General features: G+C 41.1%; 2 protein-coding genes, 1 long non-coding RNA gene and 1 other non-coding gene across 4 annotated transcripts; 2 read left to right on the top strand and 2 right to left on the bottom strand.

The window, feature by feature from the left end:
* Nucleotides 1-3,457: 3,457 nt before the first annotated feature.
* LOC121202767 (uncharacterized) lies at nucleotides 3,458-4,230 on the top strand. Its single transcript, XR_008692565.1, has 2 exons — nucleotides 3,458-3,978; nucleotides 4,047-4,230. It is a non-coding gene; the product is annotated as an uncharacterized LOC121202767 (transcript).
* A 3,398-nt stretch (nucleotides 4,231-7,628) lies between these two features.
* Nucleotides 7,629-34,349, bottom strand: LOC114870400 (echinoderm microtubule-associated protein-like 4). The gene is given in 28 exon segments (XM_055502349.1): nucleotides 7,629-7,889; nucleotides 8,070-8,200; nucleotides 9,234-9,285; nucleotides 9,287-9,333; nucleotides 9,830-9,917; nucleotides 10,164-10,261; nucleotides 10,347-10,435; nucleotides 10,516-10,583; nucleotides 10,654-10,713; nucleotides 10,715-10,786; nucleotides 11,048-11,113; nucleotides 11,116-11,175; nucleotides 20,016-20,164; nucleotides 20,686-20,821; nucleotides 20,913-21,047; nucleotides 21,176-21,271; nucleotides 21,996-22,106; nucleotides 23,086-23,155; nucleotides 23,245-23,394; nucleotides 24,422-24,545; nucleotides 25,007-25,042; nucleotides 25,206-25,231; nucleotides 26,109-26,249; nucleotides 28,325-28,510; nucleotides 31,273-31,393; nucleotides 33,213-33,376; nucleotides 33,460-33,502; nucleotides 34,208-34,349. Coding segments are annotated over 28 exon segments (2,670 nt in total). The 5' UTR covers nucleotides 34,233-34,349; the 3' UTR covers nucleotides 7,629-7,763.
* Nucleotides 34,350-34,427: 78 nt separating this feature from the next.
* On the top strand, nucleotides 34,428-39,248 carry LOC121202769 (uncharacterized). The gene is made up of 3 exons (XR_005898681.2): nucleotides 34,428-34,565; nucleotides 34,643-38,594; nucleotides 38,714-39,248. It is a non-coding gene; the product is annotated as an uncharacterized LOC121202769 (long non-coding RNA).
* A 1,479-nt stretch (nucleotides 39,249-40,727) lies between these two features.
* On the bottom strand, nucleotides 40,728-46,730 carry LOC114841834 (potassium voltage-gated channel subfamily G member 3-like). The gene is given in 6 exon segments (XM_055502350.1): nucleotides 40,728-44,802; nucleotides 45,161-45,269; nucleotides 45,272-45,442; nucleotides 45,445-45,561; nucleotides 45,564-46,439; nucleotides 46,660-46,730. Coding segments are annotated over 5 exon segments (1,212 nt in total). The 5' UTR covers nucleotides 45,733-46,439; nucleotides 46,660-46,730; the 3' UTR covers nucleotides 40,728-44,156.
* Nucleotides 46,731-50,884: the final 4,154 nt, after the last annotated feature.

Genomic DNA, 50,884 nt, shown 5'->3' with positions numbered 1-50,884 from the left:
TGACCAGGAGGAAAATTTCAGTCTCATAATAGCTCAGCTTTAAAGACTCTCTCCTCCCCTTTAAAGTGCTGGAGTCTGCTGCTGCTCCCTGCTCTGCTCCTCTCGTCATCACCTTCCTCCTCCACTGCTGCCACTCCTCCCCTTCGGCCGTGTCCACCGACCCTTTCTCCACGGAGGCCCTGGTCAGGACCAGTTTTCAATATCCCAGCTGACCCTTCACTTTTCATTAGACTCTCCTCCGGCACCGGAGTGTAATTAATAATCCTTCCTTTACAGAACAGACGCCATACCACCCCATTAAGTCAGTGTCTGTGATCCCGGAGGGGAAATTTACCAACCACAGGCAACGATCGTAAACAGGCTTACAGGTACGACAGGCCAGGGACTTAACAAATGTGGCAACACTCACCACAGTGACATTGACCAGCTTTCCCATCCTCTGCTGACCTCTGTCCTCCCAGGTCACTCAGCCGTGCCATCCGCCCCCCTGCCAGGGAGCCAGCCCCCCAGACACCTGATCGGTCCAGGCTAAAATTAAAAACAAAGAGGTGGAGGAAAAAGGACGAGAAAATGAAAAACATCCAAGTTGAACAAACTGGACAATCCACTCTGATACCTCCAAAAAACACCTCGGTAGCATGGTCGCGTGGAGTCCTCACCAGGGCACTTTGGGCGGGCTGAGGACGAAGAATGGGAGATGATTTTACGTCAGGCAGTGAGAGGAGAACAGAACCGTACCTTATTGTTTTTTCCACCAGCCACAAGGCCCCCTCGCCTTCACGCAACTGGGACTGGCACATTAGGGGTAAAAAACTTACGTATATTGGTGGGACTCGAACCTTAACGGATCCTTGAGTTTATGCACCCAGAGGTACAAATCGACAGCTACCCTGGTGCCAATTTCTACCACTTTTGGAAAGTGGTACAGAAAACTCCAGCACACCCCTCTTCAAGGTTGTGGTCTTCCTCAGTGGGACTCATAATAGGGACCAGGACCCTCAGAAACATCAATAAAACAACTTGGAGCGCTGTACAGGGCATCCGAGTCCATTTCCAAATGCCAGCTCTTTTTCCCCCTCATTAATTACTCACCCATCCCTCACACAGATACAGAACAGAACCTGGACACCATTAATACGTATATTACTAACTACTTACCTTCATTGCCTAGAATCCACAAGGACCGTTCAGAACCAGAGCAGATAACATCCATGGACCACGGCGGCACGGCACACAGCATCTTCGACCTCTGGTGTCAAAAGCTGAGCTTAAATTTACAGTAGGCCCCAACTCCAACCAGAGCACGCTGAGGTCAGGAGGCCTCGAGCCTCCTGCCTCACACACGCACAACAAAGGGAGACAGTGGCTCTTCCCACTCAAATGTCCTCAACCTTTCGACGCTCTTTTTGCCAACTGCCGCACAGCTGAGCCTGCTGAAGAGGGGCCTGACATTTGTTCCACAAGACACACACAGACATAGACAGACGGGTGCTTGGCCTTAAATCAGCCACAAGAGGGCTCCATTAGCAACCTCTCAAAACACCTCACCATTTCGGCCTCGAATGGCAGGCCAACTGGACGATGGGCACGGAAAAGAAGAGAGCAGCACTGGATACAAATGTTGGTGGGCCACCACAACGCACAACAGGGCTTAAATGAAAACAATAAAGCAACTTTAATTCAGAATTAGACACAGAGGTGGGAGAGGAAGAGATATTCGAACTGAAAAGCGTATAAGAAACAAACAAAAAGTACCGTTTTCTTGACAGATGAGAGCGTTATAGCCCACTTCCATACCGCTTCCTGTGTGACAGAGAGGGAAGCAATGACAAATAAACTATAGTTTAATATTTGTTTTTTTTCTTCTGTTAATCATGGAATCACTTTACATAATATATTGCATGAACTTTCTATTATCTATTGTCTATTAATAATGAATGTGGACTTTATTGCACATAGAGTGAAGAATGTTGACCAAAACATCTTAATGGTTGCCATTTGCATGACCCTACTGGCATTGTTATTCCTAAACAGAGGCCAAGCACTTACCTTTTTGTTGGCACTTGATTGAGGATTACCCCTCATCATATTTATTGTTTTTATTCCAAAGCATCTATGACCAAAAGGATAATAAAGGATATTGCATGACCTCTCTTTTTCTATTATAATGAATGTTGATTTTATTGCATGCAGAGTGAATTAATGAAGATAATGGCACTTAAATAACTATTACTTTTATTTGCATAGTCTATACTCTTGATTCTTAGACATAGTCTTTAAACACTTACCTCCTTTGGCACTGTCATCATATGTATTTTTATTTATTAAAAAAATAAATAAAAAAAATAAAAAATTCTATTTCGTCTTGGTCAATCTCTAGGCTATTAACTTGCTCCTGTTTTGGAAGATGGGTCGTCCGTCCGATCATAAGAAAAGGTATTCATCTTCCATGCCTCCTTCAGCCACCCTGAGCCAGCGCACCTGAGATCCACACAGATAAACAAATAACCCTGATCCAATCCTTCACCTAACCCCAGCAAACAGAGACCATAGGAGGGAGCCCCACCATCTAAGACGCTCCTGGTCCTGAACCCAAGTACACCCAAGTGCACACAGCCTGCTGGGGACACAGCCGGTGAGTTCCCAAGTAACACGATGGTTCCTGATAACACTTACTTTCGTAAATTAATTTCACACTCACAGCAGGTTGGAAGCATATCTTAAAATGCAGTTGCAGCCCCCCTGCAGCCCTTCATTACATTAAAAAGTGCAGGCCGACACTTTTTTGAAATCTCTTATTACCTCCTAACCCAAACAATTGATTATCATTGCTCCACTATTCAAAGGAGGTATTTTATATATCAGTCATAATCCATTTTAGAGATTGAAAAACATCCTCAGTGTTCTGACTTATTGCCATCATAGAATCCTAAATCACTTAACTGTTTTCATACTGTCAATTATTTAACTTTTGGCCAGTCAAACTGTGGACAGACACTGACCTCTGAATTTGCTCCCATTTTATTAACACACGTTGTACTACCAGCATCTGCTCCCTTTACAACACACAAATTCTTCTCCAATTACTTGTTTACAGTCATGACTGAGACAAACATTTTGGAATCTTGAATTTCTTTGGTTTCACTGACACCTTTATTACTGCTAACCAACAACAACATACACAACTAATTATTTAAATACACTGCATAAATATACCAATTATGTTACCAAGACTAGTCAAAACCGTGATATTGCTCCAATTCTGAGGTTAAACAACATAATCATATATCACCAAATAATTAAAAGGTTGCTTGGAACAAGAATTAATAAGACAGAAACTAAGTTTCCGTTGTAAAGTGCCTGTGTAAAATGCACTAACACCAACCATACTTCCAATAGACAATAACCATGTTTGTGCAACCATGACTCAGTAGATGTTTAAAATATTTATATCAAGTACGATTTGGAACAAATACAAGACCGATTTTCACTTCTGGTCACTGAACCTTTGTACCTATTTAGGAACAGTTTAAAAGTCCAAGTTCATTCAGCTCAGATGAGACAGAGTACTTACTTCATATCTAAAACACAGACATGAAGCCTTATTTCCTTCTGTTTCTACTGCTGCCACTGATCTGCCTAGGTAGGAATACACACTCAAATTCAATGGGAGTATAAAAATTAATATATATTACAATTTACAACTTTTACCCATTTAACAGCAGATGTTAAATACTTTGAACCATAAGGTTAGAGGCCTTGTATTGACCCAATTCATACTGACAAAAACAAGGACTCGACTCAAATTAACTTTTGATTTAATACATGTTAAAACCAAGGTGCAGCATGATGAGGTGACACCAACACATGTATTGCAGGTGACCATTCCACATTGAGTGTTACGGTCATGACTTTCTGATGTTAAACAACCACCTGTTACAATGCACCAGCAGGTCCAGCAGGCGTGCTACACTAGAGGTGAGTGTCCTAGTACTCACTTAGGTCAAACATCTTTGCATATTCTCACACTGACCTTCTTACTTTAGATAATGGAGAAAAGGGTTGCACTCAGCTGGACTACTGCTCTCGCCCTGGTTGGACATGCTGCTACAAACCGACCGCTGCAATGCCTGAGCAGGGCGCTTTCTGACCACACTGCGTCAAGAACACATTACCAGTCTGTTGATGAAGAAACATGTAGAGACAAATAAAGTCATTTCCTCTCCTCGACTGGGATCGCACTCATTTATAACAACCTTAAGCCGATCAGACTAAAGATCAGAATGCTACATAACCTTAACAAACGCAAGTCAAAACCAAATAAAAAAAAGAAGCGTAGTCACAGGTCAGAGAGAGGGTCAAGGTTATTTGGTTTCTCTAGAAAATACAGCCACAGAGGTCATGGAGGTGTTTGGAATGAGGCTGATCACAAGCTGCAACTGATCATCACTCCGATTGAACAAAAACAAGCACAAGTACAGCAAGAATTTATTATTTTACAAAGGGTAGTTCTGATCAAAAAAGCATACTCTGTATTTAATTACATCTGCAGTTCTGTGGAATGCAAATTAGTGACGACAAAATCGAAACCTTGTGAAGCACTGAGCAACTTGACAGTCAGAACATTTACACTGCTGGTTTGTTTGAGAACTGCATCAGAGCAGACTGACCATCAAACCCTCACTAATACGTGGTTGTTTAGGATCACAGTCCTAATAATGCACCTATTAGGCCCCACCTCTCCCAAATTTGTGTGGTGGGAGATGTGAATGGCTCACCTTTTCTTTTCCTGAAAGAATGAAAAAGACTTTAATTGTCCATCTGAACCACCCAAACAAGGGGTCCAAAAGGTTAAAGATATTTGTAACATGTCTACGTTATAGATGTTTATGTCCACCTGCCATGTTTTATAAAGCTTTGACATATTGAAACAACCAGCCCACAGATAAGTACTCAGCACTCACATGATGTGTTGACAGCACGCCCGTATTGGTCACGTGATTTGGTACGTACTCTAGATCAACTCTGAGACAGTTCCACTTCGATTCTGTGTCAAGCGGGACTGCCAATTGGACATCTCTAGTTCGTACAGCTTCTTTCATCTGATTTACTGCTAGTGAAAAAAAAACGTCTCAACATTGAGTGGATGTTTGTGGGATAGCTTTAATAAAACTTGTTTGTGTTTGATGATTTAACTGGCAGATGGTCAATGCTACAGTATGTAGTTACCCTTCAATTTGATATATACACAATTATTTCCTCAGTATGTTTAACGAAATCATGTTCAAAAACAGCACATCCAATTCCTGTTCTTTGGTTTAGTCCAACATGAAGAACACATCCAACGACCCAATGGTAGAGAGAGGAGCTACAGTAAGTAGTTGAGAGTTCAACACGGACTCACTACTGCACCTCCAGCCCTTTGTTCACATAACAACCCATTGTCTACAGATGGGAGAGAAAACCAATCTGAAGAAAAATGTGTGGCCTTCACCAAGTTCCCTCAAACTAAAGAGCCACTGATGGTGATGAAACATTTCTACTGAGAAGTCATTTAGTTGGCATGACTTAAACATTCAGACCTCACCTGGGATGATTAAGATTTTTTCACAGACTGGTATTTACCTGAAGTTGACTTGATCAACAAAAGGAAGGGAAAAAAATTACACGATTTATTGGCTTTTCTTTGCAAATCTTCAATACAATCTGTCGAGTGAACGAATGCTGGACAGAAGACATGATTGGCTCAATGGTAACATGATACAATCATCATAATCATTACTTACAATGTTTGTTACTAAACAAAAAGAACTCCTACAAGATCACATACCCCAACCCCACACTCATTTAATAAAGGCAAGACCCCAACAAGCCATTCCCTCCCTTACTGTCAAAGTCTTCAGATCAAGTCTTAACAAGCCCTTTAAAGACACAAGTGTAAAAAAGACTAACAGTAAAAAGGCAAGATCATCAATGAGCCCACTGTCCCTGCCCTCCAAAATCATATCGCTGTGAGTGACACAATATCCTGACATGACCCAAGACCACGTGACAGGGCCTGCCCAACGAGTCACAATGTAATTCCGGACGTTCAGAAATGGTCCAAAGACACAAGGACAATCACCAGCAAGCCAGACAATCACAAGAGCTTTTCTGCCCTGTGAGCTTATTGGCTGAGAGATGTGCTGCATGGGAACATTTTACAGTGTAGCTGAGGAGCTGCTGCACACCTCCCAAATATACACCTGCATTATATACAAACACAGATCCTCTGTCAGTTACATCTTCACTCTGATCCTCCTCGCTCGAGTCTCATTATGAAAAGCAAAACATCACAGTTTTTTACTATGGAGGTTGGATTCAGCCGACTATTGACTAAACCCAATTCATTGTTATCTACCATAATATTTACGAGCAGTTTAATCTCCCATATCACGTTCAACACCTACAAAAAAAGAAAGCCCTTAAATTGATGGAGTGTTCCATTTGATGTTTTCACTAAACAAAAATCAAATACATGAATAAAGCCTTCAGTGTGTCCCTTGACAAATAACTTTAACATTTAGAGACATTACCAATAATGACAACTAAATCATCACATCAACACTTGTTGGAATCAGTAAACAGGGTTAAAAGTGGTTTCTGTTCATTTAAAAGAGGTTCTTAAAAAAACTTAAACATTCTCTGAGGTTTCTGATCATTCTACTCTGGCTGAGAATGTGTTACTTACCTCTGCTCTCAAGTAGTAGATGACTTTTAAAATGCTCTATCCAATTCAGTTGAAAGTCTTGTCACAAAGAAACACAATTGAACCAACTGAACCTCAGGTCAGACCATTCTCATCCACCCACCCACTCACTAAATACATAACAAACTGCTTCGTGTTCTGTATAACAAGCTTTTATTCTCACCTGCTGATTACAGCTAGATCTCAGAAGGCCCTAATAGGTGATTAAATCTAAAGAGTCTCCGTGTAGCTGGGTGGTGTGAACCGATAGCAACTGGAAAAAAAAAAATAAAGCGACGATGAAAACCAGAAGACACTCCAGGTGTGACAGGTAACATCCTGTTAAGAGTGTGACATTACATTTGTTCACAATTCACTGGACAGAGACATGAGCCTGAGTCACATTGATTCCCAAAAGACTTTTTCTGCCTCTATTTTAACATTTAGTCAACGTATTATATAAACAGCTGAATTACTGCTGCTAATTGCTGCATTACACATGACACTTTAATACACAGTTGTTCGTTTTTTATTAGTGATACTTTGAGAGAAATTTGATTTGTGAAGGTTTATTTCCTTGCAAATCGTTAGTCCTATGCATTTCATGGCTTATGTCATTATATTAATCCGTTCTTGGCCTCACTAGATTACCCAGAACTACATTTACCAAACATAAAATATCCACAAAGAGTGTGCAAGTCAACCTGGTCCTCACAAAAGATTCCATTATCTAGCACCATCTCACACACAATGTCTATGAGGGGGGGGGTCAGGGGAGAAAGACCCTCATCGCTGGGTGTGGCTGTGTCAATCGCTCGGGTCCAGGCTGTCTTTCAGGCTTGCTGTGCTGTCTGAGGGTGGGGGTGTGGTCTCTGAATGGGGCGGGGCAAGCTCAGATATGGGTGGGTCTACCTCTGTGGGAGGTGGGGTTTGTGGGGGAGGTTCCTGCGTCCCATTGGCTGGTGGCAGGGAGAAGACGGGCTCTGAGCGGCGCGTGGCAGCACTGCACAGCAGGCCATCACCGAGCGGTGACTTCTCAACCAAAACGCCACTGCATGATGCTGGTGTCCTTCCCACCAGTTGAGATCAGGTGGCTGTCGTTGTACAAAAAGCTGACATTGGTCACATGACTGCTGTGGGCGCTATATTTATGGCTGGGAGCCTGCACACACATTAAAGGTTAATGACCATTGGTCTGTGGACGATTGGACAGATGTGTGTAAACTACTGACTGAAAATCAAACAGACATGCTAAACCAACGTGTCCTAAATATGACTAATGATTCATTTTGGTATGAATATGAACATTTCAAAAGTCTGTGTGTGTGCGCGTGTGACACACCTTAGCAGTCGAGCAAGGGTAAGCAAACAGGTGGACTTTACAAAAGTCATCGGCCAGAGCGATCACCTTCTTGTTGTGAGATCTCATGAGAGCATTAATGTCGGTGCCATCTGAGCCCTCAGGCCAGACGCCTGCACAAAGAGAAGTTTAGGTTTAAATGAAGCCCTGACATCCAAAGGTCCTCTTCAGTTCACTGGACCTAGACTTTACATGTGATAAATGTTCTTTGCTCTCACACTATTGTATCTTCAGATTTCTTTATTATTATTAGTGGGAGAGCTGGAACAGCAACTTTAGGAGATTTGGGCTATTACTTTTCATGTTTTCAGCTTTTCAACTTTTAACGTTACTCAACTTTTTTTCATCGTTTTTTATAATGGTCGTCTATGGCAATCATCGTTCAACTTTTTTGTCAACTTCCCTCTTTTCATCAGCGTCTGTCATCGTCATACTTTGGCGTAGAAACGTCATTTCAACTTCCAAAGTGTCTATAATCTTTCAACTTTGTCAGTGTCAATCAGCGTTCTCGTATCTTCTTTACTTTTAACTTGTCAGCGTTTAAATATTGTGTTTTTTGTTACGTTTTCAGCTTTTCCATTAGTGTGTATTGCGTGAGCTAGAGTGTGTGATGTCACAGCTAGAGTGCGAGGAGGCGCTTTTTAAAACAGAACTTATGTCTTTAACTCGTCACTACAGCCACAATTTTCACTCTATCAGTATAATGATGTATTTCTAATGATGTGTCTGCCTAAGCCATGAGATCTACACTTTAGTTGCTATTGGCCTCAAATCGCAGAGTTCCTGAATTTCTCCCATTAACTCTAATCATGAATTTATGGCAGACATCTGGGGAGAAATTTTCATAAAATTTTCATTTTCATTTTCATTCATAAAATTAAAATATTTTTGTAACAACTATTATGGTTTTGCTGGAATAAGCCTATTTATCAAGGGTGATGGCGCCATCTTTTGTCATTGTTCTAATCTTAGTCAACTGTTTGACGTCAGCAGCTTAATCAGCGTTTGGCATCGTTGTGGCAGCAGACCAGCTCTCCCACGTAATTTCTTGAGAAATTACTTTTTCTAGTTAATTTTAGAAATTGTGTGCCAACACACACGATAGCCACAGAGAGACGTGTCTAAAATGACAGTCGGGGAACTAACCAAACACGTGGTATCCCAGTACACAGGTGTACGTCGCCCACTCAATATCTTTACACTCTGACCGGTTTTCGGATCAGTTTACATCCATTTGGAACATCCCCTGAAAATAGACAATGCATTATTACAATACTGCACCCTGTAGTGGATATACACAGACATCAAGGACATTTATCAGATGTCATGTCATTTATCAGATGCTATAATGCCTAACCAAAGTCAGGTCCAACAAATACAAAAATGACATTACAAGCAAGTAACAGATGTACAATTCCCCAACTCCCCAATTCTAGCCATAAACTTTCATGTCAGTCCCCAAAATATGTAATATTTGTCTCTTCCACACTCTGCTCATGTCCCTTCCAACATATTACACTAGAGGTGAATGACAATAGAAGACTGAGCCAGACATATTGCATCAACCCCCACCAGGGCAGTTAATACAGAATGAAAAAGAACTTAAAAAATTAAGTTGGGTAATTACAAATTGTTAAAGGATTTCAGCTAAGATATGAACAGAAACACAGGTCTGCAACTCTTAAAAAAATGATGGCTAAACAAGGATGAAACACAAGCAGCAGTCGTATCACAGTACTCACAGTACAGGATCTCATAGTCTCCAGAGTTGGACATGATAAATTTGTTGTCTGGTGACCAGTCCAGGTGTGTGATGTAGCTGGAATGTCCCTGTAAATCATCAGCAGCAGCTATGAACCGTCACAGGACCAACTGATTATATACATGTTACCCTAGAGTATTTTAACATGCCCTGTCCGAGATAATATTACTCCATAGAGGTGATTTCAGTTTACGTGTCAAGTGTCACACCCAGTAAAACAAAAAGCCATGTTTAATACAGACAAACTGCCACTTGTGTCAGGATAAGGAATCTGTTAATGATCCATCTTCAACACAGTACGAACCAGTACTCACTGAGCATTTCCCATATCGGCTGTACTTGCGTCCCTGGTCAGCGACAGTGTAGAGGTAAATGAAGTTATCATGAGACCCAACAGCCAGGAAATCACCATCTGTATCACAGAGAGAGAGGGGGGGATTCTGGGATATGTAGTTCACTCCTCCCACATGTCATCACGTTCTAAAGACGCCACCCACCTACAGAGAAACGCATTACTGACAGCTGCTCATTTCCGTCAGTGTGGATCCCCACAAGATCTTTGGTCTCTGCATCCAGAACATACCACCTGAGACCAGAAAACCAGTCAGATCCATGCATACATACATGTCAACATTTACAAACTATAATTTAGATCTGTACACTGACCTTCCAGAATGTGTTCCAATGGTCACCACAGCTCCGCTGGGATGAAACTCGGCACAGTGTCCATGTTCCTGTGGGACATGGACAGCTATCAATCAACGAAGCATAACTGTGCTCCTCTACCCAAGTGCCAGTTTTTACCTCCAGGGAATGGCTCCACTGCAGACTGTGATCCACAGAGTTCCAGAGACTTACAAGTCGGGTCTTGAGCACATGTCAGAAACACCGGTCTGGACGGGTGAGATGCCAAACCCCACAACTCGTCCGTGTGACCCTGAACAAATGGTAAATGTTTAAAACACAAGGGGGGCATTGTTCTTACTCTACCTGCTTCCTTAAAACAGAACAAGGACCTCTGTTCAGACCTCATCTTCAGCAACTCAGATCTACAGTAGATTATCACAAAGCCGCTATTCATTTATAGGCAGACAAGTCTCTAGTAAGTTCTTTGAGACTGTCAACAAAAAGTGAAAACTGAAGCTGCCTCAGTTGTATGTCTCAGATAAAGCATCCCCAAGGTGTAATGTGGTCTCACCTGGACCAGAGCCACAAAGCCATCGTTGAAGGTTCCTCTCAAAATATAGTTGCGAGATGTACCAACCAGAAAACTCTTCACCTTTCCCCTGAGACACAGTCCCGGATGGTTCCATACTGATCTGGAACCTGACAGAACAAAAGAAAGATGGAAAGATAAACCTCTCTTTGTCTCAGGTGAAGATCACGTGTGAGCCGTGTGAACTAACAGTGTGGATCATGTATATTTAGTGACAAAAGAATATTAAAAATATTTTCAGTGTCACAAAAATAACAATGATACATCCATTAGAACACACTAAAAAGACAAAGACAAAAACAGTAGCCCATTTTGAAAAAACTGTGGATCAACTCTAATCCTGTGAATTTCCCACAGGGGCAAACAACGTATCTCTGTCTCTATTCATCTCTATGTCTTTTTCTCTATTCATCCAAGTTACTTTGTCAAATGTTACACTGCTCAACAGTTCATCGCTAATAAGCAGAGACCTGTCGAGGCACAGCAAAATAGTCTCACCTTTTAAGACGTTACCCTCAAGATCCAAAAAAAAAATAACATGCTCTGGCATGTGGTTTCACACAGAAGACAAGCTTACAACAAAAAAGACAAGAACCTAAATCTGGTCCTTAAACTAAAAATTGAAGAATCTGGTTATGTTCTTTTTGATACATCTGAGACCATGACGTATTTTGGCTGTGGGAGAGAAGGACACCTCATCAGGGCCTGTCCTGAGAAATTCAATCATAACCCAAGGGAACAACATGAAGAGGAGGCAGCCAATCAGGCGAAGGGTGACCCAGAGGCAGAGGGACAGGAGAAGGGTGGTGGTGCTGCTGCTGCTGCTGAGTAGCAGACAGAGGATGGAAAAAAAGAGAGGGTGGATCAAAACACAGCAAGATGGTGGGCAAGGGGATGTGCTGGAAGCACAGGTTCAGGGGGGCTGACCAAGCAAATATCGCAGCAGTCCCAAGGCACAGGTTTTGGTGATAGAGGAAGTGGTAGTTGAGCCAGCAAACTGTGCTGACATAGAGTCAGTCAATGATTAGCAAAGCTGTAGGCTGTAAAAAGAAAATGTAAAATGAATGAAGGTCCCAGGAACAACAATGGGCTGTGAAGAAGATCAGAGGGAGGAGGCTGAGAAGAGTGAATGTGGCTGAGTCAGACCTCAGTGAGGATGAGGCTCTCCTCCTGGTACTGACACCTCAGACTACAACTCTCTACAATTCTACAGTCCCAAAAATAATTTAAAAAAAGAGTACAGTATGAGAACAAAATATATGATGCATGTGAAAGGTAAGAACTATTTTTCTGATAAAGAACTGTCTGTGATGTCTGTTCCCCCCATTTACCACTGCTCTTCATCAGGATGTAATTTACTGAGTAGGAGTATTATAGACTAAAGACTGTTTTTTTAACTAAGCCATGACCTTGTTAATGAGGATGATGGTGGTGTCTTTTACTCAGTCTTTGACCTTGGAGCTGTGTTTCTACTCTGCACTGTTTTTATGTCTCACCTCTATTCATGGTTCATCTTAAAATTGGAACGTTAAACCTGAATGGGGCTAGAGATTTTGAAAGAGGAATGGTTTTACATGAACATATGGTTACAATGGTTACAATGAGCAATATGGTTTTAGTGAGTGTTTAGAATGTTTACAGAGACTCCTGCTCATCAATAAAATTATTAAATCATTAAAACCAGATTTTATGAGTCTTAGACAGTGGTGGGATTGTATGAAAGTTAAGATGAAACAGCACACTCTCAATGTCACGAGGGACATTAGCAGATTAATGAAGGATCTAGAGATTTATATTGTGGAATTGCAAAACCTGGTGGAGTACACGGGAAATAGAGAACACCAATGAAGTCCTCAATCTAAAAAGAGTTCTAAATTGGGTTCCAGAACACAGGGTGTTGATCCAAGTTTTCGGGCTTTTGACCTAGTGGAGCACCCGTAACTGTGGAAAACACTGGAGAGGTTTGTTCTCAGCTCTGGCCTCAGTGATGTTGGGGGACCTCAATAATAATTCTGTTAATAACAGATTATACAGATAAGGTTCCAACATGCTCAAACAAAGGAGGTACTGCGGCCTGCGTGTAATATCTTCATCCTGATAGTAGTGAGTGAGAACAAAGAGATTTCAAATCTGAGTGCCAAAACCAGGCGCCAGGCTGGGGAACCATACCTGGCTCCCCTGCTGAGACATCCAACTACTGTTGATAAGAGCGACAACCGGAGGAGTAACTTTGATGTCAGCCATCCTGATTGGATCACACAATGGGACGGGCTTGACCAAAAACACTGTTATAAAAGCCGCAGTGACCAAGGACTCCTCCCTTTTTCTCTCTGACCTTGTCCCGTTTCCCTTGTTCTCTCCGACCTTGAGGGAACAAGGTCTCAAGGTCTCCGGTCACACACACACACACACACACACCTCCTATCTCAGGTAACGCGCATACACATACAGTACGTCTAGACGAACACACCATAAGATTAAGTGGTGATTTGCTGAGTTATTCAAGATAGTGTTGACACTGGAGCGTATAGAGTAAGCGTTCAGAATTTGATTGGTCTTTGTGATTATTTGTATATGGTTCTGCAGCACTGGTGAATTGAGTCGGCTATGGTACGGAGCTCATCCTTCAACCAACTTAAATACAATTGAGACTGTATTGGCTATTCCAAATTGGTTATTGGTCCCTGGCAACAGGGTGGTGCCCCGTAAACTAAGTAATTATTAATTCAATTAATAATTATTAAATCAATAATAGTTAAGTATTTTACTTACCAAACTATAGACATTTGTCATATAGTTATATATTTAAGCTAATAACCAAAATTTGTGAATCTAAATTATAAAAATAATTGGTATCCTCACTCAGGAGCTATAAATCCAATTATTATAATTTGTGCTCCTTGCATATCCCCAACATAATTGGTGCAAACCTGTGAGTTTAATCAAACTCAGCCCTTTCTGAGACTAGGTGGTGTTGCTAATTCACTTAGCACTACCACCACCCTCACATTGCTCCAACAGTGCTTTGATCAGGGTTTTGTACCAAGACATTGAGACTGTGCTGAAGATCAATGGTGGGCTGAGTGCTTCTTTTAAGAAAGAGGGGAGAAACATCAGACAGGGCTGCTCCCTCTCAGGGGTGCTTGTACGCCCTGTCTATCGAACCACTTACGCAAAAACTGTGTGGACAGTCTGAATTTCCATGTCTTCCACTGCTGAGGGGATTAGCTGACTGACGGTAAGCGTATCGCGTCACTTACGGTTACTGAGGGTTGCTTTCTATTATCTATTATCGCCTTATAGTTGGTAGCGACTGCTAACAGTCGGAAAACAACCTTGTAATACTCAAGCATATTTTATTTTCATTAAATGTCCTGCTAATCCTCACAGTTATCTAGTGTTTTCTCTGCTAGCATAGCAAACTAGCTTACTTTCCTGCTGTGGCTTCCCCCCTGTTCCTCTCCCTCTCTTCAGTGCACGTTGTGTCCTTATGTTTAGCTTATCCTCTGGCTCCTTTAGTGATGGTAATGGTATCTGTAATAAGTGTAGGCTAATTGCAGGTTTGGAGGCAAGGTTGTTAGACTTAGAGTCTTGGCTTCGCATCTTAGAAACAGACCAGTTAGCCAGGGCCCTTAAGTAGTATAAGTATAAGCGTAAGTACGCTAAGATCGTAATACACGCAGGAGCTAATGACGCCCAGATATTTCCTCTTACAGAACAAAGTAGCAGTAAGTTAATAAAGTGTGGCTATTAAATATCAGATCTCTCTCATCTAAATCCTTGTTATTAATAACTTGATAGTGACCATCACATAGATCTGTTCTGTCTCACTGAAACCTGGCTGCAGCAGGATGAATGTTAGTTTATATGAGTCAACTCCAACGAGTCCCATCAACTGTCATGTTCCTACAAGTACGGGTCGAGGTGGAGGCCAGAGCGGGGCGACATTGAGTCTTATCTTAAGCTCCTGTCTAAGGATAAGCGTAAGCTAAGATCGTAATACACACAGGAGCTAATGACGCCCGGTTACGCCAATGGGAAGTCACTAAAACTAACATTGAGTCGGTGTGTTCATTCGCCAAATCAATGTCGGACTCCGTAGTTTTCTCTGGACCCCTCCCCAATGTGACCAGCGATGACATGGTATAGCCGGCTGTCATCTCTCGCACCGCTGGTTGTCTAGGTGGTGGTCCTGCAAACGGTGTGGGCTTTGTGGCTAATTGGGAGCACTTTTTGGGGAAAACCTGGACTGATTAGAAGAGATGGCGTCCATCCCACGTTGAACGGAGCCTCTCTGCTTTCTAGTAACATGGCCATGTTGCTTAGTCTCCCCACTCCGTGACAACTCAGAGTGGAGCCCAGGACGCAGAGTCGCAGTCTTACATGCCTCTCTGCATGTTCTCTACAGCCGCCACCACACTCTTAGGTCTTGGTTATCGCATAGAGACTGGTCTGCTTCACGACCACCTAAACTATTCAAGTCACAAACAAATCAAAGAGAGTGACTTACCAGAATTTAATAAACATCAAAACAGTTCCTCTTACGGAACAAAGTAACAGTAAGCTAATAAAGTGTGGTTTATTAAATATCAGATCTCTCTCATCTAATCCTTTTTAATAAATGACTTGATAAGTGACGATCACATAGATCTGTTCTGTCTCCCTAACATATTCATCTTGCTGCAGCCAGGTTTCACTTTAAAGAGTCGACTCCAATGAGTCCATCAACTATCAGTTCCAAGAAGTACAGGTAGAGGTGGAGGAGTAGCAGCAATTTATAAATCAGAATTATTAATTACTCCTAAACCTAAACATAGTTATAACTCATTTGAGAGCCTCACTGAGCCTTTCTCACAGAGACTCTAAAACTCAGAAGCCAGTTGTGTTTTGTATTGTTTACCATCCTCCTGCTCCATTTCTCTGGACCCCTCCCAATGTGACCAGCGATGACATGTATAGCCGGCTGTCATCGCTCCACCGCTGGTTGTCTAGTGGTGTCCTGCAAACGATGTGGGCTTTGTGGCTAATTGGAGCACTTTTTGGGGAAAACCTGGGCTGATTAGAAGAGACGGCGTCCATCCCACGTTGAACGGAGCCTCTCTGCTCTCTAGTAACATGGCCATGTTGCTTGTCCCCCCACTGCTTGACAACTCAGAGTGGAGCCCAGGACGCAGAGTCGCAGTCTACACGCCTCGCATGTTCTCTACAGCCGCCACCCACTCTTAGTCTTAGTTATCACATAGAGACGGTGTCTGCTTCTCGACCACCTAAACTATACAAGTCACAAACAAATCAAAGAGGAGGGACTTACCAGAATTTAATAAACATCAAAACAGTTCCTCTTACGGAACAAAGTAATAGTAAGCTAATAAAGTGTGGTTTATTATATCAGATCTTCTCATCTAATCCTTTTTATAAATGACTTGATAAGTGACCATCACATGATCTGTTCTGTCTCTGAAACCTGGCTGCAGCAGGATGATATGTTACTTTAAATGAGTCGACTCCATGAGTAGTCACATCAACTATCATGTTCCAAGAAGTACAGGTAGAGGTGGAGGAGTAGCAGCAGTTTATAAATCAGATTTATTAATTACTCCTAAACCTAAACATAGTTAACTCATTTGAGAGCCTCACTCTGAGCCTTTCTCACCCAGACTCTAAAACTCAGAAACCAGTTGTGTTTTGTATTGTTTACCGTCCTCCTGCTCCATATTCAGAGTTCTTAACTGAATTCTCTGAATTCTTATCTGACTTAGTTCTTAGGCACAGATAAAGTCCATTGTAGTGGGAGACTTTAACATTCATGTACATGTTGACAGCAACTGTCTCAGTACTGCTTTTAACTCCTTAATAGACACTATTGGTTTTACACAGCAGGTAAATGAACCCACTCATCGTTTTAACCCACACCCTCAATCTTGTCCTGACATATGGGGTTGAAATTGATAATTTATAGTTCTTCCCCAAAACCCTCTGTTATCTGACCATTTCTTATTAACTTTTGAATTTAGCACAATTGACCCTACAATAGCTGGAAAGAAATGTTACTATAGCAGATGTTTATCTGACAACGCTGTTGCCAGATTCAAGCAGATGATTTCATCATCATCTTTGCCTCAATGTCTTGTAGATACACAGAGAACAGTCACCTTAATCCTTATGAACAGGTTGACTGTCTTGTAGATGATGCTGCAGCTTCTCTACGTACAATGTTAGACACAGTGGCTCCTCTGAGTTATACCACGGAGCTAACCTCCCCTGATTCACTGTCTTCTTCAGAGATCCGCAGCCTAAAGCAAAGGACTAAACAACTAGAAAGATAGTGGCGTTCCAACAAAAATGTAAACTGCATTGCATGGAAGGACAGTCTAATGAAAAATGAAAAGCACTTTGTGCTGCTAGAAAAACATATTATTCCTCCCTAATTGAGGAAAACAAAAACAACCCCAGGTTTCTTTTCAGCACTGTAGCCAGGCTGACAAAGAGTCATAGCTGTATTGAGTCTACAATCCCCTTAAATCTCAGCAGCAATGACTTTATGAACTACTTTACTAATAAAATTATCATTAGAAAAAACATTCAGCAGCGACTTCTTCCAAATGACAGAAAGCACTGTCTAGATCCATCAACTTTAAATTTATTAAATCCCCTGTCTTACCTAGACAGCTTCTTCCCCATAACTCATATGGAGTTAACCTCAATAATCAACTTTTCCAAGTCGTCCACTTGTCTTTTAGATCCAATCCCAACCAGATTACTCAAAGAAGTTCTGCCTTTAATCAGCTCATCCATATTAAATCAAATCAACCAATCTTTACATATAGGCTATGTACCACAGGCTTTTAAGGTGGCTGTGGTCAAACCTCTATTGAAAAAAACCAACCCTTGACAACTAGCAAACTTTAGGCCCATTTCAAATTGACCCTTTATTTCCAAGATTCTGGAAAAAATCGTGGCTAAACAATTATCTGACCACCTGAGTGGGAATAACCTGTACGAAGATTTTCAGTCAGGATTTAGAAAACATCATAGCACAGAAACAGCTCTGGTTAGAGTCACTAATGATCTTCTATTAGCTTCGGACAATGGTCTAGTTTCTGTCCTTGTCCTGTTAGATCTTAGTGCTGCATTTGATATAATTGATCATAACATTCTATTACAGACACTAGAACATAGAATCGGGATTAAAGGAACAGCATTGGGATGGTTTAGATCCTATTTGTTGAACAGATTCAATGATGAATTCTCCACATGCACAAGGATTAGCTATGGAGTACCACAGGGTTCTGTGCTGGGTCCAATTCTGTTTAGCCTATACATGTCTCCTCTAGGTGAGATTATTAGAAAGCATTCTATTAATTTTCTTTTTTACGCAGATGATACTCAGCTATATATGCCCTTGGAACCAAATGAAACAGATCAACTAGTCAAAATTCAGGGTTGTTTAAAAGACATCAAATCCTGTATGTCCCAAAACTTCCTTCAACTAAACTCAGATAAAGCAGAGATTCTTATTGTTGGGCCTAAAAATCTGAGAGAGACACTATTGAGTCAGATAGCCACCCTGGATGGCATAACATTAGCTTCAGATTCTACTGTGAGGAACCTTGGTGTCATCTTTGACCAGAATCTCTTTTACATCATACATTAAACAAATCTTCAGAACCGCCTACTTCCTACTTTTGAAATATAGTTAAAATCAGAAGCATCCTCTCTCAGAGCGATGCAGAGAAACTGATCCATGCATTTGTTACCTCTAGGCTGGACTACTGTACCTCCTTACTCATAGGATGTCCCAACAGCTCCTTAAAAAGCCTACAGCTTATTCAAAATGCTGCAGCCTGAGTTCTGACAGGACTTAGAAAGAGAGATCACATTTCTCCTACATCAGCTTCTCTGCACTGGCTGCCTGTAAAAAGTAGGATAGAATTTAAAATTCTCCTACTCCCCTACAAGGCACATAATGATAAAGCTCTTTCTTATCTTAAAGACCTCATAGTTCCTTATACTCCCAGCAGAACACTTCGTTCTCAGAGCAATGGGCTACTTGTGGCTCCTAGACTTTAAATGTAGAATGGTTGGCAGAGCTTTTAGCTTCCAAGCTCCGCTCCTGTGGACCCAGCTCCCCGTTTAGGTTCGAAGAGCTGACACACTCTCCACCTTTAAGATCAGGCTTAAACCCTTCCTTTTTGATAAAGCTTAAAGTTAAAGAAGCTGAAGGTCAATGGCAATGATTGTTAGTCACAGGAACCATCTCTTAGTTAAGCTGCTATGGACATAGACTGCTAGGGGACTTAATACACTCCGTTTCCTTCTCTCTCTTCTTTCCAATAACCTCCCATTATTGTTCCATGTTTAACTAACCTTGTCTCTTTCTCCCCAGTAGTTTGTGCTTTTCCCTCGCTCTCTCTCAACCCCCACTTTGTTCTCACCTACAGGTATCATCGGACTCAGAGCTGTGTGTCTGTGATGGGCAGTTGCGGATCCAACCATCCAGATTCAAAGCACACTTAAGTTCACACAGTGGCAACAGCATGGGCAATGAATAAAAACCCATATGACCTACAGCAAGACTCTGTGGCAATATATGTGAAAGTTTTAGTTTACACATTGTGCCAAATACAACTGTTTTAATGTCAGGACTCCAAAAGACTTTTTTGACCATTATTGACCCAAATGATAAAGGAGCATCAGCTCAGACTTGCTCCAAATTACACCCAGTTTTAAAATTCTTCTCTGTCCAACTCAGCCTTGTGGATCTGGACCTTACAAAATAAACCAACTGCTCGTCTCAATCTTTTTCTGTTTAAGGGGGCAATCTTTAATAGATTTCGGGACTGACCTACCTCTGATTCTTTTGTGTAAGAAAACACAAGACACTGAGTTAGTGAGGTACAACCGAGTCCAAGTTTTGTATCCAGGTGCCACTCTTTAGCAGGTACTTTACCTCAATGTCCCGCTCAGCCCTTAGCTCGTGGTCCCACAGAATGATTTTCCTGTCTTTGCCCCCTCCAGTCAGCAAAGTGCCACTTCTCATCTCACACATACAGAAAACACTGCCTTCATGACCTTTGACCTGTCGATTGATCTGAAATGCTGTACACAAAAACGAGTGTGAGGTTATAATACATTTTATGTTTGATCCTCTTCTGTCCTCAGGGACAAAACCAGAAATCTGCATTGCTACAGAACCAAATAGTCATCAGTTTCACTCTGCTACATTTTGGTGACTTGATCAACATAAACCCCATGAAGGCACATAAAGAAGAAATAATGCTTTTTCTGCAAACCCTTGTTTTAAAGATTTGAAATGTATCAGTCTTTGTGTAATGAATGAATATAACATACAAGGTTCACTTTTTGAATATGAATTTGTGAAATAAAACAACTTTTGATAGTATTTCAATTACCAGCACCTGTACAATCAGTGGCTATATCTCACAGAAATACATTTAATTCTTGGCAGCAATGCTCAATAAATTAGTTTAATAGTATATATATTCATGCTGTGACACAGTAGTATATGAAAAGTGAAAACTAACTCTTAAGGAACCTTGTTTGTGTTTTTCTAATTGACACATCCACATTGTGCATCATTTGTTCACTATCCTGCTCACCTCTAGGGCCCTTAGTGTTAGGGGTCTCTGTGGAGCTCCTGGTCCAGACCAGCAGGACTCCTCCAGAGTCTCCAGTCAATATGTCTCCAGTACTGAGGAAGGCCAAACACTGAATGAACTTTGGCTTCTCATATTTCTGAAATGCAGTGAGAAACAAACCCAAAGTTAAACAAGATTTAAAGATTAAAAAATTAATCCAAATTTTAAAAATACAAATGTAGTCATACTCCAAAGATTCCTTGTTTACGAGTCAGCGAGTTCCCTGACCAGGTCCAGAAAAAGATGTGGGACTTTCCACAGGTTACAATGGTGTTTGGATCGGTAGGGTGAAACTCCACAGCCAGGACCACATCATTAGTAGACTGTAAGTGCACCACAGATTAGTCAGAACCAGAATGACCTGGTTATGTGAACCAGCTATATGCGCTTGTTTCTTCAACTCTTAAAAGACAACCGCCTTTGTTGTGTGGAAAAAGGTAGAGGTGCTCACCTTGATTTCGGCTAGTTTTAACTTCTTCTGCCAATCCCACACAGTCAACATGTGATCATTACAGTCGTCAATTACACTCAGGTGCTGACCAGAGTCCTGACAGGGAGACAAAGACAGAAGGTGAGAAAGGTGATAAATTCACACACATGCCTGATGTGTACGTCGCCTTAAAGCTGAGAGTAATGTTTAACCTGCTAGATCAGTGCCCGACGGCTACAATGTACAGCTCAGTCTATTTGAACTCTCAACTGTGTAAACCAACAGAAGAAAAGCTCAGCGATGATAGTAGAAACCTCAGTCCATCTTTCTTTAACATGTTGTAAGACATTAATTAACTGAGTTCAGTGATCACGTCTACAAGCTCTAATGTGCTTTGCTTCTTCCAACAAATAGACATACCAACTGAATTAGTCGTCCACACAATAAGGTCACGAGTAAGACTACGCACAAACACTTGTAACCTACGAACTGTCAATGGTTAACAAAAACAAAAGAAGGAATGAAGACGCAGGTTGTACAATGCACATAAGACTCCAAAAGTTCTGTTATCCGCCGTGACTCTGATTATTAACACCTCTAGCACTGAGCTCTACACAGAAGATCACTACCAGTGTTGTACCACTACAACACTACCTCTCTGTAACTCAAAAAAACCCATCAAGGCAGCGTATTTGAAGCCGCTGTGAAAACCAGTGATAGTGGCTAATGACACAAACTGACTGGTGACATCAAACATGCTTTGGAGGACACAGAAAGATGCTCAGCGTGGACAAAAACACAACATGCCCAGAAATCTAGTATACACCTGGGAGATACTCACAGCTTTCGAGAAAGCCAGGCTGCCAACGCCTCGCTCAAAGGTGCCCAAACCAATGACCTGCAGAGTGGAAAGACTAACGCTGTCCCAGATCCGGACATGAGGTTGCAGAGCCTGGACACAAGGATCAATACGTTACCACTGGTCCCAGGTTTGGGCTGTGATACTTAGCCCTGAACATTTTAGGGACCATAACTTCTTATGGTCTCAGGTCGCATAATATGAAACGAGTAAATCATTTAACTGCACACCCATCTTCTGTTATTGTCCTTGTAAATAATAATGAACTAAAACATAGTCTGTATTTTTCCTATAACTCCCCCAATCAGCTCAATAGACAAAAAGAACAGGGCCTGTATTTACATCTCAGAGTCACACTGGATGGTTATTGTCCAGTAATGATGATTATTAGACAATTTAAATTTTCTTGTTTTTTTATGTTCATTTGTACATTCTTGCGTTTATTTTTTTATATATTCTTTTACATGTACAATTTTTTTAGGAGTTTAGAGTAATACAATTTCAGTACTTCAGTTCAGTAAGTAACTTCAGTTCAACAAAGCAGATTTACATTTTGACAGATTTTGATGTACTTGCTGCAGTGCGTTTAGAAGGTCTTAAGTAACCAGGTTATCTACTTGTTCCTCTAATTTCGCTTCTTTTAGAGATGTGCGACACAGATAACAATACAAACAGGTTTTCTTTTTGTGGAAAGGGGTGTGTTTGTCAACAGCAGGGAATCAAGCTGACTGACTGCAGAGAGCCTGTCTGAAATATGTAAACACAGTGAAAAGTAACTTATTTAAACAAACACATTTGTGTTGGCTTCAGTCTGAGTTTTGTACATTTTAATGAGACTGCTACAGTTGAAGCCTTTGCTCTGCACATAAACACTTGATTAGTAAAATGTTTACACGTGTACATAAGTAACAGAGCTTCTCAGGAAAATCTACCTGGGCCACCCTGTGTTCTCTAATCCCCTACTCTGGTTAGGGACGCCAGGGTACCTGTCTTACATAATCAACATCCAGGAGGAAGGCGTCTGTAACCTGGTTACTGGTAAATGCACACACTGTTACATTGACTTTCTAACCCGCCCGTCTTTGTCCACTCCTGCAATCTGCCCTGTAGCGATTCGTATCTTGTCAGGGTGGATGGCCAAACTGTCAAGAAACACAGAGATTTAATCACTTGGTCAACACACAAAGTCCATTAGAACAGCAGGTGAATCATGGCACGTCTGAGTTCTTACCACTTGACAGAGTCGGTATGTCCTAGGTAATGTCTCTGAGTCCGTTCCTCATAGTTGAAAAGGACCACAACAGAGGCAATGAAGTAAATAACCTCACCGGTTGGAAGGAGGTAGGCGTTTGCTCGGCAGTCTCTGCCATGGTAACCATACCTGAGTGAAGTCAAGGAAACCGCTCCAATAGACCAAATACAAAACTCCTGATTTACTGAGAATTTGAAGCCAGACACATTTAATCACACCTGGTCAAAGTCACTACATAGTATGATGACAGGAGGTCTACACTGACCTTACTGGAGGGCCCAGATTAGATCAGCGCAGGTTCCACCATGTATATCTTGTTAAAAGGTTTTTATTTTTCAATTACAGATTTACTAAGGATCTACTGGGACTTTGTTATGTGTCAGACTTTAAATAGACCAGATCAGAGGAGATCTACAAGTTGGACACTCAAAAGGGCTATTGATCCCCCAGAACTGACTGATGGACACTGGGGGAGAGAGGCACCCTATTAGTGGTTCCCACTAATAGGGTAAGTTGCACTGCGCTGAAAATTATTCAGGACTCTACGGAGCACATTGATGCAACAGTAGCAAGTCTGCGGCCTCATTATAGAGAGAGAAACTCATGAGTCTGACTCACAGCTGATACACAGGCATTGCTCAGGGGAAAAGTTATGTCTATCTTTATCTTATGTCTCCCATAGCCCTGTGGCTTTATGTCTTTTCTTTGCATCCTTCCACCTTATTTTGCTAAAGCCAACACTAAGAAAAAAAAAAGAATGCAGGGCAAAAAAATGAATGCAGATAATGAAACGTAATCTCTGTAGTATGTTCTGGGTCATTCTCAAACTACCAGTTTCAGCAGAGTTATTTGGCCTCAAACTGCCAGGTCTCATCTAAATTATTTCACACTATGTGTACAAAGCAGCTCTTTTTTCCTAAAATTACTGAAACGCACATACTGAAGCAAACATGGCGCCCTATAGTGAACCTAACCCATTGTCTGGTTCTAGTCCTGGTCCATTCACACATTTAAGGCAAACACATGAATGCGATATGAGAAGCAACACCACAGACTCTGAACTACAAGCCTTATGTTGCTTTCAGTTTCTCAGAATAGAAAACATTTCTTAGATGTGTGATGGAACACCGCCACTCATGGTCAGAGTGAAGGATACACCCATTCCAACTTGAGTCTTTCTGAGGGAAGTTCTGTTCTAACGTCCAAGTAGTTCTCTACGTTTGAAGGTATAAACATGGTAATTGGCCGTCCACGCATGAACATCTTGATGTGGTTCCCATCTAGACAAGACACATACACCATTCGTGTTAATGCACAGGTTTGCTTTGCTGTCTATGCTTCCTGAGGCCTCTGTCTTGGTTTGCTCACTGAGAACTAGATTTGGTGGGAAACAATCTCTATTGAATAACTCAAAATCAGACCTCAGCAACATTAATAATACATAAAGCATAGAGCAAAAAAAAAAAAAATCAAGGAGATGTAACAAATACAAGAAAAAGGTAAGGACGTGTGAGACAGTTAAAGCAGGTGAATCTGATTAGAATTTAATTACCTCCACCTGTGGTGGGTGGGACACAAACGAAAGAAATACCTGATCAAAGCAGTTGAGCAAGCGAGGCTTGAGATGTAATGCAGAGAGAGAAAAGTGATTGGTTCCAAGCATAAACAGTAAGAGCTAATCCAGCAGCAATAAGCTCATTGTTAGCCCAATAGTTGCTGCTAACAACTCATCAGGACTCACCTGCTTGGCTGTTTTTCTCTCGAGTTGATATTTTAGCTGTTTGAGACAAAGACATTGTCAACAGGAACACAAACAACGAGTAACAATCACAACACTCAAAAACAACTTAAATATTAATAAAACAAATACATCAAAAAAAATTTTAGTTGATGAAGACGACGATGAGGACAAATGTGGTGCTGTGGTGATGACAGGTTACCTTGACTCATGACTGGGTCTTTGTTTCTAAAAAAAAACAAAACATTGTTACCTTGGTACAACTGTACAACCTTTAATATTCATAAAAAGACAATAAATCCATCAAATTCTGTCATGGCAAAGCTTTTGTTCCTGGACAGGAGAACATGTGATGTAATGATCAGTTAATGTAATGGAAAAATTGTGCAACCCAGTGCTGGTTAGGTGCAATACTGAACATTCTTACACAAACAACTAATCTCTTCTGCCCTGTCGTACATTAAGTTTAAACATCTGATGTTCCATTTGACTAACTAATAGTTTATGATATATGTTTGTCTTTTACACCCGGACTTTGGCTCCTTCCTATCTGACTCCCCACCAGACCCACGGCTGTTAAACCGAATGCATCTTGTCTTCGAAGCTCGGTGTTCCTTCCTTTTGGATAACAAGACAATGATGCAGAAGTGAGAATGTAAACATTTACATAAGTGAGAATGTAAACATTCTCACTTACGGCGAGATAAAGTGGCACAAACAATTCCATTGGTGCAGAGAGACATTTCACAAAATTTCAAAAAGCAGAAGCAACTTGAGGATAGGGGGCTCTTTGCATCACACCTTCGTGGTGTGTGCACTGATCTCCCCAGCTGGTTTTTGGTTTGTTTATGTGCACAATCAACATCTGTGTTTTTGATTTGCTTTCCCCATTATTTTTATTTTTCTTTATTTTTATAATAAATCTCACAAAAGACAACTCTCTCATCTGCCTCTTTATGGGAAATTAAACACCACATTAATCAAGCAACTGCATTTGAGAATCAATGAGAATCCAGCAGCTGAACATGTGACATTAAGGATGACACTGCTGTGATGTTCAGTGACAGTGTTTAAAGTGTGTGCGTGTGTACATGTGCGCTTGTACCTTTCTGCGTTCTTCACCACTTTAGCCAGCAGCTTTGAGGTGGATGCAGCTTTCACCAGTTTGTTCCGGTTTTCCTCTGAGCCGTCCCAGTTGCTGCTCTGAGAACGCTCCATACCTGCCGACCGCTTCACACTCAGACCCCTGAACACATCACACATGGATTTATCATAATTACTAATAGCAGATGGAGCTCTCGCCTCCGAAATCAGTCTCATTCATTTTGTCTAGACCGTCTGTGTCATGTAGTCTGACAGTGGTGATAAAGAAGTAGCAGGAAGAGGAAGTCACTGTGTTTCATCTTGATTCGTGTTGGACAGAATACACTGGACAGTTAATACAATAAAACAATACAGTGGATACTTCTGGGAATTACTGTTTTTCTAATCTTTAGAAAAACGTCTGTACGTTTTTTGGCACCTAACTAGTCCTACTTTGCTTTGAGCTATAGATGCTGTTCAAATATCAAAATGTTCAGCTACTTCAGGAATAGTTCAGATGTATACAACTTTTTCATATTTCTTAGTTTTTGAAATATTAAGCTTTTTCCAACTTTTTTTCCCCCCATTAAAATGAATGGACAAATGCACAATGCCTTATGAGTAATGCACCCTAACACTGTATAAAAGGAGTTATCCTTGCAATGACTGATACATGATTTTGCATTACAAGCTTTTTTACATGCAAATGCATTATAGGTAGTCAATCGTGAATAATTGTGGCACCCCAACAGAAACTGGTGTGAGAACGAGTGACCCTTCCAATGGTTGACATTGAAGTTTTGATGTTTTTGCAAGTCCACCTTTGTAGGTGGCAACTTGTAATAATTGCATTTTCACATTGTTATGTGAGGATGTAGTGGTGTTTCATCTTATCAGTCTTATGTTTTTTTTCTTTATAATCTGTATTTAATATATAATATAATCTTTTTTAGTTAAATATATTCAGTTAAACTTTTTGTTCATCAACCACTTTCAGCTATTTGTTTTAATGTCTCAGTGTTTCTTGATGAATAAATTAAACATTGCAGCATTATATGCAAATTTTGAGCGCAATGCATTATGGAGGATGCACCCTAACAGAAACTGGTGTGAGAAGGAGTGACCCTGGCTTAGAGCAGCATTCTTACTGCAGTTACTGTGGCCCAGCAGTAAAGGGTTTGATTCTAGCCTTGGAGACCCTGGTTTGAGTCCTAATTAAAAGGCAACAGTTTAAATAAGTTATGTTTTGCATGAAAGTGTTAAGAATATATGCAAAACATCTTCAGATATATTCAGCTATGCATTCAATGTCAGCTGCTACTTTCTGCAATTCTTCAGGGATACATTCAGGATGGAAGCATTCACTGTGCATTTTCTTCTGGAAAGGCTTGTTCTAGTTTGCTGATGTGGTTCTGAAGATGAAAAAAAATTTTTAATCTGCTGAATCAATTGGAATTAGTAAAGTCAGACAACATTAAAACTGATATTTTCTCATGTTTAAGAATCAAAACTTGTTGATATCTTACTTTCATCACATTTAATTTATGTTCTACATGTATACTATGTCTGTCTCTACTGCAGTTGCTTGTTTGATTTACTGACCTTTCTAAACTGCTTCTCAGAAAATAAACTTAAACACAATGTGTGAAAGCAGGTTAGTGAGCTGAGAAAATCCAGGCACTGGTTTCAGGAAGCCTGGTGTTAATGGAACAGGGTGGGAAGCAGAGAGAGGATAAAAAGGAGAGAGTCAAAAGTGTTAATAAAATACAGCCAGAACAACCTGATGCTCCAGGAGATCTCAAGTGGCTGAAGAGTACTTGTGTTTACAAAGACCTCAGAGATACTCCTGGAGGTTCTGGTATTTCAGGAAGGTCCAAGTAAAGCAGAAGATCATCAAGAGAAGCTGTAAAATTCAGGTTAATAGTAAATGCCAAAGCATTCTACAGCCAAAGAGCAAAGAGCCCAAGGTTTCAGGATCCAGAAGAATGCATAAGCTGCTAAAACCTCAAACAGAATCCAGGAAAATGCACGGTCTCCAGTATGTCACTCATACCTGCTCCAGAGGAACCACAGTCTTACGCCCTTGCTACACCTAATTGGGTAGGTCAATGTTTAGTTAATCAGGAGCACCTGTATTTGCATGCCAGGGGAGTCAGGTAGGAGTGCAGCACAGGGAGCGGGATTGGTCACAAAGGTAGCAGGAACAGTCAAAAGTAAGCAACAAGTCACAAATGTAACCTTTTTGCAGTAACTTGGGTTTTGCTGCTGTCAAGAGACTGGGCTGGTTTCTGCTGATGGGTTGTGTGTGGACTTTGGGATGGGTGGGGAGATAAAGGAGATGGATCCTTTTGGTGAGGAGGCTCCTCGCGTTCCTGGATTTCCTCCATCTGTATGTTGCTGACCTCTTTTTTCCTCTCAGCTCCACTGTGGACGAAACCAGGTCCATGAAAAACCAAATATTACACCTGTTGATACTTTCTACAGGGATTCAACCTAGACGCATGGTTATGGCCTCTACTCTCCTTTCTACCGGACAGGTAAAGAATATGGCGTGTAGACCGAGGTAAAACAATTGGCAAATCATGAGAATTAGATTGGTTTTCAGACTTGGCTTTATTCTTATCTGACTTAGTTCTGGGAGATTTTAACATTCATGTAGATGTTGACATTAACCGTCTCAGCACTGCTTTTAACTCATTAATAGACACTATTGGTTTTATTCAGCAGGTAAATGAACCCACTCATGGTTTTAATCATACCCTTGATCTTGTCCTGACAAGTGGGATTGAAATTGAAAACTTAATAGTTCTTCCCCCAAACCCTTTTTTATCTGACTATTTTATATTAACTTAACTTTTGAATTTACCATAATTGACCTTGCAGCAGCTGGAAAGAACTTTTGCTATAGGAGATGTTTATCAGACAATGCTTTTGCCAGATTAAAGCAGATTATTCTATCATCTTTTGCCTCATTGACTTGTAGCTACACAGAGGATAACAGTCACCTTAATCCTTATGAACAGGTCGATTGTACGTAGAGAAACTGCAGCGTCATCTACAAGACAATGTTAGCTCCATGAAATAACTCAGATCCGCAGCCTAAAGCACAACACCTGACAACTAGAAAGGCAGTGGTGTTCCAACAAAATAAATAAATTTGTGCTGCTAGAAAAACATATTATTCCTCCTTAATCGAGGAAAACAAAAACAACCCCAGGTTTCTTTTCAGCACTATAGCCAGGCTGACCAAGAGTCATAGCTGTGTTGAGTCTACTATTCCCCTAAATCTCAGCAGCAATGACTTTATGAACTACTTTAATAATAAAATTATCACCATTAGAAAAGACATTCAGCAGCAAATTCCTCCAAATGACAGAAAGCACTGTCTAGATCCATCAACTTTAATACATTTACCAAGTCACAATCCCAACCAGATTACTTAAAGATGTTTTGCCTTCAACCAGCTCGTCCATATTAAATCAAATAAACCAATCTTTACATATAGGCTACGCACCACAGGCTTTTAAGGTGGCTGTGGTCAAACCTTTATTGAAAAAAAACTTATCTGAACCCTGGAGAACTAGCCAACATAGGCTCATTTCAAATTTACGCTTTATTTCTAAGATTCTTGAAAAAAAATCATGACTAAACTTTTATCTGACCACCTGAGTGGGAACAACCTGTACAAAGATTTTCAGTCAGGATTTAGAAAACATCATAGCACAGCTGTGGTTAGAGTCACTAATGATCTTCTCTTAGGACAAGGACAGAGACAAGACCATTGTCTTAAGCTGTTAGATTTTAGTGCTGCAGTTGATCACAATACTCTATTACAGAGACTAGAACAGCATCGAAATTAAAGGTACAGCACTGGGATGGTTTAAATCCTATTTGTTAAACAGATTCCAGTTTGCTCATGTTAATGACAAATCCTCCACAAGGATTAGCGATGGAGTACCGCAGGGTTCTGCGCCCTGTCCAATTCTGTTCAGTCTATACATGTCTCTTCTAGGTAGCATTAGGAAGCATTCTATTAGTTTTCATTGTTATGCAGATGATACTCAGCTATATATGTCTTTGGAACCAAATGAAACAGATCAACTAGTTAAAATTCAGAGTTGTTTAAAAGACATCAAATCCTGATCCATTGTTGGGCCTAAAAAGCTGAGAGAGACACTATTTAGTCAGATAGCCACCCTGGATGACATAAAATTAGCTTCAGATTGTACTGTGAGAAATCTTGGTGTCATTTTTGTCCAGGATCTCTCTTTTACGTCATTCATTAAACAAATCTCCAGAACAACCTACTTTACCTTAGAAATATAGCTAAAATCAGAAGCATCCTCTCTCAGAACGATGCAGAAAAAACTGATTCATGTATGTGTTACCTCTGGGCTGGATCTGTTGGGTTTAAGTGTAAGGTCTTACACCCTACCTTGTAAAGTACCTTGAGATAACTTTATGGTGACTTGGCGCTATATAGACAAAATTGAATTGAATAAATAAGTTCAATCAGCTGTGAAGGGAAATAAGTCAACAATTACAACACATAACACATAATTAAAGAAGTAATTTTCAAAACAGCAAGAAGTTCTACGAAAACTCCATTCCCAAGGCTCTGTAGGCTCCTAAAGTAGTTGTATAATTGTTCTGGCTGGAACAAGAAATCTAGGGTAGGCAACCGCTGAACTCTGAAAGATGGGGTCAGGGCAGATCAAGTCTTACCACGAGAGGGGAACATTGCAAAATTAATGACACGTAAATATGGCGATGAGTGCGTTTCATGTCTCTGAGTGGTTAAAAAAATGATGGGTTTAAACAACGATTAAAAGATCATGGGGTAAGACTAGACAAGTCTAACTTCCTACTCCATTCAAGCATGTCTAGGTCAATTGAAAGCTGACATGCATTTTCTTGTATATGTGCGAAATTATGTGCGTTGGTATTTAAAAAAATACATAAATAAACATGTCTGTTGTGTGGAAACTGGATCTGAATTTCTAGAGATTCTTCAAAAAAAAAAAAAAAAAACTTTAGTTTTTGTAAGTAAAGAGTCCCACCTCATTCAGCTGTTCAATCATCTGGACAGGTGTTAGGACCAGGCCTGAATATAACTAGCCATAGACAGCCCTAAACTATCCACGCTGACCCATGACTCCAAAAAAAAAAAAAAAAGATTTTTCTACCTCTTGGCGGCAGATGACACTGTCTCCCTCCTGGTGACTGAGGTGGAGTCTCTTTTTCGTCCAGAAGTTCCTCCATTAGCAATGCAGGACATTGAGTAGGCTTCACGAAGTGCAACACCACCTGCAGAGGGCAGAACACCCTGGCAGTCACAAACTAATCCAGACAAAACATGACAACATTTACAATTATTCATATAATCTGATTTGTTGTATTCAAATATTCAGTATTTGCACATATACATGCATATTTATGTATGCTGTAAATTTTTATTGTTGTTATGCAGAAGATACTCAGCTATATATGTCTATGGAACCAAATGAAAGAGATCAACATTTAAAGTTTTTTGAAAGTCATCAAATCCTGGATGTCCCAAAACTTTCATTAACTAATTTCAGATAAATATACAATAAAAATTCTTATCGTTGGGCCTAAAAATCACGGAGACACTATTGAGTCAGATAGTTACATTTGATGACGTAACAGTAGCATCAGATTCTGTGAGGAACCTTGGTGTCAACTTTGGCCAGGATCTCTCTTTCACATCATACATTCAACAAATCTCCAGAGCTGCTCACTTTCATCTTAGAAATATAGCTAAAATTAGAGGCATTCTCTCTCTGTGATGCAGAGGAACTGATTCATTCATTTGTTACCTCTAGGCTGGACTACTGTAACTCCTTACTCATAGGATGTCCTAACAGCTCCTTAAAAAGCCTCCAGCTAATTCAAAATGCTGCAACCAGAGTTCTCATGGGACTTAGAGAGGTCACATTTCTCCTACATTAGCGTCTCTGCACTAGCTGCCTGTAAAATGTAGAATAGAATTTAAAATTCTACTACAAAGCATTTAATGATAAAGCTCCTTCTTATTTTTAAGACCTCATAGTTACTTATACTCCCAGCAGAACAATTTGTTCTCAGAGCGCTGGGCTACTTGTGGTTCCTATAGTCTACTATAATGTAGAATGGGAGGCAGAGCTTTTAGCTACCAAGCTCCTCTCCTGTGGAATCAGCTCCCTGTTCAGGTTCAAGAAACTAACACACTCTCCACCTTTAAGACCAGGCTTAAAACCTTCCTTCTTAATGAAGGTTATAGTTAGAAATGGTTCAGGTTACTGGCAATGATTGTTAGTCACAGGAACCTTCTCTTAGTTAAGCTGCAATAGACATAGACTGCTGGGGGACTTAATTTATACACTGAGTGGCTATGGTTTCTTCAAACTCTTCTGTCCAATAACCTCCCATCATTGTTCCATGTTTAACTAACCTTGTCTCTTTATCTCCAGTAGTTGTGATTCTCTCCCGCTCTCTCTCTCCCCCACTTTGTCCTCACCTACAGGTATCATCGGACTCAGAGCTGTTTGTCCAGTCCCTGGCCTAACCATCCTGCCTGTGCTCTGTTGTTGCTGTGCATTTCTCCCTCTGTCTATCCCCTCACCCCAACCAGTCAAGGCAGATGGCCGCCCATATTCAGCCTGGTTCTGCTGGAGTTTTCCTCCTCATTATAGAGGGAGATTTTCCTCTCCACTGTTACTGTCAAACTGGAATTAAAGACTTGCTGTATGTGGAATTTGTTGGGTTTCGTTGTGTAAGTTCTTAAACCTGATTTGAGATAATCTTGTTATGATTTGGCACTATATAAATGAAATTGAACTGAAATCGAATATAATTGGTTTTAGTTCCAAATGCAACAGCCGAATCAGCTCAAAAAATTAGAAATGTTGAACTGTAAATCGTACATAGTACAGGCAATATAAACCAATCCCACAATGTAAACATTTGGCACATCTTGTTTGCATTTTACTAAATCCATCTGAACCAGTCAAACTAGTTCATTGATAGTTTGTAAACTCCCCAGCATTAGGAAAGTCTGGATCCGGGGAGCCACACGCAACCTACATCAGAGACAACAGAAAAAAAATTAAACACTGACTTGTACCTTTCCCTCCTTGCAGTTTTTTACTTGACAAGGCAGCAGAGTCTTCAGAAGCAGCAAGTCGACGAAGAACATCAGCAAGGGCAGCTTTCATCACAGTCAATTCATCCTCCTGCTGCTGGACACGGAGCTCCAGAGACGAGAGACGGTCGTTGACATCAGAAACGCTGGCACCAGACATACTGTCATCTACCAGGAGACGGAACCACCACCATGTCAACATGCTGTTCTACAGAGAAGATAGACCCACCTCAGATCTGCACCCTCCTCTACAGTGGAAAATGGATGAGACTCTAGTGAATCATATTCAAAAGGGTGTTAGTATGAGAAAGAAGAACAATTGGTTATTTAATAAGGTATGAAGCTATTAGGCAGCACCTTGGTAGTTTGGTGGCTCAGTTGGTAAAGCATTGGCTTGGAAAATGAAAGATCCCAAAAGCACTAGCTGTGTGGGCTGCTCGCCTTGGGATGGGTAAAAATGCAAAAATGCTTAGGGTTCATTTCCCCAATGTGGGATCAATAAAGTTCAATTATTATTATTGCTATGGTAAGATAGCAATAAGGTAGCAAGATTTTTCATTATAAAAGTGACAAAAAACGCGGGTTCTGCCTATGAGAACTACATCAACACAAATTACAACACAAAAAAAACAAGAACGCTTTACAATGGAGGATGCGTGGGTTAACGTTCTGATCAACTGCAATCGAAGAAACTGTTAAGTAGTCAAAGCAGATCTGACTGTTTCCGACAATAAGCTTGTTGCCTACTGGTCCCTGGTGGATCCAGGTCTTTACGTTTGGGAATCCAGGTCTTTGAAGAGTCTACCTAAGGAGGAGCGCTTGGTTTTGTGGTTCAGGACCCGCCAGAGGGGTGGTGCATATACGTGCATCAGTGACACGTGTAAAACCGCCAGTGGCGCGTGACTCTCCCGCCGTTCTGCCGCTGCTTGGACAGGTGACAGAAAGTCGTATGTACGCCAGTGGCGGCCGTGACTCACCTAAGCTGCCAGTGAAACCGTCCATTTTCAGGGAGCTGGGAGGGATCCGGGCCGGAGGCCTGCGGGAGGTTCAGCACACACTGCGGGCCTCCGTCCGGGTTTTTCCACAGTTGTGAGAGAGAGGAAAAGCCAGTCGAGCCCGGTCAATCCTTTTTTTCACTGCCCGCTGGGTCCGTTCGTCCGTCCGTCAAGCTGAAGACCCGTCCCTGTCCTGTGGCTGGATGAAGGTTGCTTATGGAGGATCCGAAAGAGAGAAAACGCGGAGCAGTAGACACGACGGACCGACGCTACCGCGTTTCCGACTCCGCCCGCGCGCTTCCTCTAGAGGAGGGGGAGGAGGCAGCGGCGAGGGGGACAGGTCAGGTTTCATATTCGTAATGAAATTACTAACTGCTCATAAGACATTGACTGATAGGAAAATTTGGTGCAACCCAGGTCCAGATGTCTCACCGTCTGGTTCACACTCTGCGTCGATGGATGGATGGATGGATGGATGGATGGCGGACAAACAGAGCGGTCATCTGTTTTCCTGTCTTTCTTGCTTTGCATTCATCTGATCACCCGCAGCATTTACAGCCGCTGCACTAAGAGATGGTTCATAGTGAATTAAGCGTATATCTGGCTAAAAGAAAACTGGATCTGGTTCCTCTGGGAAATGTTGTGTTTGTCATGGCATGCTGTGCCTCTGGCTGAGGGTTGTTCCTGGGGGGTCATCAAGCATTTGGTTATCAAATGGATGAGGTTATATGTGGTGACCACAGGAACTTTGTTAAGGAAGTATAGGGGGGTTTACTGCACTCATGTATATAATAGTCAACAGCTCATGTGAGGTTTGTAACAGGGCATAAATAGAGATTTTGTGTCCTCAGTCCTTCAGTGCATACTTTGTACATCGTAAGATGTGCCTTACATCTTAGATGTACTGTAATTGTGATCCACTCAGTGTGGACACAAGAGTAATCTTTGAGATGGTTTATCAAACTGATGATCTCCAGTTGATTTCTTTAAGATTTTCCACAACATTCCACAGAGGAGCGTGGTAGCTAAAGGCTCCTGTATGTAAAACCTCTAGAACAGGGGTGTCAAACTACAGTCCTCAAGGGCTGGGGTCCCTTCTGGTTTTCCAACTGTCCCTGCTAATTACCTTGACCAGGTGTGTCAGTTGGCTCTTCCAGGACAATATAGAGCTGATAATTAAGAGCAATGGAAGTAAAAGATTCTATTCCAGATTGTGTAGAAAAGATAAGCTGATGTAGAAGACACGTGATTTCTTTGACTGTGGCTGCAGCTTTTACCTAGAGGCTAATGAATAGGAGGTAGACAAGACCCTGGCCGAAGACGGCGGAACCAATGTCACATGATTAACTATAATTTGACAGTTTATGGATACAACTCAAAATTAAAACCACCTGCTGTTGTTAATGTTGTGTAAAAAAGCAAGTTGATGTTCCAGCAGGTGTTGCTGTTGATTCTGTGGCGTCAGTTTTGCATCTTGTCTACCTTATTGTGACAAAAGACAAATTTTTATTTAACAAAACTTTTATTCAACGCGGATCAGTAATTTGAACAGGAATTCAGTAAAGAATTTGGCTTTATAACCTAAAAAATCCTGTTTTATTATTTATTTATTTTGTTCAATATAAAAAGATTAAAACACTTTATCAAAACATAATCCTTCAAAATAAAAGTTGTCCGGTTTTGTTTATTAAAAGTTGGAATTTTTTTGTTAACTTTCTTTCTAAAATACAAAACTAACATATGACTCACATCATTATTCTTGTCATTGTCATTTTCACTGTATCTAAATAATAAACGAGGATGTTGACACCTGAGTTCAACCTGAACATTTGGTCACATGATGATAAACAAGGCACTAACAGTAAGTCAGGTCAAAGGTCACAGTGGTTCAACAATTATTGAAATAATAAAAAAGTGGCAGTGACTCATTAAAATGCAGGACAAGCAAAAGGCAGTCCAGTTCAGAGACATGACCACGCCTCAGTAAGAACAAGCACAAATCTGGTTCTGATGGAACGTCTCAGTCAGCATGAATGAATGCAGTTCCATAACAACAAAAGAAGAACGAGGCGACATCACAGCGACAGAGGAAGATGACAAAGGCACACAACAGATAGTTGCAAACACCATCTCTAACGATTTCAGTAGCGACATTTCACCTTCTCAATGTCCGAGATCAATGTTCTGGCCAAGTAGATCCCCACCATCTGTCCAAAGAAAAACATGGCTAAGACGAGTTTTGGGTGAGAGGGGCCAGATGTTAACTTAGACACAGAGCTTTAGTACCTGCAGCAGAGATATGATGATGAACACTATGGCCACAGTGTAGAGATTTCCAGGTAACCAGTCCTCCAGCGCTGCAATGCAGCCTTTGACGTAGATGTGGTTGCTCCATTCACGCTGTTGAACGCAAAGAAATGTCAGAGAACAATAAACTGTGTTATCTAGTGAAAATCAGTTAGGGCAGGGGTCGACAACCCGCGGTGCTTTCATCCTTATACTGCGGCTCCGCGTGGTTTGGAAAAATAAATTCAAATTTATTTATAATAAAATCGCATCGCAGTAGCTGCTGTGCTCCTCCCCAGTTTACACACCTAACGTGTTCTCACAGCTGCCGGTGTTAAAGATGAACGCGTTTCCACATAGGATGGTGATTTCCGAACGCGCACTGGTTGCTCTTAGTTATGACAGCAGTTTGAAGCAGGGAGAAGCGGGTTAGCTGTCCTCGTTGATACCTTGACAATGTTTTGTTGTCTGTTTGCGATCTGAACAGTCTATACAGTTTTACAAGGCGTAAACTGTAGCAGCTTGATGTGATAGTATTCTAGTTACGGAAGAGAACGAGGACTAAATAAATCTGCTGGTAATTGCAACAATCTGTCAAAATATGAAATGTTAAACTTCTGCGTCCTATCTTTTGAGTCTTGTTTGGGTTTAAACCAAATTGATGAATGTTGTCAAATATTGTGAAACTGGCAAAAATTTTACGGGATTCGATCTTGCTGTAACTGCAGCAAAATAGCGTTACATTCACGGCCTTAACTATGGCACCACTAAGGGCTTACTACTGAACTCATATCATGCAACAGATATGACATACATAAAGACGCTTTTTCTGAACAGTAGCAGCCAGGTCAACCTGTCACCACCATCACCACTATGATTTGGTGTTACGTTCAGCTGTTCCGCGTAAAGTAACACACACACACACACACACACACACACACACACACACACAGCGTCCCTACATGGTGTTTTTTTTCTTGTTGAAAACAGGTTCAAATGGCTTTTTGTGAGTTCTTGCCGAACTCCCCTTGCTTAGGGGTAGGCTCACCTCTGGTCTGTTTCTGACATCATAGCCACACTGAGTGTTGACCACCGAGTCCTGCAAATGAATAAAAGACCACATGACTTCTACTGCTAATTCGCTGAAGTGCGTGACCATGGTAACCGTTGCCATGTGACAGGTAGTCGTCATGATTATTGATCAGTGACTCACAGCAGGGTCAGTGACACAGCAGGAGAATGGAACCCCACACTTTTCTCTACTGCGATGAGTCCCATTACAGCTGAAGTACACATTTTCATCCCAGTCCCCAGGTCTCTGAGCCCCGCAGCAGTGGTTCTGTTAAGGAATATGAACCAAACTTTTCAGGAAGTAGGTCCCTTCTAAGATTTGTGAATTTTTTTTTTAAGTTTAAATCTTTGAAAATTAGACACAAAACAAACATGGTACCATTCTCTGCAGGGAGTCGATGAGGTTCTGTAGGTCAATGTCATCTCTGTATGCTTTGACATTTGCTAGGAAGAAGTCGTTGATCCATTCTCTGACCTGACTTTGAAAAACCACAGCCAGCACAGCCGTTGTCAGTTCCAGAAAGAAGATGAAGCCGATGACGCCTGAAAACTGGCATGGCAGACAACACACAACTTTTACTGCACAGATGTTTTCAACATATACAGATATTTTACAATTGTTTTTTATACCAAATCTACTGTACAGAGGTTTTTGACCTACAAACTTAAGCAGACAGATGTTTTCTCTCAGAGCTCCTACACAGCCGGCAAAGCCCAGGATGAATGTGACCCCACCAACCACAAGGACCAACCAGACTGGGTCAAATCCGCGTAGCCGGGTTACTTGGGTCAGGTCCAAAAGGATTCCCTAGGAACCACAACAAACCAGTAAAATAAGAAAGTCACAGAAAAAAAACACTACACAACAACACTCAGATTATTAAACTATGAAGTGATGTGTCCTTCTTCGTTAACTAGCCTTCTCACTCCAGGCCCAGAACCCAGCTGCAATGAAGGCAACTCCAGCCAGCTGCAACACAAACAAGCCAGGAATTAGAAAGACCCGTCAAAGGTGAGTGATGAGAAAACTGTAAAACAAATCAAAAAATGACAAATCAAATTTAATAACAGACCAGTGATTACCAGACCAGTGATCTACCGATTACATTATATTCGTGGTTACTTGTATAGGCAGAGTGCAGTGCAGATGAGTTACACAGTATGGAGGAGGATGAGGCTGTCCCAAGAAGCCAGCAGCCATGATCAGACAGCCCACAGCAGAAAGACCCAGCATCCAGCACCCAAGAACAAAGAGTGGGCAGCTGAGAGGAGCTGCATTATGTCTCTACACCATCCGCCAATAGAAACACAACTGAATATCCCAGAGCTGCATGAATGAGGAATCTAATGCTGCCGGTTTCTCTTGGATGAAGTTGCGGATTCTACTGCTGATGGGGAACATATTTGTGTATATTTGTTGTGATCAGTTTTGGGATACATATGGTCAGAGAAGCTGGAAACTTGCTGCAGGATGCCAAGAAACCAGAAAAACAGCTGGGACGCGCCTGAGTAAGTAATATATTCGACCTTTTATTGTTTTAGCTTGCGCTGTCTTTCTGGCTTTCTAACAACTGTCTGCTTTCATTTCAAATAAAAAGCTGCTAAACAACTTACAGAGTCTTTTTTTCAAACACACTGTTAAAAAAAATAACCTTTTGTTAATAATGTAAAGCGATGTCCGAACGTTTGTAATCCAGAGGAGTAACACACCCTGCAGTCGGTGGATCAGGTAGGTCCAATCACTGCAGGTTGGAAAATTCGTCAGCGCAGTGCATTCAGGGTGTTGTGGGATATGACTATTTTCAGCCACAACACACAATACTGACACTTTTTCCTGTTTTCTCGGGACACAGACCATCTATGGTAAATGCTTTTTCACATTTTGGCTAATAAAATGTCCAATATTAATAACACAACTTGCTTTTTAGGTTAACTATCCCTTTAAAGTGTTTTACTGACTTAACAAAAAACTTTTAACTGGATAATATTTTAAATTCAAATCAATTGGGAGCAAAAACAGGATTAGGGTTACTATTTCACAATAAATGCTTATTTCTGATAAAGTAAGTGACAAACATGTAACTCACCCAGAAGATGATATTGTAGCTGAACATTAAGTATTTGTAGCAGCAGCTGACCTCAGGGTTGTCATAGCGATAGTAGTACATCTGTAACAAACACACAAATGTCACTGGCTGAGGTTATCTGTTCATGATTTACTATAAATTATAAATGTTTTCCCTGGTTAACAAAAAATCAGTTATTTTAGTAATGCTGGACCTCACTGCTGCATATGATACCATAGATCATAGAATTCTGATTTCCCGCCTTGCACCCACGGTGGGCTTCCAGGTAAATGTGTTTAAATGTCTCACGTTTTACCTGACTGGCAAGTTTATTCACTCTACTGAAATATGGCCCGTGAAACACAAAAATATTAATCTAACTAATAATCTAAGATTGGAAAACCATATCAGCGTTGTTGTCAAACCCAGCTTTTTCAATCTTCGATTACTGTCAAAAGTCATGTGTTTCAATGCCATAAAATAAATTAACAAAAATCAATCAGTTACGTAAAAGACACTCGGAAGTTTTGATTAATGTTTAAAACCAGAGTCGTTTCCTGTTAGCTTAGCTTGAAGCTAAATGTCCAGCGCCAACGTCAATGGTGTGTCGTTACCGAACAGTTCTCTTTCTAATTAATGACCGATGCGAACGGCCTCGACCATACCGTAAAAAACGGTTACTGGTCAATTTCGACTGTTAGCCCCCGGAGAGTTCACGAAGTTTCGGGTTGTTCAAATATAACCGGAAACGGCTAATGCTAGTGAAATACCTTTTAGAGTAGATTTGTAAACCCTGCGATAAACGGCAAACCGGACAGATTTTACCAATAAAAAGTACAACTTACATCAGATCGGTTTGTTTTCGCTTTCTGTCAACAAACACCAACACACACAGCGAACAGCTGCTCGTTTTCTCTTAACATGAACATCCACTTCCGCTTCCGATTCGGTGGCGGCGGCGGCTTGTTCTTCTTCGTCGTCGACTTAGTCTATGGTTTTACTTGTGGGAACTGCAGGTAGGACATAAAATAGAGTACAATTGAAGATATTTCGTTCCGACAAAGAAACCCAAATTCATATATTATTACATAATTTATTAATGATTTAAAATATTCTGTTGACGTTAAATCACAGATAAATAACAAAACTTCACTGTCACAGATTAAAAACAAATAAATCCCCACATGATTAAAAATAATGTTTTTAGAATTTAGGCTTCACGCTTTGAGAGACACTCAAGGCAGCACAGGGTAATGAAAAAAGCCTCAGGCATCCATCTATGTCCACAGTACATGTAGATCTCAGGTCAGTCTGCAAACTGCTGTTCCTTAAAAGTTCTCTGTGTGACAACCCTCTAAAAATGTTCCGAAATCTGACATTTACTAGGAATTTCTTCTTTACTTCTTTAACACAAAATCTGGGTAAATATAATAACTGAACAGAAACCGGTTGGTTATATTAATTTAATATTGTGGACAGTTTTGCCTTTTCAGGATAATGACTTTTCTTTATTTTTAATGTTGTGCTTTATGGCAAAACTAAACACAACAACATTCAGCTGCATGCTGCTTGTTAAACTGGCAGACAGGACAAAAAAATAAATAAATGTGACGATTCATCTGAACTGTTGTACAAACCGCTGATTACTGTATAAATGTTTACAACAAAACTATTAGAAAAATACTTAGTTGTGGACTGGTAGCTTAATAGGTAGAGCATTGTTGTGAAAAGCAGAGTGTCCACAGTTCGGCCTCCACCTCTGGCACCAGGTGTGTCCTTGAGTAAGATACTTCATACTAACTTCCTGGCCGCCACAGGGCAAATGCAGAGAACTTGTGAATGCATAATTCTGGGATAAATAATGTATCTATCCCGGGTGGTCGTTCTATCTAACAACAACAAATAGAAATACTCAGAACCTAAAACCTCTGCTTAGTTACATTACAGTATATGGTAATATATTTATAGAGTGGAATAAATTACGTAGATATATTCTACCACAACTATGTCAACATAACGAATGTCAGGAGATCACAAAATTTGTATGTGGTCAAAAGTCTGAGGACTGGTCCTGTCGCCTCTGCATCCTGCTATTACCATGGAAACCATAACCTGATGTTTTCTGTTTTCATGGAGATGGTGAAACTAAATTCTGGGTCAGACATCAACATGTGCTTGTACAATGTAGAGTGAATATTATTGAATTCACGTTAGAGCAGATCAATTACTATCAATTATTTTATTTTTTATTACATTAATTTGGAGTAAGTGAAGTAAATTACTGATAAACTTGATGAAACAAACACTAACAAGTGTTTGAAATGTAAAGTCTGCAAAAGGATATACAATAACAACAAAACAAAAAGAACACTAGTGTGAAAGTATCAGTATGTATTAGTAAGTATATTCCTGTAGTTGTCTGATGAGGTTTAACAAGCAATTATCATGTATCAACAGAGAAATTGGAAACAGTGTGTGCGTGTGTGCGTGCGTGCGTGTGTGTGTGTGTACTGTGATCTGTTACTGCCTTCAGCAACCCTTCTCAATCACCATGGCAACAGACCCAGAAATATGTCACGCTATAATGTTTGGTGTCAACACATTAAGATCAAAGTGTGTGTTAGAGAGAATTTTCAACCAAAATGTTATTTACACCATTACAATGAGACAATTCTATAAAACCTTCTATGCATCATACAAAGCTTGTCCTCAGAGGAATATGATGTCGCTCCTAACTGAGTCTGGCAGAGCTTTGACTGAAATAAACAGGCAAAAGTCAGTTTTAGCAGAAGTGAATCAGACATGAACAGTACACCGCCTCCTGCAGTTTTATTCACATTCATCACACTCAGATCTGTTGCTTTTCACAGGAACTTTTAGATCTGTCTCCAGATAATTCAGTAATATGATGGGGGTTTTGGTTTCTCACTAAACCCTAAACCAAAGATTAAAGTCAGAAATACAGTAAATGTGATGGTCATTCAGCCAGACCTACTGAGGAAGACGCAGCATTAATTCATTCTAATTCTAATCATTAATCTTTATCCCGGTTCTCCTGATAAAGCTATACGTTCCTTCTGACCTATAGGGCAGACGAATTGGGCTTTGTCAGACTTTTGAGACTTTAATCAATTCAGAATTCAAAGAATTTATTGTTTTTTAAACTTTCAGTTTCCGCACATTTGACCTTGATTGGGACACATGTCAGGGTTTCTTCTAAACACATGAGTTCAGAACTGGAGCCAAGACAAACCTTTTAGACCTTACAAAAAACAAAGACACAACTGTATAGAGGTCTGTAACTACTGCCACTGAACAGCAGCAGAAAGAGAATGAACTTTCAGCAGATCCAGGACATCTGCCAGGAACATGTGGTTGGGGTGAAAGAGAGGAGATGAGAGAAAAGACCAACATCAGGCAGCAACAAAATACAGGCGGACGAGAGGACCAGCACCAGCCAACTGGAAGCCACCAGCACCTGGAGAACGGTAGAGGTTAACAAGTTTAATACCATGTAGTCCATGATGGAAAGTGGAGGAGCCCAGTGTGTGAAGGAGGTTCAGCTTCTACAGCTACAGTAGCTTCACTAAGAGATGGTCCCAACCTGAGCAGCTCTGACCGTCAGATTTATTAAAGAGCAGCTGATTCTGGTGAAGACCAGCCAGAGAGGAAGAGGGAGGTTCAGGTTCGTAAAGGTGGTTTCCATTATTTCTAGAGGAAATGTTACAGTTCCAGAGTTGTAGTTGGCTCCAGGCTGAATTTACAGACAACAAAGGTTCTAAAAGGCGATCAGAACCTTAGAACGGGATCAACTATGGCTAATATTCTGAATCACATTATTCACTTACTAGTTATCTGATATTTATCATCTGCCACCGACACCTTAAAACTGTTCATGTGAGTTTGACCTGATATTGTGTTGGATTTTATTTTCTACTGTGTGTTGGTTGATTGTGGGAAGACCGCTGTTCCACCTGTGCTTAAACGTGAACATTTGAAACCACCTGGGTAATACAGAAAGAACTGAACACTGAACGTGTACATTCAATTGTGTCTAACCCTCCTCCTGATTCTATCAAACTTAACACAGTCGAGAGTTGAGGGATGACGCTTGTTCATTACTGGTCTTCCTTCAATGGTCTTTCCCCTAAATAACTAACAACATCAAATCAAACTACATTTACCAAGTACAACCATGATCTTGATCACTATTAATTGCACATATTCATTTTGAAGTCAGGTTTGGTAATAATCATGAGAATATTCAGAGGGGCCCTGTAACTCAAATCAAATTAATCAAATCTGTTCTTATGGAATATATGAAAAACCTAAGGCAACTAAGACTCTATTTGTTTCATTTACATTCTTAATCCATAAAACCATTAAGTCTACAGAGGAAATGTTTACTATGGGGAGAGCTGTGGTGGCCATTGCCCATTAACTTGGTGACGTAACGGAGCCTGGACTATTTCCTGCACTGTTGCATCCACTTTACATTTGATTTGCTGTTAGTTGATGAAGTCGGCAGACAGACTGTGGCTGCAGCGGCTTGAGCGCACTTTAAGCTCATGATAGCACTGGACGAAGCTGTGGTAGATGAAGGTAATGGGCAATGCCAGCAGCACAATGCCGCTCACCACGCAAAGGCCACCCAGCACTCGGCCTGCCACCGTCACTGGGTACATGTCGCCGTAGCCCACGGTTGTCATGGAGATGATCACCCACCAGCAGGCGGCGGGGATGCTGGCATAGTCTTGGTTTCCAGACTCCATGTCCAGACCGTGCTCCAGCAGTTGGGCTAACGCACTAAATATTGCCATGGCCACACAGATGAAAACCAGCAACATCACCATCTCGCGATAGCAGCGCCTCAAAGTCAGGCCGAGTGTTTGCAGGCCCAGGAAGTGACGGGCCAACTTGATTAACCAGAAGATCCGCATTATGCGAAGGACACGTAGCGTGACACCAGCACGTTGAAGCTGAGAGTTTTCACCCGTCAGTGATGCTACAGTAACAGAGATATAGTATGGCATGATGGCCAAAAGGTCGATGATGTTCAGAGGACGACGAACAAACTCACACTTATCACGGGACACCAGGAAACGGACAATACACTCAGCTGTGAACCAGCCGATGCAAACTGCCTCGATGACCCTGCAGCCAGTCAGAGGGAGAGAGGGAGGGATGGGACAAGAAATGAATCACAGGTTTAACCACCCAAGTCACACAAACTCATCAAAAACACTTTACACATGCAACACTTTATCACATAAATGTTGGTTTACATCTGTACAGAACTTGTCATAACATTCATTCCCTCAACACAGCCAGTCTACAATGATTTTCTACATGCTCTAGTATAAAAATGATTTCTCCTGGATGTGAATAGGCTACTTCTATTAGCTGTAGTCTTAAACCTATAAATAAAGTGAACTTCAGGCAGTGACAGTACAGTTGGTTGGTTAGCAGGTCAATAAAAGGAATGGCAGCCATCTTTCAGGGTGTGTCCTACCTGTGCTGGTCCAGGCTCTCAGCAGTTTTCCAGTCAGGTAATGTGCTTGCACACAGCATCACCATGGAGATGATCACGAACAGCACTGACACCGAGGCCAGGACCTGGCTGCTAAAGATGAGGTGGGTTCCTCAAAGATCCTCCTGATCTGATCCAGCCAATGACCCTGTGGCTCCACATGGTTCCGGGCATCCTCTTCAGGAAAGAAGTGGACAAAGCAGTCAGACAAACGCTCATCGAGGCGCCGCTGGCAGCACAGCTGAAGGTCAGAGCTCTCCAGGCCCAGTAAAGCATCTCATTGTAGAAGGAGAGTTCACACATGTGCGGCAGGAAGCGTAGCTTCCCGTGCTGCACATACAGCATGATAAAGCTGAAGGCCTCAGAGTGTCGATCGAAAAAAATTCGTTCCTGTCGCGATCGTAGTCGTCGCACAGCTCCAGCAGCTCAGTCTCCGACACGCAACGTTGCAGTTTAGTGAGTCTGCTAAGAGGAAGGCGCTTCATCAACTCTGTGGAAAAGCAGAACCTGCGCCCACCAACATTCAAGGTGCAAAAACGGCTTCCCAGCTTCATTTTGGGATGTTCTGTATGGCTGGAAAGCTGCAATAAATTATTGGATCACTGCATTTGGTTTCAGTGTTGTTAATTTTGTTGTTTAGATCCAAACTTCATTCAAACCTCAGCTTCAGCAAGTGTGTAGAATTTAAAAAGCTTCACTTGGTCTCTATTAATGTTCAGGTTGGGTCACAAATTTATCATCTGTTTGTTCACACAGATGTGAAGATGTGAGTCAGGTTAAAATTGCTGCTGCTGTATCCAGGCTCCATCTTCCTTTCCAAACAAAAAGAAATCTTCTGCCCAATCTTTTGGTTTTCAAAGACCATCCTTGTGTTTAGAAAAAGGGGTCAGTGAACAACAATGACATGCAAATTGTTTTTGTGCTATAATAAAGACTTACATCATTTGAGAAGAAAATCTGAGCCGTCAAAGTGAACCTGAGCTGTTGCTGTGACTCAAAATTGGTTGGTATCTAACACCAAGTGACTGTGTTAAAAAAAAAAACTCACCACCATCTTCACAGAAAAACCTTCAAATGTTAATCCACAATCATAATCTGCAGCAGATCCGTCCTCAGGGCCAGTGAGTCTTATTCTACCTTTTGGTGCTGAACGTATAGAGCAGAGTCTTGTCATCCGCCTCCTCCTCCTCTTCCTCCTCCTCCTCTTCTTCCTGCTGCTGCTGTCTGAGAGGAGGGTGTTAGAGCAGATGATTCCAAGCGTCTGAGGTAAAAACATTGATTTTAGAATCAGAATCATTTTTATTTGTCAGTTTTACACAAGACAAACACGGAATTGCATCCAGTCTGACTCAGTCTTTTTATACCCTCATAGTAAACATTAATTATTCACATATTAATTTTAGTTATATACATACATTATTTGCATAATAAGAAATGAAACATAAATATGTTAAAAATTGCAGCACACATGTTTCACTTACAGTACTCCTTCCCTTTTTGATTATGAGTTCAGCTCAGACACAGCTTGGGGAAAGAGCTGACTCTGTGTCTGCTGGTTCTGGTGGCTATGGCTCTGTGACGCCTGCCAGAGGGGAGGAGTTTAAAACAGTTTGTGTGCAGGGTGTGTGGGGTCAGCAGTGATGCTGACAGCCTGTTTTCTGAGTCTGGACCGGTACAGATGCTCAGTGGAAGGAAGCTCAGTCCTAATGACCTTGCTGACTGGACCACCCGCTGCAGTCTGTGTGTGTCCTGTTTGGTGGCTGAACCAAACCACACAGGAATGGAGGTGCAAAGGACAGACTGGATGATGGCCGTGTAGAAGATGGTCAGCAACTCCTGGTGCAGGTTGAACTTCCTGAGCTGTCTCAAAAAGTAGAAAGAGCGGAGGAGTTGTTCAGGCCTATGGCCCCCGTTAGAAAGGATCTCCGGTGGCATTCTGTAGAGCACCTAATACTGATCAGCCTCTGTGCCCACTGTGTAGGAGGTGGGAGGTGACTAGAATAGAGAAGAGTTTGACCACCATTCTTCTCTCAGCTACAGCATTGAGGCTGGTGTGATTAAAGTCAAGTTTTCTGTTAAACTGTATTAATATTACACTTATAATACTACTTATCATAATTTAAACTTTATTTAGTAGTATACTTACAGCCTGGGCTTCTGTTGTGACAGGAGGATTAGAGAGGCTGATATTACCATCAGAATGTTAAGACTGTAGCGGATTCAAATTAATAGTTTGACATTAATGCAGAAACATTAATATTCCTCAAAGTTGGGGCACTAGGTTTGTTTTAAAGCTTAAACCATGCTTGTATCAATCTAGTCAATGCCAGATGTTAATTCAATGAGTTACTAGTTATAAACAACAAAAACAACTTTCTTGCGATAATACCAAATCAGTCTCTAGTGTTGTGAATTCTTGTCAGGGTTCAGTGACCTCTGCTTAAATTTGAAGAACAATGCACACAAAACCAGATTCCTTTTAAAGTGTTATTAATCTAATACTACTGGATATAGGAATAAAATAATGTGAAAATACTCAACTAAATAGATAAGGAAATGAGCTAAGGTTCAGCATGAGATGATCAGCAATGGATGAACAGAACAGAGTGTTGGTGAATGAAGGTGTGTGTGTGTGCGCTGAAAGCTTTGTATGAAAGATAATGTTAACAGCAATTAATGAACATGTGTGAACACAATCACAGAAAACAGCAATCAGCAATGAATAAATCAGTGAGTGAAAGGACAAGAAATGGTCAAGACCTCCGTGTGTGATGGCTTTGATCAAGCGAAAGAGTATTTGTTTTGTTTGTGAATTTGGAATATTACATTTTAGCGCTTTGAGAAACACCAGACTTCTCAGAGGATTAGAGATGTTTGTCTTGCCTTAGTTTGAAGCTGTAGGCTGCTGTGCAGTGTCTCCCGTTACTGGCTTGGTCGAGCATAGCGTGCCCTCTCTGACCCAGGTGCCACAGCCTCTGGGCCAGGAATCGTCTCCTGCGGTGATGATGCTCGGGGTCAGCAAAGTCAGCAAAGTCAGCTAGGCTGAACTTTACAAGGAAACTGGCTGGAATCTAATTTAATTAATTCAATCAAAGATAGCAAGTCAATTAAGGACTGTTGATTATAGTTTCAGTTTTGTGGAGTTTCTTGAGATGACTTTCTAACGTAACAAATTTCACTGCTTGTTCATAAAGTTCGCAAAAAGGAAAAGGTGAAAGTGTTACGGGGTTTGACAGGGAACCTACTAAACACTCTCCTCGCCGGTTCCGAACCGACGGGGCTTGACGGAACCCTGGGGCAGGAGAGGAGATGCGGTGGAGACGGAACAAAGACAGCACCCGCTCCGAGCTATGGGGTGCCAAATGTAAAAGGCGCACCTATAACTTTTTTTCTTACATTTAACTAAATGACACAACATGTTTTCTCACATTTAGTTAAATGTGCAAAAGTCTAAAAGTAAATGTTAAATATAAATGTAAATGTTAAATGTTAAATCTAAATGTTAAATCTAAATGTTAAATGTTAAATGTAAATGTTAAATGATCGAACTGAATATTTAAGTAGACTCCACCCCCTATTATCCTAGATCAGTGACGCGGACTCAAACACGTCAAACAGTTGGGGGAGATTGAACGGGCTGTAACGGCAGGTGTGCGGACTGAGGCTCCGCTTCAAACTGCCGTTCTGTCGTAAACACCATTAATGGGGAGTTAAGTAGGTTTAAAAAAGAATATTTCTGTGGCGCCAGTGGAGAATTAGTTGGCTAACTATACTAGCTAGCCGAAGTTACGTCCAGGCTAAAAACAAAAGTTTCCAGATCAGATGTGAGCGGGGTTTGCGCGCACTGTTTGAGGTGATTGAGTTCGCGTCTCTGATCTGAGACCAGCGCTGTTTGAGGGTAGGGATGGAGTCTACTTGCCCATTCATGAATATTCAGTTTACACTCGGCGAACATTTAACATTTACATTTAGACTTTTGCACATTTAACTAAATGGGAGAAAACATGTTGTGACATTTAGTTAAATGTGAGAAAACTAGTTATAGGTGCTCCTTTTACATTTGGCACCCCATACCGAGGTGGTAAACTACAGCTCTCTCAGAGCCGGAAGAAGAACGCGCTGAGGAGTTGGCACTGTGGCCAACGTGCATCCAGTACACAGCTTCGAACCCGTGGCAACAAAAGCCCCTTTACACAGACACCTGGCCCCAACCGGCAGACCAGGTCACAGGGAAAACAGGAGAGGGAAGACCCCAAATGCACGACCCAAACTCAGAATCTAATAATTAACATTAAAGGTTTATTTGATACAAACAAAAACACGCTCCATACCACGGGCAAAATCCTAAAACATGAAACCTAAGACACAAGACAAATGACGCTCACAGACCTTGACAGGACACACTCCTACCTGTGCCTACAGGACTCAGAGTACACAAACACCATACCTGAACATACAGGACTCTGGTAAACTAACGTAAAGTTAAACACACACTCTGTACCAACAGGCAGACCTAAAATAACTAACAGCACTGAATACATACAGGCAAACTACACTTCTAACCACAGAATACAGTTCACAGTACAAACCTCAATGGACATAGGATAGGATATCAAAAGAAACAAAATGCCATGACCAAAAGAATCTTCTCTTTTACACGTAACTCTGGCGTGGCTTCCAGCTTACGACCGGGTACACACCAACAATGTGTAAACACAAGGACATGCCATAAATACTAACAAAACAGGTGGGTCAACTAATTAGACAGGAAATGAACTCAGGACAAGACCCATACTAAAACCCAGGAGCGCCTAATACAGCGCGGAGGCTGATTGTCATAGAAAGAAGTTTGAAGATAGAAGGAAATCCGATTAAACTAGGGTGTCACTGGTTTAAATACCCCTGGGGCAGTGGTCACTGCAGGGCGGAGAAATTAGTTCAACCAGTGAAGAGTTCCACCTCTTCAGATCAGGTATCAAAATATTTGATTTGGATCGCTCCTAAATTTGGGATAACTAATCTTTCCTCTTTTCATCAAGCTCAAAGTTCCATCACACCATAACACAATACACGTGTAACAATCACTTTGACACTCAAATAAGCACAGACGTCAGAATGGTTAAACAGCAATATTAAATGCATAGAATATTAAGGTCTTATACGTGGTCCCTTACAACGCTGTAACAAATTAAATGTTATTCATCATGACTGGTCTTGTCTTATGTAACACCCAGTAAACACTAAAACATACACGAATAATAAATGCAAGCAAAATCAAATTGTAAATGACCTAATCTGGGCATTACTAATTAAACAATTGTAACACTTAAAAATGTAATACAATAATGTGGATACCTAATTGTAGCTGGTGGACATAGTCTATGTGTATGTTGCACAGATTAAAAGAAGTAAAGAAGGTGAGTATCTCTATTTCAACTTTGTGCCTACACACAAAGGAAAGGGTGGTAATAAGTTGGAGTCCCTTTGTGACTTTAGGAATTTCCTGGCAAATCTGTAGATCAGGCATTAAACATCACACAGAAACCAATCTAATATCAAATGAAAACATTTTGTCCACACAATACAATGGCATCAGTTTCATTGATGTTGGAAGTTCTGGTGCATCGGAACCAGAACGTGTGTCCAAATGAAGACTCTTGTTCTCTTGATGAGCACATTCCACATTTTATGGCTGGTGGTCCCAGT

Source organism: Betta splendens, chromosome 15 (genome assembly GCF_900634795.4).
Source record: "Betta splendens chromosome 15, fBetSpl5.4, whole genome shotgun sequence".
Lineage (NCBI taxonomy): Eukaryota > Metazoa > Chordata > Actinopteri > Anabantiformes > Osphronemidae > Betta > Betta splendens.
The sequence above is the reverse complement of the archived record's forward strand: the minus strand, read 5'-3'. Positions and strand labels throughout refer to the sequence as shown.